Source organism: Ranitomeya variabilis, chromosome 4 (genome assembly GCF_051348905.1).
Source record: "Ranitomeya variabilis isolate aRanVar5 chromosome 4, aRanVar5.hap1, whole genome shotgun sequence".
Classification (NCBI taxonomy): Eukaryota; Metazoa; Chordata; class Amphibia; order Anura; family Dendrobatidae; genus Ranitomeya; species Ranitomeya variabilis.
In genome coordinates this window covers 291,059,007-291,119,954 of record NC_135235.1, presented here as the reverse complement: position 1 = coordinate 291,119,954, position 60,948 = coordinate 291,059,007, and the positions used below count along the sequence as shown (strand labels likewise).

General features: G+C 47.2%; 1 protein-coding gene across 2 annotated transcripts; it reads left to right on the top strand.

Annotated features, from left to right (window-relative positions):
• The first annotated feature begins 14,349 nt into the window (after window positions 1–14,349).
• On the top strand, window positions 14,350–32,732 carry LOC143768847 (uncharacterized). 2 transcript variants are annotated; one of them, XM_077257471.1, is made up of 6 exons: window positions 14,350–14,518; window positions 29,363–29,416; window positions 29,497–29,571; window positions 29,733–29,921; window positions 30,063–30,222; window positions 31,015–32,732. In XM_077257471.1, the coding sequence occupies exons 4-6, from the start codon at window positions 29,849–29,851 to the stop codon at window positions 31,970–31,972; spliced, it is 1,191 nt and encodes a 396-aa protein (XP_077113586.1). In that variant the 5' UTR covers window positions 14,350–14,518; window positions 29,363–29,416; window positions 29,497–29,571; window positions 29,733–29,848; the 3' UTR covers window positions 31,973–32,732. The 2 variants fall into 2 exon arrangements, with proteins under 2 accessions (XP_077113586.1, XP_077113587.1); XM_077257472.1 differs by lacking the exon at window positions 14,350–14,518 and adding an exon at window positions 28,428–28,470.
• Window positions 32,733–60,948: the final 28,216 nt, after the last annotated feature.

The window sequence follows — 60,948 nt, the reverse complement described above, 5'->3', positions numbered from 1 at the left end:
GGGCCCCGCCCACCAAATCGGAGGCCGAGGGGCCCCGCCCACCAAATCGGAGGCCGAGGGGCCCCGCCCACCAAATCGGAGGCCGAGGGGCCCCGCCCACCAAATCGGAGGCCGAGGGGCCACGCCAACCAAATCGGAGGCCGAGGGGCCCCGCCCACCAAATCGGAGGCCGAGGGTCCCCGCCCACCAAATCAGAGGCCGAGAGTCCCCGCCCACCAATTCGGAGGATAAGGGGCCCCGCCAACCAAATCGGAGGCCGAGGGACCCCGCCAACCAAATCGGAGGCCGAGGAGCCCCGCCCAACAAATCGAAGGCCGAGCGGCCCCGCCCACCAAAGCAGAGGCCGAGGGGCCCGGCCCCGCCCACCAAATCGAAGGCCGAGGGGCCCCGCCCACCAAATCGGAGGCCGGGGGTCCCCGCCCACCAAATCGGAGGCCGAGGGGCCCCGCCCACCACATCGGAGGCCGAGGGGCCCCGCCCACCAAATCGGAGGCCGAGGGTCCCCGCCCACCAAATCGGAGGCCGAGGGTCCCCGCCCACCAAATCGGAGGCCGAGGGTCCACACCAACCAAATCGGAGGCCGAGGGGCCCCGCCCACCAAATCGAAGGCCGAGGGGCCCCGCCCACCAAAGCGGAGGCCGAGGGGCCCCGCACACCAAATCGGAGGCAGAGGGACCCCGCCCACCAAATCGGAGGCCGAGAAGCCCCGCCCACCAAAGCGGAGGCCGAGGGTCCCCGACCACCAAATCGGAGGCCGAGGGTCCCTGCCCACCAAATCGGAGGCCGAGGGTCCCCGCCCACCAAATCGGAGGCCGAGAGTCCCCACCCACCAAATCGGAGGCCGAGGGGCCCCGCCAACCAAATCGGAGGCCGAGGGGCCCCGCCAACCAAATCGGAAGCCGAGGAGCCCCGCCCACCAAATCGAAGGCCGAGCGGCCCCGCCCACCAAAGCGGAGGCCGAGGGGCCTGGCCCCGCCCACCAAAGCGGAGGCCGAGGGGCCCCGCCCACCACATCTGAGGCCGAGGGGCCCCGCCCACCAAATCGGAGGCCGAGGGTCCCCACCCACCAAATCGGAGGCCGAGGGTCCCCGCCCACCAAATCGGAGGCCGAGGGTCCCCGCCCACCAAATCGGAGGCCGAGGGTCCCCGCCCACCAAATCGGAGGCCGAGGGTCCCCGCCCACCAAATCGGAGGCCGAGAGTCCCCGCCCACCAAATCGGAGGCCGAGGGGCCCCGCCAACCAAATCGGAGGCCGAGGGGCCCCGCCAACCAAATCGGAGGCCGAGGAGCCCCGCCCACCAAATCGAAGGCCGAGCGGCCCTGCCCACCAAAGCGAAGGCCGAGGGGCCCGGCCCCGCCCACCAAAGCGGAGGCCGAGGGGCCCGCCCACCACATCGGAGGCCGAGGGGCCCCGCCCACCAAATCGGAGGCCGAGGGTCCCCACCCACCAAATCGGAGGCCGAGGGTCCCCGCCCACCAAAGTGGAGGCAGAGGGACCCCGCCCACCAAATCGGAGGCTGTGGGGCCCCGCCAACCAAAGTGGAGGCCGAGGGTCCCCGCCCACCAAATCGGAGGCAGAGGGACCCCGCCCACCAAATCGGAGGCCGAGGGGCCCCGCCCACCAAAGCGGAGGCCGAGGGGCCCCGCCCACCAAATCGGAGGTCGAGGGTCCCCGCCCACCAAATCGGAGGCCGAGGGTCCCCGCCCACCAAATCGGAGGCCGGTCCCCGCCCACCAAATCGGAGGCCGAGGGTCCCCACCCACCAAATCGGAGGACGAGGGGCCCCACCAACCAAATCGGAGGCCGAGGAGCCCCGCCCACCAAAAGTAAGTGCGGCCCCAAAAGTAAGTGCGCCCCCGGGTGCAAAAGTAAGTGCGCCCCCGGGTGCAAAAGTAAGTGCGCCCCCGGGTGCAAAAGTAAGTGCGCCCCCGGGTGCAAAAGTAAGTGCGCCCCCGGGTGCAAAAGTAAGTGCGCCCCCGGGTGCAAAAGTAAGTGCGCCTCCGGGTGCAAAAGTAAGTGCGCCCCCGGGTGCAAAAGTAAGCGCGCCCCCGGCCCCGGGTGCAAAAGTAAGCGCGCCCCCCAGTCCCGTGTGTGAAAAGTGCTGCTGTAAAGCTGGTAGCGCTGTTCAAGCACCATGTATTTCCTTCAGGAAATGCCCATCTAATATATAATTGCCTAGAATACTACTTCCTGCAATTTGTGCCAACTTCCGTGGCTTTGTCCGGAGCTAATGTCCGGAGATAATGTCCGGAGATAATGTCCAGAGATAATGTCCGGAGCTAATGTCCGGAGATAAGTGACGTCACCAGTGTCCTACACCCAGGCAGAGCACAGGGGCCCCAGGCAGCATATGGGGCCCCAGGCAGAGCACAGGGGCCCCAGGCAGCATATGGGGCCCCAGGCAGAGCACAGTGGTCCCAGGCAGAGCACAGGGGCCCCAGGCAGCCTATGGGGCCCCAGGCAAAGCACAGTGGCCCCAGGCAGAGCACAGGGGCCCCAGGCAGAATATGGGGCCCCAGGCAGAGCACAGGGGCCCCAGGCAGCATATGGGGCCCCAGGCAGAGCACAGTGGCCCCAGGCAGAGCACAGGGGCCCCAGGCAGAACATGGGGCCCCAGGCAGAGCACAGGGGCCCCAGGCAGAGCACAGGGGCCCCAGGCAGCATATGGGGCCCCAGGCAGAGCACAGGGGCCCCAGGCAGAGCACAGGGGCCCCAGGCAGCATATGGGGCCCCAGGCAGAGCACAGGGGCCCCAGGCAGCATATGGGGCCCCAGGCAGGGCACAGGGGCCCCAGGCAGAACATGGGGCCCCAGGCAGAGCACAGGGGCCCCAGGCAGAGCACAGGGGCCCCAGGCAGCATATGGGGCCCCAGGCAGAGCACAGTGGTCCCAGGTAGAGCACAGGGGCCCCAGGCAGCCTATGGGGCCCCAGGCAGAGCACACGGGCCCCAGGCAGCATATGGGGCCCCAGGCAGAGCACAGGGGCCCCAGGCAGCATATGGGGCCCCAGGCAGAGCACAGTGGCCCCAGGCAGAGCACAGGGGCCCCAGGCAGAACATGGGGCCCCAGGCAGAGCACAGGGGCCCCAGGCAGCATATGGGGCCCCAGGCAGAGCACTTCAACCAGAAAACCTTAACGGTTCATAAAAAACTTGACTGTTCAGGATATGATAAAAGTCATAGTATTCTGAATCTTTAACTTATAAAGATACCTTTACATGGGGTGATTATTGGTTCCAGAGAGGCTTTCGGCCGATAATCGTACATATGGCTGGTGACAGGACAATACAATATAAACGTTCAAAGGTAAACACTGATAACATTAAAATCTAATATATAATTGCCTAGAATACTACTTCCGGCAATTTGTGCCAACTTCCGTGGCTTTGTCCGGAGATAATGTCCGGAGATAAGTGACGTCACCAGCGTCCTACACCCGCTCAGGGTGGACAAAGATATATGCCTTCGTGGTGCGCGGCACTTTTCTGATTGGTTGCCGCCTGCCGCGAGCGACCAATCAGAAATGTGCCGTACTGTCAAGAATTGTCAAGAGCTGGTGAGTGCAGCCATTTTTTGTTCTTTCTTACTATTATTTATTAATTGTATTATTCTTACATTTGAATAAATAAAGTATATATGGATTCTAGATTCCCGATTCTTTAGAATCGGGCTGCCATCTAGTAATAGATAAAAGGAGAGATAGCTGGAGCGTGTCACACAAACTGAGCTCCATTTATGACAGTACAAAGTTCAATACAAACAGTATAAATAATTTCTACGGACTACTCTCTTCTAAATTCCTACCTGACTTCTGATAATCGGGTCTTGCCTCTACAGCGCCCTAGCTAAAGAACCCTGCACTACACCCTAACACAGTTGAACACCGGTGTCACACTCACAGTTCTGCAGAGCTGAGGAAAAAGTCTACTAGCTTGTGCTTGATCCCGATGTAGTGGAGCCGAGTTTGCTGTGCTGCACTCTTCCTTCATGTTAACGGTTCTCTTTTCCCCTGGGTCTGGACAAGTCTCTTCCTACTTTTAATGATGAGGGGTCACTGATACCGCAGCATTGCTTTCTCTCTCCAGGCTTCAGGTGCTTAGCATTTGCTATGTTATGCGACCCTTTCCTTCTGATGTGGTCCTGCTAGACGATCCTGCAGTAATCGGGCACTATCTTCTCCCTTAAAGACACTAATTCGTTTAACATTCTCTAAGCGTTCAGACACCCTTACTGTTGTGTATTCCTGACACAAGCATGAGTCTCTCCCTGTACCCACTTCCGGATCAGACCCTTTTTGCTTCTTGATCAAACTAACACACAGCAATCTGCAGGGGGGAAAGGACTAGTCCAAGTGCACTCAAATCAGAGAGGAATATTTTCTCTTAAAGTCACAGTGTAATTCAGTTCTTGGCATGGGCTGAGCCTCAGCAACAGCACAACTCCATCTCTTGCATAGTGAATGGAGCTTTGCAACTGATCACATGTGTCCACCGCTGGCATCGGGAACAGCTGATCGGTTGGGGCACAGGTTGACGGCGTCCCAGTGACTTCCTGCCCTGTACCAGCAGGAAGGCGTAGCGTGTCACGCTTGCGTTCCAGGCGCAGGTTTACGGAAGTCACTTCTTACTATGGGAGGCGTGTATACAGGCGCATGCGCATTTCTTCTATCAATCATGCCGACACTATCTACAGCTGTTGTAGTTAGATATAAACGCTTAGCCGTGCAGTATAGACATTTATGCCCCTTATTTGAGGAAGCCAGTCGGCGAAACGGCGCTGTCGGGGTCGCGGTGGGACATTTCCATTCACAATTAATGTAAGTTCGCTGAATTACAGCAACCATGGATATGCTTTATTATACTTGGTTATAGCAATTTGGATGTATTGGTGGCTATTTTCTATTAGGAGATTTTTCTCCTGCCATATAGTCCTATGCCATATGCCTGTGTTTCATTAAGGGATTTTTCCTCATATGTAGGGCTGTGTACAGGTTTATGGGAACACATGTTTCTGGATATTTAGGCTTGCCTCTTATTCAATTACCTATGTATACACGGCCTCATTTTAAGGCATTTTTGTGGCTGTGAGGTTTTCTCTATATATTTGCACAGAGCCTCATTGTTTCCTTGCTACGCATATATTGTATATATCATATATGGTTGCTGTCATAGCATTAGATTATTCATGATATAGTCCCCAGCGGTTTGTTTTTATATTACATTTTCCTGTTTGACATTACTGTATTTTATGTCTTTTTTCATTAAATAAATGATTTTAACCGTGTGAATTTTTGGCCTATGCCTCTTTATTCCCCATTTACATTTATATGGGGAATTGTGTATTAATGTGTATGCGTTGAGGTGTGCATTACGACTTTTTTGGACTTATGATAAAAATACCCTTACTGTTGTGTATTCCTGACACAAGCATGAGTCTCTCCCTGTACCCACTTCCGGATCAGACCCTTTTTGCTTCTTGATCAAACTAACACACAGCAATCTGCAGGGGGGAAAGGACTAGTCCAAGTGCACTCAAATCAGAGAGGAATATTTTCTCTTAAAGTCACAGTGTAATTCAGTTCTTGGCATGGGCTGAGCCTCAGCAACAGCACAACTCCATCTCTTGCATAGTGAATGGAGCTTTGCAACTGATCACATGTGTCCACCGCTGGCATCGGGAACAGCTGATCGGTTGGGGCACCAGGTTTTGATGTTGGTGTTCATATAATTGCCAACAAAAAAGGCCAATCTTTTGGTCCTATTCCCTAGTCTTCCAAATCAGTGTTCTTGCTATGTTCCACAACAAAAAAAGGAATGCAAGGACAGAGGAGAAAAGGAATTTTTCAAGCAGGAGGAAAACCCCTTCTTCTATACCATCCTAACCTTTACCTTCACAATTTATTGCTTCCTAACCACTGCTTGCTTCCATCCATATTGATGCTTACATAAAAAAGTGGGACTTGCTCCTTGAGGCTCTTTTGAATCATCTGAAAAAAAGGTATAATTTTATTTCCGTTATTGTCATGGATGTGTCAGAGGCTGAAGGCCGTTGCACTGCATCTGTGTGCAGAAGGTCTCAGCAGTTTGCTTTGCAGACTTCTGCCTGGTCCTTCTGACGTTAGGGCCCAGTGGCCACCTCCCCCGGTGCTAATGGCCACAAGTGGACCTGAGTGTTGATAAACTTCCTGCTTGCTGCTGGCAAGCGCAGGTGTTATTTTCTGTTTGCATTTCCCTGTTGAGGCTTGGAGCAGTAGCAATCGGCTATTGTCCTTTTTGGAGTTTGGAGGACGTTGGTGTTTCTCTCTGAGTCTTCGCAAGCTAAGTGTTCCTGTTCTGTCTCCGCCATCTAATTTGTTACCTCCAATTATCTGTTTGCATAATTTGCAGTTTCTCAGCCAGTATACAGGACTTGATATATTCATACCTTTATTTGTAGTGCTTTGGCTCCCTCTAGCGGTCAGAGCCATGTTGACAGTTGTATTTTTCTGTTATGTATTTTTTATGTCTGATTCTCCTCCCTTGCAATGCATTATGGTAGCTCAGCCTACATTTCCCTCCATTATCATTTCACTTCCAGTTTGCCTTCCAGGAAAGAAGCTTACACTTCATCCCCCTTGCGATTGCATTGCCGGTATGTCTTTATGCTCTCTGTAGATATTTCTGCTCTATATTAGCCTAGCTTAACCAGTTGCACTCCTAGTTCAGTTACTAGCCTTCTAAATGTCATGCATAACGTTTATCATGTGTAGTATGTATTTGTTCCCTACCATGCACTGATTCTATGTATATCATTGTTCACAGTTTCACCGCATCAATATACCACTACGTTTAATAAAGCACAGACTCAACCACAGTCTCCTTATTGGACCCCGGTATAGCGGTTTAGCTGACTGGATAGCTACTTGGGCCTGTCTCATTTAGTGAGGACAGAACAGTGAAACGGCAGCCATCCAACTAGTGGGATTCAAGTCACCGGCTACTCAGAGACTAAATACAGCTACAGCAATCTCTGCACAGCCAAGCACTTTCCCAAGATACCATGTCTCACAAATCGCATAGAACAAGATCCGTTACTTCCGTCTCCTCAAAGACAACATCCATCAGCAGCGCAGTCGCCATTGCCCGCGCAAATGCTGAAGCCGCCAAAATACGAGCGAGCTTTGCTGACCAAGAGATGCAACTTAAATTAGAAAAAACACGCCTAGATGATGAAGAGAGAAGGTCACGCTTAGAGAGAGCACGCATAGATGATGAAGAGAGAAGGACACAGTTAGAGAAGGCACGTGTGGATGCCGCCTTAGAAAGCTTAGCAGCAAAAAGGGAAGCTGCCGCAGCCCTCGCTGAAGCGGAGTCGCTAGAAGCCGCGCAAAGTCCCAAGCTGCATAGCCAAAGCAGTACGTCGAGTCTGGAGTTTCCACTACAAGACTCACCACAACGCACATCTCAGTATGTTAATGAACTTCCTGATCCAAACTATAACCCTGAACCAGCACCAAAACGAGAATACGACGTCTCCAGCGAAGTGAGCGAGAGTCATCACGAGGCTCAGCTCCAGGACAGAAACAAACTCGAAAACGTGACACAAAACAACTCTGCTAATGACTACCTTGCCCCTCACCAGGTAACCAATGTGGATCACCCTGCTGACACACCGTACGTCAGACCGAAGCAATACGACACCGGCTGGCGCCACCCTGAGGACACTAACAGGTATGAACGCACCTCACATCACTATCAGGGCGACCCATCACCAGCTTACTCTGCTGACAACCAGTTCACGACAGAATTTGCCAGGTTCTTCACACGACGTGAACTGGTTGCCAAGGGGCTCATGAAATTCACTGACCAAGCTGAAGGTTACAGAGCTTGGAAAACTTCCTTCCAAAATGTCATTAGAGACTTGGGGCTACAACACAGGGAAGAGATAGACCTGTTAGTCAAATACCTGGGAGAAGAGTCAGTCAAACACGCAGTAAGAATCAGAGACATTAATATAAACCGCCCTGAGACCGGCCTCAAAGAGATCTGGAAGAGGCTGGATGAGTGTTACGGTTCGGCAGAGGTAATAGAAAGAGCCTTGTTCAAAAGAATCGATGACTTTCCTAAAATTTCTAACAAAGGTCTCCAGAAACTTAGAGAGCTAAGCGACCTACTAAAGGAAGTCCAAGTTGCCAAATACGAGGACGACCTACAGGGACTTGCATTTCTCGACACAGCCAGAGGTGTTAACCCTATAGTCCAGAAGTTGCCCTACAATCTACAGGAGAGGTGGCTCACACATGGTTCCACGTACAAATACAAACACAGTGTTCCATTTCCCCCCTTCTCCGTTTTTGTAGACTTTATACACCAACAAGCGAGAATTAGAAACGATCCCAGCTTTGACTTTGCAATGCCATATGCCACACCGTCACCACCTGCGAATCCACGCAGAACATCTGTGGCAGTACACAAGACTTATGTTTTTTCTCCAGGTTCTAATTACAGGTCTGCTGGCTGCTCCCAATCAGAGACAAAGGTGCAGGACCCTGACAAGCAGTGCCCACTTCATCAGAAGCCTCATCCTCTCCTGAAATGCAGAGCCTTGAGTGGAAAATCTATGCCAGACCGCAGAAGCTTCCTGAAAGAGAACGGTATCTGCTACAAGTGCTGCTCGTCCACAACTCATCTCGCCAAGGACTGCAAGGTCAGTGTAAAATGCACAGAATGTGGCACCACAGACCATAACACTGCTCTACACCCAGGCCCAGCTCCATGGAGTGCACAAAACACGCCAGCTGTCAGTGAGCATGGCGGGGAGGAAAGGAACACTGATACAGCTACGCCAGAGATCACTTCACAATGTACCAAGGTCTGCAAAGGGACAATAGACAGTAGGTCCTGTTCAAAAATATGCCTTGTCAGAGTATACCCAAAAGGCCATAGAGACCAGGCTGTAAGACTGTATACTATCTTGGATGATCAAAGTAATCGATCCTTGGCAAGATCAACATTCTTTGACCTATTCAACATCAAAGGGCCAAGCACTCCCTACTCATTAAAGACGTGTGCAGGTACTGTGACAACAGCAGGCAGGAAAGCTACAGACTACCAAATCGAGTCATTAGACGGACAATTCTGCCTACCACTACCTACGATCATCGAATGTAACCAGATCCCAGACAACAGATCTGAAATCCCTACGCCAGATGTAGCAATCCATCACGCTCACTTAAAGCGAATAGCACACCTTATACCAGACCATCAGGCCCAGATAATTCTGCTGTTGGGGAGAGATATCCTGCAGGTTCATAAAGTGAGACGTCATATCAATGGACTCCACAATGCTCCCTATGCCCAAAAGCTAGACCTACGATGGGTCATAATTGGCAACGTATGCTTGGGACACATGCACGCCCCATCTTCTGTGACAAGCATGCTGACAAATACATTGGAGAAAGGACGACCATCTCTGTTTCAACCTTGTATCAATGAGTTCCATGTCAGGGAACTGCCACACAGCATCCAACTGCCCAATCATTTAATAGACTTTACTCACGACAGCAGTATAGTGTCGGGAAGCTATGAGGATCAGTTAGGGTGCACAGTCTTCAAGAGAACTAAGCAGGACAACCAAGTGGCAATGTCGGTAGAGGACAAGTTGTTCTTGGAGGTAATGGACAAGGGACTCGTTAAAGATGAGACCAACAGCTGGGTCGCACCTCTTCCCTTCAAAACCCACAGACCACGTCTACAGAACAACAGAAATCAGGCATTACAACGTTTCTCCTCTCTCAAACGTAATCTGCAAAAGAAACCAGAGATGAAAGATCACTTTTTCTCCTTCATGTCAAAGATTTTTGAAAACTGTCACGCAGAACTAGCTCCCACTCTCAAAGACTCTGAAGAATGCTGGTTCCTACCTATGTTCGGAGTATACCACCCTAAGAAACCAGGCCAGATTAGAGTCGTGTTCGATTCCAGTGCCAAATTTAATGATGTCTCCCTAAATGACGTTCTACTAACAGGACCAGACCTCAATAACAAACTGCTGGGAGTACTTATGCGCTTCCGTAAGGATTCCATTGCTTTCATCGCTGACATCCAGCAAATGTTCCATTGTTTCCTTGTGAGAGAGAGAGACAGGAACTTCCTAAGATTCTTCTGGTACAGAGACAATGATCCTACTAAAGAAGTCACAGAGTATCGCATGAGAGTGCACATCTTTGGCAACAGTCCTTCCCCTGCAGTCGCCATTTATGGACTCAAAAGGTCGGCTCAGGAAGGAGAAGCAGAATACGGAGCAGATGTCAGACAATTCATAGAAAAGGACTTTTATGTCGACGACTGTCTGAAAGCCATGCCTTCAAATGAGACTGCCATCAGTCTTCTCAGGAGAGCCCAGGACATGCTTGCCTGCTCGAACCTTAGGCTTCATAAAATAGCCTCAAACAGCCAAGAACTCATGGAAGCATTCCCTTCTCAGGACCTATGCAATGGTCTCAGAGACCTGGACCTGGGGTCAGACCCCGCACCAATGCAACGCAGCCTTGGGCTTCTCTGGAATCTACAGTCAGACACTTTCACCTTTCAGGTCAACCAGGAAGAAAGGCCTTTCACACGTAGAGGCGTCCTGTCTACCATCAACAGTCTGTACGATCCCTTGGGTTTCGCAGCTCCTGTTACTATACAAGGCAAGGCCCTACTAAGAGACTTAACTAGGGAAACATCTGACTGGGATGCACCTCTGCCACCTGATAAGAGGATCCAGTGGGAAGAGTGGAAGAACTCGTTAGCGGCACTCTCCAACCTGAATGTGCCAAGACCATATGCCCCTGTGCCATCTACTGAAATACAAAGCCAAAGACTGTACGTATTTGCAGATGCTTCTGTCAAAGCGATTGCCGCTGTTGCCTACCTGAGAACTGTAGACTCCAAAGGTCAGTGCCACATTGGTTTCATTATGGGGAAGGCCAAACTCGCACCACAACCAGAGCACACTATACCCAGGTTAGAGCTTTGTGCCGCAGTCCTAGCCATTGAGTTAGCAGAGTTCATCACATCCGAAATGGATATCGACCTGACACAGGCCAAGTTCTACTCAGACAGCAAAGTAGTCCTGGGATATATCCACAACAAAACAAGGCGATTCTACGTTTATGTCAATAACAGAGTGCTACGAATCAGGAGATCAGTTCATCCAAAGCAGTGGCATTACATACCCACAGACCAGAATCCTGCAGATCATGCAACTAGAGCAGTTGACGCAAGTCGACTAGGAAGCACAACGTGGCTGTCAGGACCAAAACTATTGTACATTGAGGAATGTTTTCCAGACACCTTTGAACTAGTAGGAGAGGACTCAGATGCTGAAATCCGCCCTCAGGTGTCTACACTTCATACAATGACCTCTGTTATCCAGCTTGGATCTTGCAGGTTCGACAGATTCTCAAGTTGGAAGTCACTTACTCGAGCTATTACCTGCCTGACTTATATAGCTCGCTCATTCAAGACCACCAGAACTTGTGGCACAGAAAAATGTAAAGGTTGGCATCTTTGTAAAAATACCTATGTTACCTCCGACTTAGGGTTCTCTAGAAATCACATCATCCTCACTGTTCAAAGAGAAACCTACTTTGCAGAAATCCAATGTCTTATCAACAAAGCTCCAATACCAGTGAGCAGCGTATTGAAAAAACTCGACCCATTCATCGACAACAGTGGCCTACTGAGAGTAGGAGGCCGACTCAAAGAAGCTGAGATGGAGTTTGTGGAGAAATTCCCTCTTATACTTCCCGGAAAATGTCATGTTGCCTACCTAATCGTACAACATTACCACAATCTGGTCAAGCACCAAGGAAGACTATTTACGGAAGGAGCCATCAGGTCTGCCGGTGTGTGGATCGTCGGTGCAAAGAGACTCATCAGTAGTGTCATCTACAAATGTATTATCTGCCGTAAGCTTCGTGGTTCGACTCAAACTCAAAAGATGGCTGGCCTACCAGCAGATAGACTCAGCCCAGACCCTCCCTTTACCAGCGTTGGTCTCGATGTGTTTGGGCCTTGGTCAGTTGCTACACGTCGTACTAGAGGCGGCCAAGCCAATAGTAAACGTTGGGCAGTCATGTTCACTTGCATGTCAATCAGAGCCGTCCACATAGAGGTCATTGAGTCCCTCGACACGTCAAGCTTCATCAATGCCTTAAGACGCTTTATTGCCATCCGTGGTCCTATCAAGCACATACGCTCAGACAGAGGTACCAACTTCGTCGGTGCAGCAAAGGAATTGGGAATACCTTCAAATCTAGACTATAAGACTCTGAGTCTTGAGAGGTTCCTCAGTGACCAAAGTTGCACATGGTCATTCAACCCACCTCATTCTTCACATATGGGAGGATCTTGGGAGCGAATGATTGGTCTAGTACGGAGAATTCTTGACTCCACTCTTCTTCAAGAAGGAGCAGCGAGGCTCACCCATGAAAGCCTCATCACCTTCATGGCAGAAGCTGCAGCTATAATTAACGCAAGACCCCTGGTTCCAGTTCCTAACGACCCTGAGGAGCCCTTGCTATTGACTCCAGCTACTCTACTTACCCAGAAAACGGGACTGTCCAGTGCCCCTCCAGGAGGATTCGACGCTAAGGACCTCTACAAGCGCCAATGGAGACAGGTACAAAGTCTTGCAAATACTTTCTGGGACAGGTGGCGCAAACAATATTTGTCTACCCTGCAGCCACGTACGAAGTGGCAATCTACTAAACCTAATCTTAACGTAGGTGACCTTGTTCTTGTGAAAGACTGTCAAATTCACCGGAACCAGTGGCCACTTGGTCTAGTTACCACAACATTCCCGAGCAAGGACGGCAACGTCCGCAAAGTTGAACTAAGGATGACCAAAGGGAATGAACCTAAGACATTTTCCAGACCGGTATCTGAACTGGTCCTATTGTTGCCTTCGGAAGAAAGGAGTAGTGACATCCGTTGATGTCAGACGGGGAGAGTTCTGTCTCCGCCATCTAATTTGTTACCTCCAATTATCTGTTTGCATAATTTGCAGTTTCTCAGCCAGTATACAGGACTTGATATATTCATACCTTTATTTGTAGTGCTTTGGCTCCCTCTAGCGGTCAGAGTCATGTTGACAGTTGTATTTTTCTGTTATGTATTTTTTATGTCTGATTCTCCTCCTCCTTTGCAATGCATTATGGTAGCTCAGCCTACATTTCCCTCCATTATCATTTCACTTCCAGTTTGCCTTCCAGGAAAGAAGCTTACACTTCATCCCCCTTGCGATTGCATTGCCGGTATGTCTTTATGCTCTCTGTAGATATTTCTGCTCTATATTAGCCTAGCTTAACCAGTTGCACTCCTAGTTCAGTTACTAGCCTTCTAAATGTAATGCATAACGTTTATCATGTGTAGTATGTATTTGTTCCCTACCATGCACTGATTCTATGTATATCATTGTTCACAGTTTCACCGCATCAATATACCACTACGTTTAATAAAGCACAGACTCAACCACAGTCTCCTTATTGGACCCCGGTATAGCGGTTTAGCTGACTGGATAGCTACTTGGGCCTGTCTCATTTAGTGAGGACAGAACAGTTCCATTGTTTCGTTTGTCTATCCCAGTTGTCTTTAGCGGTAGTGAGGATTGACTAGCGCTCCTTCTGTCCTTCCCGGTGCAGGGCTTATTGCCAGGGTCAGGCAGGGATTAGGTATCCTGCTCGGCGATAGGTGTATAGGGACGATAGGACAGACAGGGTGAGGTTAGATCTGTCTAGGGGTCTCCACTACCCGCATTCCAAGTGTTGGGCCCCCCTTCCCCTTATCCCTTTGTGTTGCACTTAGTCTGTCCTACACTGTGCGTGACAGTTATATACTGGAACTTGGATGTTTCGGTCTTTCCTTAGTATTCAATCTCTGGAGCTAAGGACTGTTATTATTTTAGCTCCTGTATTACTTCCAATGGGGTATTTCTTTCTGGGTACAGGGTGTTCTCCACTAAAAATCTTTTTCAAAAGTTTTTTGTTAAAAATGCTTCTCAATCATGCCTCTCCACCTTCTCCCAAAAATCGCACTCTTCTAATGTTAGCTCTCCTGTATCTGTCTTCAAGATCTATTATTTTTGCCCATGACCAACCATTCTCTTTTTGAATCTGCATAAAATGTAAGTTATTTCTTTACACTTCTCAATGAACTCCCCCACTATGTGTCTCCTCTTTAATTTTCCCCTCACCTTGATCATGTCACCTCTAATGATCAGGATGTTCAGTTCGCACCTCGCCCAACTCTATTTTTAATTCTTCCTATCTATTTTGGATTCTAAGGGTTTTTTTGGGAGTGTGATACTGTTGCCAAGATTTGTTGTAGAACTGGTGTATGAATGTCCTGTAATGTAGTTACTCCCTTCGTGACACTCCCCATTTCCTCTCCAAGGTGTTCTTTATCAGAGAGGACATATCACTGGTGCAACTAACCTGTGTGGCCAGCACAGGGGCCCAAGAGATAAGGGGACCACTACTATCTCCGAAGCAGGTAGTATTGTGCATTATGTTGATACAGTGTTTTTGCTAAGGGTCCCTTTTCTGTCTGTGTTCGCCAGTGTTCTTCATATTGGCCCTCAATATTTGTAGTGCATGTGACTGTATTACTCGATCCTGATAATAAATATTATTATTATTATTATTTATTTATATAGCACCATTGATTCCATGGTGCTGTACATGAGAAGGGGTAACATACAAATTACAGATATCACTTACAGTAAGCAAACTAACAATTTCAGAGTGATACAGAGGGGCGAGGACCCTGCCCTTGCAAGCTTACATTCTACAGGATGGTGGGGATGGAGACAGTAGGTTGAGGGTTGTAGGAGCCAGTGAAGAGATTTGCAGAGAGGGGAAGCGGAGGAGTAGCGAGGAGAGAGATGAATTAGTCAGGCAGCAGAGTTAAGGATGGACTGGAGAGGTGCAAGGGTGTTAGCAGGGAGGCCGCAGAAAAGGAAGTTGCAGTAGTCAAGGCGGGAGATGATGAGGGCATGCACAAGCATTTTAGTAGATTGACGGTTGAGGAAAGGACAGATTCTGGAGATATTTTTGAGCTGGAGGCGACAGGAGGTGGAAAGAGGTTGGATGTGCGGTTTGAAGGACAGGTAAAAGCACAAAAAGAGGATTCAGAGATCCTCCAAAAATGAGAAAAAACAGCAAAACATGGCAGAGATGCTTACCTGCCTAGGCCTCCAAACAAATGCACTATCAGGATGCAGTGGACCCATGTGGTGGAAAAAACACAGGTGCAGCATAACCGATGAGGCAGCCACTCACAACCTACCAAACTAATGGAGGGGGTGGCTGCTTGGCACATTGCTGCACAAAAAAGACTTGTATGTGGCGCTGTTCACACAATGGAGATGCACAGCATCCAGGCAGGCCTAGTAGTGACACCCTTCTATTAGATCAGGCGGGCCTGCCCAGCGCTATCCAAATGCACCCCATGTGAACAGACACCACAGTTTACAAGAGAAAAATGGGCCCAACTGCACCCCGGAAAAAAGTGCAAAAAACACATAAAATTTTTTATTTATGTGAGGTATTAGTTGATATTTTGGCCAAAATAAAGAAGCTCATGACCCACGTCAAGGGTCCCCACGCTCATGAGTCCTAACTCTAAAATAGCTAAAAGCACAAAAAGAGGATTCAGAGATCCTCCAAAAATGAGAAAAAACAGCAAAACATGGCAGAGATGCTTACCTGCCTAGGCCTCCAAACAAATGCACTATCAGGATGCAGTGGACCCATGTGGTGGAAAAAACACAAAATAAATTTTTTTTTATTTATGTGAGGTATTAGTTGATAAAGCATCTCTGCCATGTTTTGCTGTTTTTTTCTCATTTTTGGAGGATCTCTGAATCCTCTTTTTGTGCTTTTAGCTATTTTAGAGTTAGGACTCATGAGCGTGGGGACCCTTGACGTGGGTCATGAGCTTCTTTATTTTGGCCAAAATATCAACTAATACCTCACATAAATAAAAATTTTTATGTGTTTTTTGCACTTTTTTCCGGGGTGCAGTTGGGCCCATTTTTCTCTTGTAAACTGTGGTGTCTGTTCACATGGGGCGCATTTGGATAGCGCTGGGCAGGCCCGCCTGATCTAATAGAAGGGTGTCACTACTAGGCCTGCCTGGATGCTGTGCATCTCCATTGTGTGAACAGCGCCACATACAAGTCTTTTTTGTGCAGCAATGTGCCAAGCAGCCACCCCCTCCATTAGTTTGGTAGGTTGTGAGTGGCTGCCTCATCGGTTATGCTGCACCTGTGTTTTTTCCACCACATGGGTCCACTGCATCCTGATAGTGCATTTGTTTGGAGGCCTAGGCAGGTAAGCATCTCTGCCATGTTTTGCTGTTTTTTCTCATTTTTGGAGGATCTCTGAATCCTCTTTTTGTGCTTTTAGCTATTTTAGAGTTAGGACTCATGAGCGTGGGGACCCTTGACGTGGGTCATGAGCTTCTTTATTTTGGCCAAAATATCAACTAATACCTCACATAAATAAAAATTTTTATGTGTTTTTTGCACTTTTTTCCGGGGTGCAGTTGGGCCCATTTTTCTCTTGTAAACTGTGGTGTCTGTTCACATGGGGCGCATTTGGATAGCGCTGGGCAGGCCCGCCTGATCTAATAGAAGGGTGTCACTACTAGGCCTGCCTGGATGCTGTGCATCTCCATTGTGTGAACAGCGCCACATACAAGTCTTTTTTGTGCAGCAATGTGCCAAGCAGCCACCCCCTCCATTAGTTTGGTAGGTTGTGAGTGGCTGCCTCATCGGTTATGCTGCACCTGTGTTTTTTCCACCACATGGGTCCACTGCATCCTGATAGTGCATTTGTTTGGAGGCCTAGGCAGGTAAGCATCTCTGCCATGTTTTGCTGTTTTTTCTCATTTTTGGAGGATCTCTGAATCCTCTTTTTGTGCTTTTAGCTATTTTAGAGTTAGGACTCATGAGCGTGGGGACCCTTGACGTGGGTCATGAGCTTCTTTATTTTGGCCAAAATATCAACTAATACCTCACATAAATAAAAATTTTTATGTGTTTTTTGCACTTTTTTCCGGGGTGCAGTTGGGCCCATTTTTCTCTTGTAAACTGTGGTGTCTGTTCACATGGGGCGCATTTGGATAGCGCTGGGCAGGCCCGCCTGATCTAATAGAAGGGTGTCACTACTAGGCCTGCCTGGATGCTGTGCATCTCCATTGTGTGAACAGCGCCACATACAAGTCTTTTTTGTGCAGCAATGTGCCAAGCAGCCACCCCCTCCATTAGTTTGGTAGGTTGTGAGTGGCTGCCTCATCGGTTATGCTGCACCTGTGTTTTTTCCACCACATGGGTCCACTGCATCCTGATAGTGCATTTGTTTGGAGGCCTAGGCAGGTAAGCATCTCTGCCATGTTTTGCTGTTTTTTCTCATTTTTGGAGGATCTCTGAATCCTCTTTTTGTGCTTTTAGCTATTTTAGAGTTAGGACTCATGAGCGTGGGGACCCTTGACGTGGGTCATGAGCTTCTTTATTTTGGCCAAAATATCAACTAATACCTCACATAAATAAAAATTTTTATGTGTTTTTTGCACTTTTTTCCGGGGTGCAGTTGGGCCCATTTTTCTCTTGTAAACTGTGGTGTCTGTTCACATGGGGTGCATTTGGATAGCGCTGGGCAGGCCCGCCTGATCTAATAGAAGGGTGTCACTACTAGGCCTGCCTGGATGCTGTGCATCTCCATTGTGTGAACAGCGCCACATACAAGTCTTTTTTGTGCAGCAATGTGCCAAGCAGCCACCCCCTCCATTAGTTTGGTAGGTTGTGAGTGGCTGCCTCATCGGTTATGCTGCACCTGTGTTTTTTCCACCACATGGGTCCACTGCATCCTGATAGTGCATTTGTTTGGAGGCCTAGGCAGGTAAGCATCTCTGCCATGTTTTGCTGTTTGAAGGACAGGGCAGAGTCAAGGGTTACTCCGAGGCAGCGGACTTCTGTTATGGGGGAAAGCGTGATGTCGTTAATTGCAATAGATAGGTCAGGTAAGGAAGATCTATGGGATGGAGGAAAGATGATGAGTTCAGATTTGTTCACATTGAGTTTGAGGAAGCGAGAGGAGAAGAAGGAGGATATGGCTGATAGACACTCCGGGATTCTGGACAGCAGAGAGGTGACGTCTGGGCCAGAAAGGTAGATCTGAGTGTCATCAGCATAAAGGTGGTACTGGAATCCATGGGACTTTATGAGTTTCCCAGGCCAAGTGTGTAGATTGAGAAGAGCAGGGGTCCTAGAACAGAGCCTTGGGGACTCCAACAGAGAGAGGGTGGGATGAGGAGGTAGTGTGGGAGTGGGAGTCGCTGAATGTGCAGTTGGAAAGGTATGAGGAGATCCAGGATAGGGCGAGGTCTTTGATGCCAAAGGAGGAGAGGATCTGTAGTAGGAGGCAGTGGTCAACTGTGTTGAAAGCAGAGGACAGGTCTAGAAGGAGGAGTACAGAGTATTGTCCGTTAGCTTTGGCTGTAAGTAGGTCATTAGTAATTTTGGTCAGGGCTGTCTCAGTTGAGTGATGGGGGCAGAAACCAGATTGTAGATTGTCAAAGAGCAAGTTAGATGAGAGGTGGGAGGAAAGTTCAGCGTGGATGTGCTGCTCCAGGAGATTGGAAGCGAATGGGAGCAGCGATATTGGGCGATAGCTGGACATAGCTGTTGGGTCGAGGGTTGGCTTTTTAAGGATAGGAGTGATTGTGGCATGTTTGAAAGCAGAAGGGAAGGTGCCAGAAGTTAGTGATAGATTGAAGAGGTGGGTTAGGGATAGGATAAGTGTGGTGGTGAGGTTGGGGAGGAGGTGGGATGGGATGGGGTCAAGCGCACAGGTGGAAAGGTGCGATTTGGAGAGGAGACAATTAAGCCCCCCTTCAGTGATCTTGGAGAGGGAAGTTATGGGGTTTGGGCATCGGTCTGGTATACAAAGGGGTTGTGGTTGTTGAACAATGAAGACTTGTCTTGTTTGGTCGATCTTATTTTTAAAGTGTGTGGCAAAGTCCTCAGCAGAGATGAGGGAGGTTGGAGGGGGCAGGGGGGCGGAGGAGGGAGTTAAAGGTTTTGAATAACTGTTTGGGGTTGTAGGATAGGGAAGATAAGAGGCTTGTAAAGTAGGCCTGTTTACAGGGCCGTTTCTTCAACAGGGCGGGCAGGGCGGCCACACGGGGCGCCGTGGGGCCGGGGGGCGCAGGAGAGGCCTCGGGCCCCGGTGGTCCCCTGCCCGCTGCTGCTGCTGTTTAAGGGCTGTCAGGGGCGCGGATGCCGCGCTCAGTGCTGAGCGCGGGCGCGCCCTGCCCGAACTCAGCTGCAAATCTGACAGCTGAGTGAGCGGTCAGATCATCGCCTCGCGTCGCCGCGCCCCCCCCCCCGCACCGCACCGCACATAATGGTTGCGGCCACCTCGGCGCCGCCACTCACCCATACCTCCCAACCGTCCCGATTTCAGCGGGACAGTCCCGCTTTGGCACCGGGGTCCCGCTGTCCCGCTTCGGGCATTTAAAATCCCGAATTTGCGGCCGCCGGTGAAGCCCCGCCCACTTCCGGGACGTAGAGAGAGCCTGTTTTTTTTTTTTTTTATATAAAAGCTGCCTCCTGACCGCCCGCGCAACACCCCCCCCCCCTCCCGCCCCCTGTGCGGCGCTGCCACGCTGAAGGAGAGAGCCTGCAGCAATCAAGAAGAAAGGTCAGCGATTCACTACCTCTGGCTGTGTGTGCACGGAGCTCCGGCTTCTGCTCTTAGCTGCTATCCCGGCAGAGAAGGAGAGACGGGGGAGGTGCCGGGATAGTGCAGAGCTGTGAGCAGGAGACTGAAGACTTCAGCAGAGAGCTGCACATGGACATCAGCCGCCCCTGCATCACAGAGGAGATTGTGTGTGTGTGATGTGTGTGATGGCTGCGTGTGTGTGTGTGTGATGGCTGGGTGTGTGTGTGTGATGGCTGTGTGTGTGTGATGGCTGCGTGTGTGTGTGTGTGATGGCTGCGTGTGTGTGATGGCTGCGTGTGTGTGTGTGATGGCTGTGTGTGTGTGATGGCTGCGTGTGTGTGTGTGTGATGGCTGCGTGTGTGTGTGTGTGATGGCTGCGTGTGTGTGTGTGATGGCTGCGTGTGTGTGTGATGGCTGCGTGTGTGTGTGTGATGGCTGCGTGTGTGTGTGTGATGGCTGCGTGTGTGTGTGATGGCTGCATGTGTGATGGCTGCGCGTGTGTGTGTGTGTGTGATGGCTGCGTGTGTGTGTGTGATGGCTGTGTGTGTGATGGCTGCGTGTGTGTGTGATGGCTGCGTGTGTGTGTGTGATGGCTGCGTGTGTGTGATGGCTGCGTGTGTGTGATGGCTGCGTGTGTGTGATGGCTGCGTGTGTGTGATGGCTGCGTGTGTGTGTGATGGCTGTGTGTGTGTGATGGCTGCGTGTGTGTGATGGCTGTGTGTGTGTGATGGCTGTGTGTGTGTGATGGCTGTGTGTGTGTGATGGCTGTGTGTGTGTGATGGCTGTGTGTGTGTGATGGCTGCGTGTGTGTGATGGCTGCGTGTGTGTGTGATGGCTGCGTGTGTGTGTGTGTGTGATGGCTGCGTGTGTGATGTCTGCGTGTGTGTGTGATGGCTGCATGTGTGTGTGATGGCTGCGTGTGTGTGTGTGATGGCTGCGTGTGTGTGTGTGTGATGGCTGCGTGTGTGTGTGTGTGATGGCTGCGTGTGTGTGTGATGGCTGCGTGTGTGATGCATTTGTGTCAAAGCTGCATGTGTTTGTGAGCTGCGTGCGTGTGAGCTGCGTGCCTGTGTGTGAGCTGCGTGCCTGTATGTCATTATACAGTATGGAGCATCATGTGTGGTCATTATACAATATGGAGCATCATGTGCGGTCATTATACAGTATGGAGCATCATGTGCGGTCATTATACAGTATGGAGCATTATGTGTGGCCATTATACAGTATGGAGCATCATGTGCGGTCATTATACAGTATGGAGCATCATGTGCGGTCATTATACAATATGGAGCATCATGTGCGGTCATTGTACAGTATGGAGCATCATGTGCGGTCATTATACAGTATGGAGCATCATGTGCGGTCATTATACAGTATGGAGCATCATGTGCGGTCATTATACAGTATGGAGCATCATGTGGGGTCATTATACAGTATGGAGCATCATTTGCGGTCATACAGTATGGAGCATCATGTGCGGTCATTATACAGTATGGAGCATCATGTGCGGTCATTATACAGTATGGAGCATCATGTGGGGTCATTATACAGTATGGAGCATCATGTGCGGTCATTATACAGTCTGGAGCATCATGTGCGGTCATTATACAGTATGGAGCATCATTTGCGGTCATACAGTATGGAGCATCATGTGTGTTCATTATACAGTATGGAGCATCATGTGCGGCCATTATACAGTATGGAGCATCATGTGGGGTCATTATACAGTATGGAGCATCATGTGCGGTCATTATACAGTATGGAGCATCATGTGCGGTCATACAGTATGGAGCATCATGTGTGTTCATTATACAGTATGGAGCATCATGTGTGGCCATTATACAGTATGGAGCGTCATGTGTGTTCATTATACAGTATGGAGCATCATGTGTGGCCATTATACAGTATGGGGCACTGTGTGGCCATATTTTTTTGTTTATAATTATTGTATATGAAACAGTGTGATCGGCAGTGCTAAATGGGTGTGGTTGGGATGTGGATATGGGTGTGACTAATTATGAATGGGTGTGGTCAGAGGCGTGGCCTAAAATTTGCCGCGGCGCGCAAAGCGCGCCGCAAACTTTGTCCCTCTTTCCCATCTTCAAAAGTTGGGAGGTATGACTCACCTCCGCTCCGCGCTGGATGAACAGCGAGAATGAACAGCCAGGATGAGGCAGCTCGGCCACTCCCACACTGATAGCAGGGGCGCCGCGCTCTCGGCTGAGCACGGGCGCTCCCTGAGACAGTGATCAAAGAGCTAAGCACACACACTATCACTGTCAGACTAGGCTGCCTGGCTGTTGCCAATTTCAATGCTGGACAGGACAGGCTGCAGTCTAGTCTGACAGTGGTAGCAGTATAGCAAAAATGCCCACCCCCTGCCTATGGATTAGTCCTTCCCTTCCCAGCAGCCCCATTTAGCAGTCTGAGCGCGCTCAGACTCAGAGGGCAGAGGGCACTGACACACTGAACAGGTGAGGGGGTCTGAGGGATGGGATGGGTTGGGCTAGCCTTTTTTTTTGGATGGGGACCCCCACACCTGCCCCCCCCCCAACCACCCTTGGGGCATGCTGATTTGGCATGCCCCACAGCATGAAACCCGGGAGGGGGCCCAGCTGACTTACCTCATCTTTGGCAGTCTGGTGGCATCCTCACCCAGGCGAGAAGTGTTGGAAAGAGTTATGGCAGTAACTGTATACCTGGCAACCAATAATTTAGCTTTTCGAGGATCGTCAAATACATTGTTTACACCAAATAATGGACATTTCCTTGGGCTTATAGAGCTTCTTGGAAAATTTGAACCAGTAATGAGAGATCATTTAAAACGAATTACTTCCCAGGAAATCCATACACATTACTGTGGAAATTTAATTCAAAATGAAATTATCTGCTTGATGGCCTCTCAGGTGAAGAAATGTATTCTAGAAAAAGCCAAAAGATCTAAGTATTTTTCAATAATGTTGGACTGCACACAAGATGCAGGTCACACTGAACAGTTGTCATACACCTTAAGATTTGTTGATATAGATGATGATCACGTAGCAATAAAGGAACATTTTATTGGCTATCGTCCTGCTACTGATACATCTGGGGAAAGTCTCGCCAATCTCCTTTTAGAAGAGATTAGTAAATGTGACCTGGAATTAGAAAATGAACTGGCAGAAAAGCTGAATTATTCGGAAGCTATTAATGCTTTTGCAGCGGCTAAATCTAGAAGAGTCAGTTTCTCATAAATCTGCAACCTACAATTTTTAGGATCTGTTTCCAAAATAATTAATAGATATTATTTACCTACAACTTTGTTCTCACCGTTAATAATTAGCATACTTGTCCCTTTTCCCCAAGTTCTATATAAGTTAAAGGCAAATTATAATTTATTAAAAAAAGGGAAGATACAAGCCTGCTCTCTATTTATTACTCAAGCCCACAAAAATAATGTTTATTATTTTCGGTGCCGGGGGGGGGGGGGGGGGGGGAGAAATTTCCTACTCTCGCCCTGTGTCATTTTTGGGCTAGAAACTGCCCTGCCTGTTTAGCAGAGGTGAGAGCAGATTTAAAAGCGAGTGTTGCCTGTTTGAATGCAGTGAAGTCGTCTTGCGAATGTGTTTTCTTCCAATGCCGCTCTGCAACCCTGGACAGTTGACGAAGCTTTTTAGTGGTGTTATTGTGCCATGGTTGTCTATTGATACGTCGCACCCTGCCATGAACGAGAGGGGCGGCCGTGTCAATAGCTGATGAAAGAGTGGCATTGTAGAAAGCAGTGGCAGTGTATGTGTTGTGGAGTGAGGATATGGATGCTAGTGTTAGGATAGAGTCAGAGAGTGTGTGGGAGTCTAGGTGTGCAAGGTTTCTGCGGGGGTGCGCATGTTGCTGGACATGGGTGACCGGTGAGGAGGACAGGGATTAGAAAGTGAGCAGATGGTGGTCGGATAGAGGGAGAGGGGAGGTGGTGAAGTTAGATAGAGAGCAGAGATGGGTGAAGACCAGGTCTAGGGTGTGTCCGTCTGTGTGGGTGGCTGCGGAGGACCACTGAGTAAGTCCAAAAGATGAAGTAAGGGACAGAAGTTTGGAGGCTGTTGACTGAGGGGTTTCAGTGGGGATGTTGAAGTCACCCATGATGATGGTGGGAATGTCAGCAGAGAGAAAGTAAAGAAGCCAGGTGGAGAATTAGTCAATAAAGGCAGTGGCTGGGCCTGGAGGTCGGTATATGACGGCCACTTGGAGGTTGGAGGGAGAGTAGATGTGGACAGAGTGGACTTCAAAAGAGGGGAGGATAAGGGAGGGTAGAGGTGGGATTGTGTTAAAGGTGCAGTTAGAAGAAAGGAGAAGGCCCACTCCTCCACCATGTCTGTTGCCGGGACGAAGGGTGTGGGTGAAGTGGAGGCCGCTTTAACACAGCGCAGCAGGGGAGGCGGTGTCAGAGGGTGTTAGCCATGCTTCTGTGAGGCCGAGGAAGGCAAGATTGTGAGAGAGAAAAAGGTCATGAATCACATGAAGCTTATTGCAGATTGAGCGGGCAATTGCAGATTGAGCGGGCATTCCAGAGTGCTCCAGAGAGAGGGAGCAGGGTGTTGGGCGTCAGGGGCACGGGTTTTATGTTGCTAAGATTGCGGCAGTTCATATTAGATAGGGAGCGATAGGAGGGGGTAGTCATGGGAGGTATGAGCTGTGGGGGTCCAGGGTTGGGAGATATACTTCTCCATTTTGTTAAAAATAGTTGTCTTCTCCTTTCCTACTAGTTTTTGAGACAGTCCTTGTAAAGTTGATGCGGTTCCCGAATGTCTTTGTTTGGGGAACGTTGCTTCCTCCTTCGTTGTTTGATTTTTGCGGACCATTGTGGAAAGTTAAATAGACTCGGGCAACAATGAGGAAGCTCCATAGTGCGGAAGCCTTGCAGATACTGATCAAGTTCCGGGAAAAACAATCCAGTTTAGTTTCTGTATGTACTGCATTATTAGGGGCACAATACACCATGGTTCGATCAGTCAGCCACCAGCATTCTCTCCTGACTTCTCGTTACATAGGATCACTCAATCTTGTCTTCTCTCTGATAGCGCCGCTTCCAAACTTCTCTGGCGACGGCTTACCTTTACGAGAAGAAAAGGATCAAATTGGTAATGTTGGATCCTTAGTCAGGATTATCCACTGATCCAGTCAGTATCAGCCCAGTTCTTATCACTTTAGTCTACTGTGTATGGACGACTTGAGTCAGACTAATACACCAATTTTCTTTTTTTTAAATCCCGAGATTGTGCTCTCTTCTCCCGATGCGCTTAAAAAAGTCACCAAAGGTGCCACAAAAAAAGTGTAGTGGGATGCGGATAGTGACAAAACGTCTAATTAGTGGAGGAGAAATTTAGAATTTGATGCACCTTGGTTTTTTGTCAACCTATGTAACTATGTAACACTCTCCAACAAGAGAAAGGCCCCAAAGACCGATTCCCCGTCCCTCCGAGCCAGAGGCCACAGTGAGGGTCAGGGACTAGCAGCCTACCCTAGCTGAAACCAAGGGAGATCCAGTCACGCTCCTATAATCTGCCTGGACTCCCACCCAAGCAAAGCTAGGAGCCGTCGCTGGTTGGTCTTCTCAAGAGAGAGGTGGTCAGGTGTGCTGAACCCGATGGACCCACACTGCCCCCATACTAACCGGGCCTTTGACCGGGAATTTAAAAAATTCCCCATCGTGGCCAAAAAAGCCTGGAAAAAGTTTGTGCTCAAAGAGTAAGAAATAGTGAAGTGCTTGTGCAAATGTGCCGAAATTCAACTGAGCTTCCCAGGCCCTATGAATTAAGGCTCCCTAGGGTCACTGCAGCGCCCCAGAGTCCTGGTCGTTGCAGTACTGATGCTCCGCCGCTAAGGGGGGCTATGGTACGTCTGATGGCACTGAAGGAGTTCACCTGACCAGGTATCACAGACACCAATACACTTCACAGTCTGGCCTCCAGGGGGAGCTAAGGGCACTATGTATTAGGCCACTCCTCACAATCTGGTAAAACTGGGGGTTAGAGAGGAAGTTAGTGAGAAAGCTGACTGGGTTGGAACCAGGCAACATCCTGTGGCAGAGGGTGTTGCAGGGGAAGATTCAGGGGGTCCCTGTCAGGGGTGGGATCCTGACAGAGGCCTAGCGAACAGAGAGAACGTTACGGGACCGTGCCTGCACCTGATCGCGGCGGTACCCTAAGAAAGGACAAGAAGCGAGGTTTATTGTGCTGAGTGAGAAACGAGATCAACGCAACAAGGAGAAACACCAGTAGGAGTCGTGCTCCCTATATAAGCAGGCTTTACCATGTTATTAGCCATAGGTAAGTGTTCACACTAGGCAGTCAGCTCAGTTACCCATCCGATCTGAGATTACCTTGACGTTTGGTGGATGGGCTCACAACGTTTGGCCAAATATTGTGCTAAGAATCTCATGTGTTTTTTCATAAATTTCCCTAGCCATTATGCTATTCACATTTCATATATTGCACATTTCCTTGTCTTAGCACAGTAAATTTTGAGTGCAGCCATTGATCTATTTGCTATATGACTTTTTTTGGTTATGCACCAGTTCAGATTATATTGTTGTTCAGTCAGTTTTCTTATATTTAGTGCTGTAAGACGAGGCAACATCCTACTGAGGCGCGCAGCCGGTGGCCGGAACGCCGAGGAAGTATAGAGCTCCAGGCTTAACTTCAAACCTACGGCAGGACAGTCAGTTATAGGCGGGCTGTCTCACCCAAATCACCTAAGAAGACATAGGGGACAACAACAGGAGAGGGGCGACACTAGGGTCCAGGAAGAGCTCCGAGCCTACCCGTCATACGGGTGCATCCTAGCCATATCATCTGGGGGACGAAGAAGAACATCATAATCGAGTTGTGAGGGAACTTCAGAAACAGACACAACAGTTGTGGGGACTATCCCGTAAGCACAGCAGGGGAGGACCACAACACACAAGCGCTAGAAGGTAGGCACAGATTTCCACCTGCAAAGGGAACTCTGGAGGTGCCATCGGACCGGCCAGACTTGCGCAGCCCGGTTAACCGTATTCCGGACTGAGGATCCTGAAGCCTTCAGTAAAGAGGTAAAGAGACTGCAACCTGGTGCCCTCGTTATTTACTGCGACCTGCACCGCACCATAACATCATCACGACCCACACCTTTCATTGGGCGCCCCTCAGCAGGGTCACGGACCGAGTCTAGCCACCGTGACAACCCCAGGACAGAGACTCAGAGGCCCGGTACCGGGTACCCCTCGGCCCTGCGGCAGTGGGGGCGCTACATCACCACTTTGGAGCACTTCACAACTAAGCCTAAGACACCAATAGAGGAGTTGACCAGAGCTGATCAGTCTTAAAGAAATACATGAAGCTGTCACACTCGAGACCCATGACCAGTCCATGCATTAGCGGTCAAATCTCAGACCTGTGCACGCATGTCTGAATTAGTCTTAAAGGTGCGCATACTTTTTCTACTCACAGATGCGACACTGAATCATTTTCCTCATTTAAGAAATGTCAAAGTCTAATATTATTGACTCATTTGTTTGTTTTAGTTCTCTTTGTCTATTTTTAGGACTTGTGAGAAAATCTGGGCTAGTTTTAGGTTAAGTTTATGCAGAAATATGGACTTTTCTGAAGGTTTCACAAATTTTCAAGCACAACTGTAGGCCCCTCAAAGTCACTTCAAAACTAGAAACTGAGAACAAGTCTAAAAAAAAAAAAGCATTTGTACATTTTCATGAAAAATGTTTATTTAGTCCATGGCTACCATCCTGCGCCACGTTACATGGGCACCTACCCTTATAGTTGCCAATATATCTCAGAACACCTTCACCCTTCCCAACTCACCATGAATGGTCCATTTTTGAGCTTGAGTAATATAGACCCCTCATTTTTCCAGACCAGGACATTAGGGCGATTGACACACACTCTCTTAGGCTACGTTCACATTTGCGTTGTGCGCCGCAGCGTCGGCGCCGCAACGCACAACGCAAACAAAAACGCAGCAAAACGCATGCACAACGCTGCGTTTTGCGCCGCATGCGTCCTTTTTTTCATTGATTTTTGACGCAGCAAAAATGCAACTTGCTGCGTCCTCTGCGCCCAGACGCGGGCGCCGCAGGGACGCATGCGGCGCAAAACGCAAGTGCGACGCATGTCCATGCGCCCCCATGTTAAATATAGGGGCGCATGACGCATGCGGCGGCGCCCGACGCTGCGGCGCACACCGCAAGTGTGAACGTAGCCTTAGGCTACGTTCACATTTGCATCTTGCGACGCAGCGTCGTCGATGCATAACGACGCATGCGTCATGCGCCCCTATCTTTAACATTGGGGGCGCATGTACATGCGTTGTCATGCGTTTTTGGACAACGCACGACGCATGCGTCGTTTGGCCGCACCTGGCGGGGCGCGGTCGACGCTACATGTTGCATTTTTGTAGCGTCGTAAAAACGCGTGCGTCGCACTTGCGTCGCCCGTGCGTCGTAATTGCGTTACAATCCCCATTGAAACCAATTGACAACGCACGAGACGCAAGTGCGTGCGTCGTACGTGCGTTGTGCGACGCATGCGTTGTTAATTAAAATTACACAAAAAATGTCTAGACTGTGTCTAGACAGTGAAAAAAAACATCCCCCATATATAAAAATAAAGTTTGCATTGTTTGTCACTTTGGCTACAGCATACCACAGAGACCAGACCTACCAGAGCTCATCATCTGCTTTCAAGACATGTAAGTATAGAATGATTCTGGGCATTTTAATGTTTTATTTTAAATTGTATTGCAAGTTGTGTATGTAGTTCTGCACTGTGGTTGTGTAATGGACATTGGTGTATTTTTATTCTGGTTGTGATGTATGGCGTTCATTGTCTCTGACCTTGTTGATTTTATTGTAAAGTATGGTGGTCTTTCCAGGATTGACTTTTCTTTTCCATTTTTGTTGTGGTGTTTTTTTATTCTGGTTGTGATGTATATTTCTGGCGTTATATGATGGCGTTTCATTGTCTCCGGCCTAGGTGGTTTTATTGTAAAGTATGGTGGTGTATCCAGGATTGACTTTTTTTTTTTTTTGTTTGGGTTGGTTTTTTTTTTCTGAAATGTATTGTGCTCTTTATTTTGGGTTGTTCTGTGCATGCGGTGGTTCCACTGTGTTTTTTTTTTTTTATATAAATATTTTCTTGAATAATCAGGTTCTGAAGAATTTTAGGGCTTCATATGTAGCCGTACTGTTTTTATTTTGTTATTTTTTTATATTGTAATGTATGGCGGTATGGTTTGCCTTTTCTTGGGCCTTTTTGGAAATCAATGTTATAAAATTGTGCAAAAAAATTATTTGTCTTTTTTGTGTAGTACATAGGGTCTGTTGTTTATTTGTTTTGTTATCTTTCCTGGGACTGGTATTATGCTTTTGCTATACTCTGGCATTGTGTCGTCTCTGCCATTGTTTTTTCTTTCAATGTATGGCGGTGTTGTTTGCTCAGCGCTTGTTCAGTTGGCATTGTACTGTGAGTGCACTGTTCGTTGTGGTTGTAATGTTAATGTATGGATTTCTGGATTTTGGATATTTTCCAATATGTGACTCTGTATTGTGTATAGTAAATATATATATTTTTTTTCATTTTAGAATTTCATCGCAATGGCAAGTGACTCGAGCCACACGACACCGCAGGGGAGTCCGGTGAGTACATGATCTACTGTTGCTTACTATTCGGTGTCATTTGGAGACGTGTCACTCAATTTTTTAAAACTATTTTCCAGGCTTCTTCAAGTGAGGAGGAACATAGCCAGCAGGAGCAGCGACCTCAGGGCCAAGCTGTGGTGGCAAGACGGCGAGTAAGTATTTTTTAAAAGAACGTAGTCCCAATTTTTTTTTTATCATTATTTATTTTTTTTATTTTTTTTATTGGAGGGGGGGGGGGGGGGAGAAGGGAGGGAGACCAAGGAGACCAATTTGTATTTATATTGCAAAAATTTATGTTTTCCTATCAATCTAGGTTTCACAACGGGACCAAGAAGAGGGCATTGATGTTGATGTCATGGTAGCATCAATCCAGGCCCGTTGTGGGACCCCCGTGACCCCCGGCACGCGGACCAGGTGGTTTTGAAACGTATGTGGACTGAGGTGGCCAAATCGCTGTGGGATGGCTTTGACAGCGCTTCACCCACTGACCAAACTAAATTTGGTAAGTATTGCCAAGATGCCGCTCTGAACCTTCAGGCCAGGATACACAACCGTCTGTAATGTGTTCTACTTTTGTATCATCGCACACGGTTGTGTTATCAATAAAAGTTTCTCTCAAACTAATTGTTTGCCTTTTCCACAGTCAAAAAATTGAAGACCAGATGGCGCTCCATGAAGGACCGTTTCAATCGGGGCCTGCGGAAGGAGGGAGAGGCTCGTAGTGGTGCTGCAGCGGCAAGGTCAATACCATACAAGTACAACAGGATTCTGCAGTTCCTGAGACCGGCCCTTGGCCGCCGACAGTAAGTATTACCTATTCCCACACATCGTGTACTGTCCAACATGCATATTCACGTAGTCTATTCCCCAGCCACGTAGTTTATTGCCCATCCATTTTTATTACATTGGCCAGTGACGTAGTATACAGCACACAGACACATAGTATATTGGCCAGCCACTTGCAATATGTCATTGTGGCGTAGTATATTGCACATCCAGGTTTATCACAGTTTCCTATAACGTTAAAATAATTGACACGGGAGACCTTGTAGTCCACGGCAGGTTCTGTACCCAGGGTTGGTCTGATCGCAGGACCTGTGATGACGTCTCGGTCACATGTCCGTGACGTCATGACAGTTCCGACGATAAGCGTAAACCATGGCGGCCGTTACAAACGGCAAACATGGTTGAGTATAGCTTGTTAATTTTTTAACACAAAATTTTTTCAATTTTTAATATTGATGCGTCATCGGCAGTGTCAATAGTAAAAATTTGGTTACATCTTAACGGCGGCAACGGTTACCGCCGGTGTTTATCCATGACAGAGGGGAGTATGCGGGCGACAGGCATTCACTGCGGGGAGTAAGGAGGACTGTGCCCGGCGCTGATTGGTCGCGTCAGCCATGACAGGCAGCTGGCCGTAACAATCAGCAAATAATACCGTTAAGACTGACAGACGGAACTGACCCTTTACAATTATGTAAAATTTTAATTTTACAGTGTGTGATGCAATGTTAACTTTTTATTACACACAGGAGGTGGCGAATGTGAAATGTTATGTTTTGTATACTAATGTTTTCCTTATGTTTTCACAGAACACACAGCAGCACCCTCGAGCCTGTTCGTCCCTCTGGAGCGGTCCTTCGTGAATTGCCATCTGGACCGTCACAGCCATCCCACAGCGACAGTAGGCTTGCACCACCATCTGGAGAACCGGCAGCCGGTCCATCAGATGTTCCCCTGGTCGAGGCCACTGGCGCTCCTTCCTTCGGGTTTTCCCGACAGCGTCAGTGGGCCTCGGACAGGCCGCTACTGCCCGAATTTTTCCATTTGAGCACGGTATTCCAGAATTGTTTCAAGGCGCTGGGCGATAGAATGGACACTGCTCTGTCCAATATCGACCGGCGCCTTGAAAATATGGAATCCGAGCTCTCGAGGCCGGCAAAACATTTCTTTAGTGCCATTGCGAAGGGCATGGTGGAACATCTTACGCCGGAACTCCAGATTTCGGTGATGCAGGCCTGCAACAATGCGTACGTGACTGCTCTGCAGCAGGATCGGGTCATGCAGTCAGCAACTACAATGCCCGTAGTACCATCGCTGGCTAGCATGACTCCGACTCCTGCTGCAGAGCAGCCACACCGAACTCCGCGTGCCGAGGGCCACTGCCGCCGCCGACACCATAGAACAGAGCCGCAAAGTCCTGCTCCTGCCACGCCTTCAAGGACCCACAGACGGCAGGCGGAACAACAACCAGAGGGAGAGAGGAGAAAACGGGCAAGAACATCACCCGCTACACCGGCTCTGGCTGCTCCAATACCTGCACCAAGCTCTCGGCAGGGGTCTAGCCGGAGCAGGAGTAGCCAGAGCCAGCCCAGAGTGCGAAGGACACTGGTCGTGCCTCCTCCCTCCCCTCCTGCGTTGGCATTCTCGCCACCGTCGACCACAGGGTGGTCAGACGTTGGCATACCATCAAGCATTCTTCAGTATGGTGGTTCCTCCTCCTCCCCCCCTCCACCCACTCCCAAACTGGGGGATATCAATCTCAATTAATTGCGGAAGTTCCCACCCCTTAGAACCTTTCCCCATTTTTCGTTTTGTGTCACCCCTATCACCCCTAATAAATTGTTATTTGGTTAACCATATTGGAGTTCTTGGTCTAAAATAAAGTTTGCACCAACTCACACCGTGCGCCGTACACAAATCTTGTGTTTGCAACACCTCATATCTGCAATGTATGACAGATTTTTATGCAGTTTGTTTTAATTTTTTTGGCCTGTCTCTCATTGTACTATGAGTTGTTACAAACACAAATAGGTTAAAAAAATATATCAATTTTCAAATCCTACTGTACTGGTACCGTTACACATAACGATATCGTTAACAATATCGTTGATTTTTATGACGTAGCAACGATATCGTTAACGAAATCTTAATGCGTGACAGCGACCTACGATCATGCCCCTGCTGGGAGATCGTTGGTCGCTGCGAATGATCAGGACCTTTTTTTGGTCGCTGATCACCCGCTGTCATCGCTGGATCGGCGTGTGTGACACCGATTCAGCGATGTCTTCACTGGTAACCAGGGTAAACAGCGATGTCTTCACTGGTAACCAGGGTAAATATCGGGTTACTAAGCGCAGGGCCGCTTAGTAACCCGATGTTTACCCTGGTTACCATTGTAAATGTAAAAAATATAAACAGTATATACTTAGATTCCGGTGTCTGCCACGTCCCTCGCCGTCATCTTCCCGCAATGAGTGACACTGAGTTACGGCCGTAAAGTAAAAGCAGAGCACACCGCGTCAACGCTGTGCTGTGCTTTTGCAGCGCCCCAGAGTCCTGGTCGTTGCAGTACTGTGGCTCCGCCACTAAGGGGAGCTGTGGTACGTCCGATGGCACTGAAGGAGTTCATCTGATCAGGTATCACAGACACCAATACATTTCACCGCCGGGCCTCCAGGGGGAGCTAAGGGTTCTATTCATTAGGCCACTCTCCACATACTGGTAAAACTGGGGGTCAGGCAGGAAGTTAGACAGAAAGCTGACTGGGTTGGAACCAGGCAACACCTTGTGGCAGAGGGTGTTGCGGGAGAAGATTCGGTAGGGTCTCTGTCAGGGGTGGGATCCTGACAGAGACTTGGCAACTTGAGAGAAAGTAACGGGACCGTGCCTGCTCAGTATAGCGGCGGTGCCCAAGAAGGGATTGGAAGCGAGATAGATTGTGCTGAGTGAGAAACGAGATCAAAGCAAGAAGGAGAATACCAGTAGGGCTAGTGCTGTAAGACCGAGGCAACATCCTACTGAGGCGCACAACCGGCGGCCGGAACGCCGAGGGAGTATTACAATATTCAGCTTCAAGCAATGCTCTAAACAGCGGCAGGACAGTCAGTCTAAGGCGGGCTGTCTCACCTAAATCACCTATGCAGTCTTGGGGGGCAACTAGTGGAGAGGGGCGACTCTAGGGTCCCGGAAGAGCTCCGAGCCTACCCGTCAAACGGGTGCCGTTCCAACCGCAACATCAGGGAGGGACGGAGAATTAGCAGAACGTCATCTAATCGAGTTGTGAGGGAACTTAAGAAACGGACACAACAGTTGTGGGGACTTTCCGTAAGCACAGCAGGGAAGGACCGCAACACATAGCGCTAGAAGGAAGGCACAGATTTCCACCTGCTAAGAGAACTCTGGAGGTGCCATTGGACCGGCCGGACTTGCACAGCCTGGTTATCTGGACTCCGGACTGAGGACCCAGAGATCTTCAGTAAAGAAGTAAAGAGACTGCAACTTGGTGTCCTCGTTATTTACTGCACCGCACCACTACAGCATCACCACCACCATCATCTACCCACAACTATCACTGTACGCCCCTCAGCAGGGTCACGGACCGGGCCTAGCCACCGTGACAACCCCAGAAGAGAGACTCAGGCCCGGTACCGGGTACCCCTCGGCCCTGCGGCAGTGGGGGCGCTACAACTTGGCGTCACGAACAGGATCTACTTAAGCCTGAAGAATCAGGTCATGTGTGCCTTGGAACTGTGATTTATTGTGCTTGGACTGTGACTTATTGCAAAGACTGTGTATTGCCACTTGCCGCCAGAAGTTCCCGCCAAAACCGCCGCCATTACAGCGCTAAGGAGAGCGCAGGAGAAGAAGAAGGGCGTGGAGTGGGCGTAGACAAGCTGGAGAGCGCGAAAGACAATGGCCGCCCAGTCTAAATATTTCAGCCCCTTGAGGACGTGTCCGTCAGCAGCCGAGATCCGCCTACTGATCCTCAATGGGGGGCGGAGACAACGAAAGCGAAACCGCCCACGAAGGAGAGAGCGGGAAAAGGACCAGGAAGAAGTGAGCGACATGGAGGACGCCATGGCGAGCCACCCGGAGCCGGAGTGTGGGGTCGGAGCAGAGGACTCCCCCAGCCACCCGGAGGGGCACCGCAACCAGGCCTCCACCGCTGATGCTGAATTCCTGCAGGCCGGAGTGGACGAGCTCAGCGACCAACCCCGGCGGACGCAGCTGAGCACTGAGGCCGGGTGGAAGAAGGCCATCATCAGGAGCCTCACCAGACATCTGTCGGCAGCCTCATCTGGTCCGGAGCAGGAAAGAAGTCCCAGCGCTCCGAAGCTGGAAAGCAAGGCCCTGCCGGAAAGCGAGATGCTGCGAGCAGAGATGACAACGCCGCAGCGCGAGGCCCTGCAACTGGTGTTCCAGACCCCAGCGGAGACGGAGCAGATCGGCACCGGAGGGACCGCATCTGAAGCAGGTATGAAGGACGACCCTGCCCTGACGACCGACACCACTCCAGTGACTGCTAGTGCCACAGCTGCTGACTCTGTTCCAGTGACTGATCTTGCAGCAGCCGCTACCTCTGCTGCAGCAAATGCCCATACTCAAGCTGCGCAGACCTCCATCGCTGCGCATGATTTAACTGTACATGAAAGACGGATTAACGGCGTTTGTCCAGCACTGGGAGTAACCGTGGACCTCACTTTTCCCAGGCCAAGAAGGGTTAAGTGCCAGGTGCAGCCCTGGAAGCCGTCCAACTAAACCTCGGAAACCTGAAACTGTAAATAGTTAACTGTTTGTTTCCTGCTGTTTTGCTGCTAAAACCCATCTAGAGTTATTCTTAAAGGGATCCCTTTGTTGACCCGGGATCCCTATTGTTTTGTTTACTTTTTCTATCTTTCCCCTGTTATCAAGAACTGCTGCAATCATGAACAGTGCATGATACAAACACTCTGTAAATAGTTTGGTTTGCACCTTCTTAAAGGTGCTTCCTACTGGTTTTACTTAACAAGAGACTCTTTGTGAAGATACCACACCGGAGCCTTTGCTGAGTATGGACTGGTAGCTTGAGAAGATATGCTACCTCATAGAGACTTGGTCCCCTCTTAAAGGGGATGTTCACTTGTTGCACTTAAAGAATGGTATTGCTTTAAGATCGATAGATAGCAATAATGTTTTGACGAAAGAAAGTGATGATAATGTTTATATGAAAAAGTTATGTGTATTTAACAAGTTAATTGTGGAAAATGTTTGATAATGTTGATAGAAAGATGAGGACAGAGAGAGTGAACCCGTATGGGGTTAGTTAGTAAGTCCTCTTAGGAGCCTTGAAGAAAGGGCTCATTGATCCTAAACTGAAAGAAATGTTATGTTCTATACTGTGTATAGTAGTTGAAAAGACAGAAGGCTCGGGCTGAAAGGAGCGGTCCTGTAAGAAAGGAGAGGCAGTAGGTCTGGCGCCGTTAGGACAGGCGGTCCTGCAGATTTAAAGAAGGAGAATGTAAAAGTTAAATTACCTTATAATGTGATTATAAGAAGGTCTTTAGCGGATTCAGAGTGTACGTCCTTAAAGGCAATGTTAAATTATTGTTCGAGAATTTGTATTAAGTAGAATACCCGGTTGGGTAAGAGAAGTTACTTATAGCATGTTGCTATGATATTTAACCATGTTTGTAACGTTCAAGTGTCCTCACCTCCCATAAAGGGAAGCTCTGTTTAAATATACTTATTGTTATTGCACTCAACAAAATTGTATGTCTTTTTGCTAAACTGTATTGTTGTTTTCTTCCCAGTCCCGGAGTACTGGATTTAACCGGGGGGGAGTGCAGCGCCCCAGAGTCCTGGTCGTTGCAGTACTGTGGCTCCGCCACTAAGGGGAGCTGTGGTACGTCCGATGGCACTGAAGGAGTTCATCTGATCAGGTATCACAGACACCAATACATTTCACCGCCGGGCCTCCAGGGGGAGCTAAGGGTTCTATTCATTAGGCCACTCTCCACATACTGGTAAAACTGGGGGTCAGGCAGGAAGTTAGACAGAAAGCTGACTGGGTTGGAACCAGGCAACACCTTGTGGCAGAGGGTGTTGCGGGAGAAGATTCGGTAGGGTCTCTGTTGTGAATTCGGTTTGTGGGCTCCCCCGGTGGTCTGTTATGGTAGTGTCTCTTATGTGCCTTCCTCCATCTCTGATTACCTGTCGCCACCCTCTTGGGGAGTTTCCTATTTAAGGCTGCTTGGCTGTTAGTCACATGCCGGCCAACAATGTGCTAGTAGCATTCTGTTGCATTCACCTGCCTCAAGTTCCAGTTCAGCTAAGTTGAATTTTGTTTCTTGTTTTGCTATTTTTGTCCAGCTATCTGCAATGTGACTCTTCAGTGCTGGAAGCTCTTGTGGACAGAAAATTACTACTCCAGTGGCATGAGTTGTCACTGGAGTTTAAAGTAATTTCTGGATGGTGTTTTTGAATAGTGATTTTTAGGTCGACCGTGAAGTAACTCTTTCCTGTCCTTCTGCTATCTAGTAAGCGGACCTCACTGTGCTAAATCTGCTGTTCATCCTACGTATGTCATTTCCTCTGAACTCACCGTCAATATCTGTGGGGGCCTACTATCATCTTTTGGGGTTCCTCACTGGAGGTAAGGCAGGCCTGTATATTCCTCTTATAGGGGTAGTTAGATCTCCGGCTGGCGCGTGGTGTCTAGGGCATCGTAGGTACATCCCCCGGCTACTGTAAGTGTTGGGTCAGGTTCAGGTCACGGTCGACCTTAGTTTCCATCACCCGAGAGCTAGTCCGTTTTGTATTTTTTTCCCATGGTCATTGGGGTAACCATAACAGTTTGGCCGGCCTGTAAAAAATCTATGTGTTAAAATATGCACTAAAGTAGGAAGGAGAAGAAAAGGTTTTTTTTTTTTCTGTGTTTGAAAGTGCACCTTAGTTTGATCATTTGTATTCCTTGCTTAAACTGCAGTCTTCAGCCTTTTTTTTTTCTCCTCTCCTCTTATCCTCTGAATGCTTGGGTTACACCCATTTGAAACATGGATCCACAGAGTTTAGTTGCGGGTTTGAATAACCTTGCGACAAAAGTACAGAACCTACAAGATTTTGTTATACGTGCTCCAATGTCTGAACCTAAGATTCCTCTGCCTGAATACTTTACCGGAGACAGATCCCGGTTTTTGAGTTTCAGAGAGAATTGCAAATTGTTTTTGTCTCTGAGATCTCACTCTGCTGGTGATCAGACTCAACAAGTTAAAATTGTTATCTCTCTACTGCGCGGCGACCCACAAAGTTGGGCATTTGCATTATCGCCAGGGGATCCTGCGTTGTTAAATGTAGATGCGTTTTTTCAGGCTTTGGGGTTGCTTTATGAAGAACCTAATTTGGAGATTTTGGCTGAGAAAGCCTTGATAGCTCTTTCCCAAGGGCAAGATGAAGCTGAGATATACTGCCAGAAATTCCGTAAATGGTCGGTGCTTACTAAATGGAATGAGTGCGCTTTAGCAGCTAATTTCAGAGAAGGTCTCTCTGATGCCGTGAAGGATGTCATGGTGGGGTTCCCTGTGCCTACAGGTCTGAATGATGCCATGAAATTGGCTATCCAGATTGATCGGCGTTTGCGGGAGCGCAAATCTGTGCACCATATGGCGGGGTCTTCTGAGGAAGAATCTGTGCACCATATGGTGGTATCTTCTGAGCAAAAACCTGTGCACCATATGGCGGTGTCTTCTGAGCAAAGACCTGTGCACCATTTGGCGGTGACCTCTGAAAAGGCATTGGAGCATATGCAATGCGATCGTGTTTTGTCTAGAGGCGAACGTCAAAATTACAGGCGCAAAAATGGATTGTGCTTCTACTGTGGAGATCCAGCTCATGTTATATCAGCATGCTCTAAACGTATAAATAAGGTTGATAAAAAGGTTGATAAATCTTTTTCTACAGGTACCTTGCAGTCAAAATTTCTTTTGTCCGTGACATTGATTTGTACCTTATCATCTGTGACTGTGAATGCTTATGTGGATTCTGGCGCCGCTCTGAGTCTCATGGATTGGTCCTTTGCCAAGCGTTGTGGGTTTGATTTGGAGCCGTTGGAAGTTTCTATTCCCCTGAAGGGTATTGATTCTACACCTTTGGCTAGCAATAAACCACAATATTGGACACAAGTGACTATGCGTCTTACCCCAGACCATCAGGAGATTATTCGTTTCCTTGTATTATATAACCTACATGATGTCTTAGTGCTTGGATTACCATGGTTACAGATTCATAATCCCGTCTTGGACTGGAAATCTATGTCTGTGTTGAGCTGGGGATGTCGGGGTATTCATGGGGATGCACCTTTGGTTCCTATTTCTTCATCTACTCCCTCTGAGATCCCAGCATTTCTGTCAGATTTTTATGATGTCTTTCAAGAGCCTAAAGTTGATTCTCTCCCTCCCCACAGAGAGTGTGACTGCGCTATTGAATTGATCCCCGGTAGTAAGTTTCCTAAGGGTCGCTTGTTTAATTTGTCTGTACCTGAACATACTGCTATGCGGGAGTATATCAGAGAATCCTTGGAAAAGGGTCATATTCGCCCCTCGTTGTCTCCACTAGGGGCAGGATTTTTCTTTGTAGGTAAAAAGGATGGTTCATTGAGACCTTGTATCGACTATCGACTTTTGAATAAGATTACAGTTAAATACCAGTACCCGTTACCTTTACTGACTGATCTGTTTGCTCGTATAAAGGGGGCTAAGTGGTTCACTAAGATCGATCTACGTGGTGCGTATAATTTGGTGCGGATTAAGCAGGGGGATGAGTGGAAGACCGCATTTAATACGCCTGAAGGCCATTTTGAGTATTTGGTAATGCCTTTCGGTCTCGCAAATGCCCCTTCCGTTTTTCAGTCCTTTATGCACGATATTTTCCGTGAATATCTGGATAAGTTTATGATTGTGTATTTGGATGATATTCTTGTTTTTTCGGAGGACTGGGAATCTCACGTTCAACAGGTCAGGAGAGTTTTTCAGGTTTTGCGAGCTAATTCTCTTTTTGTAAAGGGCTCAAAGTGTAGTTTTGGAGTTCAGAGAATTTCCTTTTTGGGATATATTTTTTCCCCTTCATCTATGGAGATGGACCCTGTCAAGGTCCAGGCTATTTGTGATTGGATGCAACCTACTTCTTTGAAGAGTCTGCAAAAGTTCTTGGGTTTTGCTAATTTCTATCGCCGATTTATAGCGGGTTTTTCTGCCATTGCTAAACCTTTGACTGATTTGACCAAAAAGGGTGCTGATGTTGCTAATTGGTCCTCTGCGGCTGTGGAGGCCTTTCAAGAGCTTAAGCGCCGCTTTTCTTCCGCTCCTGTGTTGCGCCAACCTGATGTGTTACTTCCGTTCCAGGTTGAGGTGGATGCTTCGGAGATCGGAGCAGGTGCAGTTTTGTCGCAGAAAGATCCTGACTGCTCAGTAATGAGACCATGTGCGTTTTTCTCCCGAAAGTTTTCGCCCGCTGAGCGAAATTATGATGTGGGAAATCGGGAACTTCTGGCCATGAAGTGGGCGTTTGAGGAGTGGCGTCATTGGCTTGAGGGTGCTAGACACCAGGTGGTGGTCCTCACTGACCACAAGAATCTAATTTATCTTGAGTCGGCCAGGCGTCTGAATCCTAGACAGGCGCGCTGGTCGTTGTTTTTCTCCCGATTTAACTTTGTGGTGTCATATCTGCCTGGGTCCAAGAATGTGAAGGCGGATGCCCTCTCTAGGAGTTTTGAGCCTGACTCGCCTGGTGATTCCGAACCTACCGGCATCCTGAAGGATGGGGTGATATTGTCAGCTGTCTCCCCAGACCTGCGGCGTTCTTTGCAGGAGTTTCAGGTGGATAGGCCTGATCGCTGTCCGCCTGGTAGACTGTTTGTCCCTGATGATTGGACCAGTAGAGTTATCTCGGAGGTTCATTCTTCCGCGTTGACAGGTCATCCTGGAATTTTTGGCACCAGGGATTTGGTGTCTAGGTCCTTCTGGTGGCCTTCTTTGTCTCGAGATGTGCGCATGTTTGTGCAGTCTTGTGATGTTTGTGCTCGGGCCAAGCCCTGCTGTTCTAGGGCCAGTGGGTTGTTGTTGCCCTTGCCTATTCCTAAGAGGCCTTGGACGCACATCTCTATGGACTTTATTTCTGACCTTCCGGTTTCTCGTAGGATGTCTGTCATCTGGGTGATTTGTGACCGTTTTTCCAAGATGGTTCATTTGGTACCTTTACCCAAATTGCCCTCCTCCTCTGAGTTGGTTCCTCTATTTTTTCAGAATGTGGTGCGTTTGCATGGTATTCCTGAGAATATAGTGTCTGACAGGGGTACTCAGTTTGTGTCTAGATTTTGGCGGACGTTCTGTGCCAGGATGGGTATCGATTTGTCTTTTTCGTCTGCATTCCATCCTCAGACTAATGGCCAGACTGAGCGTACTAATCAGACCTTGGAGACTTACTTGAGGTGTTTTGTGTCCGCTGATCAGGATGATTGGCTTGACTTTTTGCCATTGGCAGAGTTTGCCCTTAACAATCGGGCTAGTTCTGCCACTTTGGTTTCTCCATTTTTTTGTAATTCAGGGTTTCACCCTCGGTTTTCGTCCGGTCAATTGGAGTCTTCGGATTGTCCTGGAGTGGATGCTGTGGTTGATAGGATGCATCAGATTTGGGGACAGGTTGTGGACAATCTGAAGTTGTCCCAGGAGAAGACTCAACAGTTCACTAATCGTCATCGGCGTATTGGTCCTCGTCTTTGTGTTGGGGACCTGGTGTGGCTGTCTTCTCGATTTGTTCCTATGAAGGTCTCGTCTCCTAAGTTTAAGCCTCGGTTTATCGGCCCTTATAGGATTCTGGAGGTTCTTAATCCTGTGTCCTTTCGTTTGGACCTCCCAGCATCTTTTAATATCCATAATGTTTTCCATCGGTCATTATTGCGGAGGTATGAGGTACCGGTTGTTCCTTCTGCTGATCCACCTGCTCCTGTGTTGGTTGAGGGTGAATTGGAGTATGTGGTGGAAAAGATCTTGGACTCCCGTGTTTCCAGACGGAAACTTCAGTATCTGGTTAAGTGGAAAGGTTATGGCCAGGAGGATAATTCTTGGGTGACAGCATCCGATGTTCATGCTCCCGATTTGGTTCGTGCATTTCATAGTGCTCATCCAGGTCGCCCTGGTGGTTCTGGTGAGGGTTCGGTGCCCCCTCCTTAAGGGGGGGGTACTGTTGTGAATTCGGTTTGTGGGCTCCCCCGGTGGTCTGTTATGGTAGTGTCTCTTATGTGCCTTCCTCCATCTCTGATTACCTGTCGCCACCCTCTTGGGGAGTTTCCTATTTAAGGCTGCTTGGCTGTTAGTCACATGCCGGCCAACAATGTGCTAGTAGCATTCTGTTGCATTCACCTGCCTCAAGTTCCAGTTCAGCTAAGTTGAATTTTGTTTCTTGTTTTGCTATTTTTGTCCAGCTATCTGCAATGTGACTCTTCAGTGCTGGAAGCTCTTGTGGACAGAAAATTACTACTCCAGTGGCATGAGTTGTCACTGGAGTTTAAAGTAATTTCTGGATGGTGTTTTTGAATAGTGATTTTTAGGTCGACCGTGAAGTAACTCTTTCCTGTCCTTCTGCTATCTAGTAAGCGGACCTCACTGTGCTAAATCTGCTGTTCATCCTACGTATGTCATTTCCTCTGAACTCACCGTCAATATCTGTGGGGGCCTACTATCATCTTTTGGGGTTCCTCACTGGAGGTAAGGCAGGCCTGTATATTCCTCTTATAGGGGTAGTTAGATCTCCGGCTGGCGCGTGGTGTCTAGGGCATCGTAGGTACATCCCCCGGCTACTGTAAGTGTTGGGTCAGGTTCAGGTCACGGTCGACCTTAGTTTCCATCACCCGAGAGCTAGTCCGTTTTGTATTTTTTTCCCATGGTCATTGGGGTAACCATAACAGGTCTCTGTCAGGGGTGGGATCCTGACAGAGACTTGGCAACTTGAGAGAAAGTAACAGGACCGTGCCTGCTCAGTATAGCGGCGGTGCCCAAGAAGGGATTGGAAGCGAGATAGATTGTGCTGAGTGAGAAACGAGATCAAAGCAAGAAGGAGAATACCAGTAGGGGTAGTGCTGTAAGACCGAGGCAACATCCTACTGAGGCGCACAACCGGCGGCCGGAACGCCGAGGGAGTATTACAATATTCAGCTTCAAGCAATACTCTAAACAGCGGCAGGACAGTCAGTCTAAGGCGGGCTGTCTCACCTAAATCACCTATGCAGTCTTGGGGGGCAACTAGTGGAGAGGGGCGACTCTAGGGTCCCGGAAGAGCTCCGAGCCTACCCGTCAAACGGGTGCCGTTCCAACCGCAACATCAGGGAGGGACGGAGAATTAGCAGAACGTCATCTAATCGAGTTGTGAGGGAACTTAAGAAACGGACACAACAGTTGTGGGGACTTTCCGTAAGCACAGCAGGGAAGGACCGCAACACATAGCGCTAGAAGGAAGGCACAGATTTCCACCTGCTAAGAGAACTCTGGAGGTGCCATTGGACCGGCCGGACTTGCACAGCCTGGTTATCTGGACTCCGGACTGAGGACCCAGAGATCTTCAGTAAAGAGGTAAACTTGGTGTCCTCGTTATTTACTGCACCGCACCACTACAGCATCACCACCACCATCATCTACCCACATCTATCACTGTACGCCCCTCAGCAAGGTCACGGACCGGGCCTAGCCACCGTGACAACCCCAGAAGAGAGACTCACAGGCCCGGTACCGGGTACCCCTCGGCCCTGCGGCAGTGGGGGCGCTACACTTTTGGCCTGGCACAGTGCGGGAAGCTGACGGCGATGGACGTGGCAGACACCGGAATCTAAGTATATACTGTTTATTTTTTTTACATTTACAATCCTAACCAGGGTAAACATCGGCTTAAGCGGCCATGCGCTTAGTAACCCGATGGTTACCCTGGTTACACGGGACTTCGGCATTGTTGGTCGCAGGAGAGCTGTCTGTGTGACAGCTCTCCAGCGACCACACAACGACTTACCAACTATCACGGCCAGGTCGTATCGCTGGTCGTGATCGTTGGTTAATCGTTTCTGTAACGGTACCTTAAGGCTATTGGTCAGGTGAGGTTGTAGCAATGTTCACGTGGCCAAGCGTAGCCACTATTTGACTCAGGACGTATTCCAGCATCCTGAGTTCAATAGTGTTAACTCGCTACAGTTGAGCGAACATGATAGTCTCCCTCCTTGTCAAGCAAAACACTTGCAGACTAGTAGCATATGTCCCCCGGCTTCATGGAGTGCGGATATGATCTGCAGCCACATGTTCAGAGGCTGTGTGACAGGCAGAACACATGCACATCCAAGGCATGTGTAGTGCCTGTCACACAGCCGCAGCACAGCGGCAGAAAACCTGCTTCAGCCATCCCGCTCCATGATGCCAGGTTCCATATGCAAATAGTCTGCAAGATTAATTGCTTGACAAGGTGGGAGCCGATCATGTTCGCTTTCAAAACTATGGAACACACGGCTATGTGAACAATTGGTTTGTTTTGTCAGAGTCAATTTGGGAACCGGTGCTCACATTACTACATTTTATGGTACACACATTTGGTTCTAGAACATTAGATTTTTTTTAATTTTTTTTTATTGCCAACAACATTTATAGGGGAGAATTTTTTTTTAAAACGTAAAGACACAATAAAAACTTTATTTCAAAACACAACAAAGTATAAAAACACAATACATTTCTACATTTAAAGAACAGTACATTTGGCTGTTAAAATGTCATGGACTCAACAGTCTTTTATTATTTTTAAATTAGATTAGATTTTTATTAATCACAAAAATTTTACTTACAGTTATAGCAGGATAAAGTATATACACATTAAACCATTTGATCTTGCCATGACACACGGCCAACATCAGAAACAAAATATGATGCAAATTGATCCCTCATCTGAGCAATTTCCAAAGTTGTCCTCAGAGGATGATCTTGGAAATTGGGCAATGGGTTTGGTATGGGTTCATCTAGTTCCACGTTGACTCTCTCTTTGGCAATAACATAATTGTGTAGAACCACACAAGCCTTCACCACCTGATCAACTGTCTCAATTTTCAGATTTATAGCGGATCCTAAAATCCGCCATTTGGAGACAAGGATTCCAAAGGCGCACTCCACAGTTCTTCTGGCCCTGGACAGTCTATAATTAAAAATCCTTTTTGTGTGGTCCAAGCCCCGACTTGAGTACGGTTTCAGAAGGTTGGCAGACATTTGAAATGCCTCATCACCAACAACCACAAATGGCATTGCCGGGCCTTGGGTGTTGGGACGAGGTCTTGGCTGGGGGAAATTAAAATTGTTCTCATACAATCTTCGGCCCATATCAGACTCCTTAAATGTCCGGGAATCATTGGCACGGCCAAACGCTCCAATGTCCACGGCAAGAAACCTGCAGTCCGCACCTGCAATGGCCATGAGGACGGTGGAAAAGTATTTTTTGTAGTTAAAAAACAGCGAACCACTTCTTGCAGGCTTTGTAATCCTAATGTGCTTCCCATCAACTGCTCCAATACAGTTAGGGAAGGAACACACTTGGTCAAATTTTTGGGCGTTGACCTCCCATAACTCAGTTGTTGGGATTGGTAAAAATTCCTCAAGGAGATTGTCCCACAATGCGCGGCATGTGTCGGCAATAATACACGAAAGTGTAGAGACTCCAATCCGAAACTGGAAATGCAGGGATCTCAAGGTCTCTCCGGTAGCCAGGAAACTGCCAAGAAGAAAAATAAATAAATTTAATAAAAGTATGTGTTCTGCCTTCCTCCACGTAGGATGCTGTGTGGATTCCAACATACGGCTAAACCTTCATCCACATCCCAGTAAACAGACTGTGTTGATGCTTAAGTCTTATTTATTAGGGTGATGATAACATAAACTATAACGTTGAACAACAATGGTGGATAGTATTCATAGTAGATGATCGAATAGTGAATGATGTTGATGTACAAAGTGGATGTTCAGTGAATAATCATAGTGGATGACTGGTGAAAAACTGTAAAGAATAACAGCATATCAGTATATGCACATACAGGGTGCAATCACATAAATAACTGGGACATTACAGCAAGAATTATACAGAGTGCATTACACAGTAATTCTAACAGCACTGCCCTATTCTATACAAAGATGCCTCTATCTACATGCAGAGTAAACATTACCTAACTGCAAGCTACAGAGCACAATCTGCCTAACTATATCAGACTATAGGAGCTACATAAGGCTCAGATACTAACACAAACATAAGATGCATTTAACCCTTTATAAACGTACCGAGATTCGTTAGGACAGGGGTAGGAAAGTAAGTGAGACAGGAGCACGTGTGCCTCCCTTCAGACCTGAGGAGAAATGGCTACCGAAGCTTGTCTTCCACAAGAAGAATGAGGGCGGAACTTACCCAGAAGACATTGCTCTTCTGAGGGAAGAGTTGGTAAACAACATGAAAGGTAGGCAACTGATGACCTCCAGTGGCCACAACTTGAATAACATGATAATTAACTTTCTGCACATTAAGATGGGCAGAACACTCCCCGCTTGGCGTCAACAGATGCCACAATTAGGTTCTTTTGGGGAAAATAATAATACAAGCTCGGTAACGGGCCTGAGGAACAGTTTGTTCTCCCCAAGCTTGCACACTCTGACCTCTACTTTCCGCACCTTCCCATCTTTGCTGGGAAGGGTCTTGATGACTAGGCCGAGTGGCCACTCGTTCCGATGTGACTGACTGTCTTTGACGAGTACAACATCCCCAGATTGAATATTTGGGCGGTCTTTCTGCCACTTTGTCCTGGTTTGCAGAGTGGAGAGATATTGTTTCCTCCATCTATCCCAGAAGACGTTGGACACGCTTTGTACTTGCCTCCATTGTTGTCTGTAGAGGTCTTTGTCATTGAATTCTCTGAGTGGAGCTTTCGGGACACAGGTTTTCTGTGTGAGTAACATTGCAGGAGTAAGGATGGATGGATCTCCGGAATCACTAGAAAGTGCTGTTAGTGGCCTGGCATTCATGATGGCTGAGACCTCTGCCAAGAACGTGGTTAAACTCTCTTGTGTAAGTCTGGTGTTAGCTTGCAAGAAGATAGAGTCTAGTATTTTGCGTGCTATCCCTATCATCCTTTCCCACGCACCTCCCATGTGCGAAGAGTGTGGTAGATTGAAAGTCCAGGTACATCCTTGCTCGCCTAGATACCTTTCCACATTGGCGATGTCCAGATTGGAAGGGATTTGGAGTTCTCTTGCCGCTCTGACGAAATTCGTACCTCGGTCAGAACGAATATGCTTCACAGGGCCTCTGATTGCGATGAAGCGTCGAAGTGCGTTTATAAAACTTGATGTGTCCATCGATTCGATTACCTCGATATGAATGGCTCTGATGGACAGACATGTGAATAGAACTGCCCAACACTTTGCTTCTGTAAGTATTTTCTTAGTCCGTCGTGTAGCCACAGACCAAGGACCGAATACATCTAGTCCAACGTTGGTGAAGGGGGGTTCAGTACTGAGTCTGTCGGGTGGAAGATTGGCCATCTTCGGATTTTGGAATGTGCCCCGGAGTTTGCGACACGTAACGCAGTCGTAGATGAGTTTGCTCACTCTTCTCTTTGCTCCAACTATCCATAGTCCAGCCGCCCGTAGGTTTCCTTCAGTAAACAAACGGCCTTGGTGTCTCACTAAGACATGATGATGTTGAATTAGCAGGGTTGTTGCGTGATGACGTCCAGGAATTATTACCGGGTGCTTCTCTGAAACTTCTACCTCAGCTTCTTGAAGACAGCCACCGACTCTCAGCAGCCCATCCTGATCGACAATCGGATCGAGCTTCCTCAGCCCACTGACTTCAGGAATGGGTTGTCCCTTGTTGAGGTTGTCTATTTCTCTGCCATAGGTTTCTCTTTGTACGACACGAAGTATTATAACCTTGGCTCTTTCCAGGTTGGGAGCAGTAAACGCAAGCCTGCAGTGATGCCAACCTTTACAAGGTCTCGGGCTATCAGGTAGTGTTGACTTGTAGGACTGGGTTACATGAAATAGACAAGCTATAGCTCGAACAAGTGACTTCCAGGTGGAGAACTTGCTGAACCGGTGAGATTCCAGGTGACAGCTTGAAGTCTCTGTATGTAGAGCAGACACTTGAGGTCGGATCTCTTCATCTGTGTCTGGACCCACTAGTTCGAAAGTATCAGGCCTGCTGATGTGGGGCATCGAACGGTACAAAGAGGGAGGACCTGTGAACACTGTAGTGTCCTTCAGATAACTGGGTGCAACGGATCTAGTCGCGTGGTCCGCAGGATTGTGGTGAGTAGGTACGTAGTGCCACTGATTAGGGCCGGTGGATCTTCTTATCCGAAGTACCCGGTTGCTGACGTAGACGTAGAAGCGTCGTGTCTCGTTACAGATGTACCCCAGTACCACCTTGCTATCGGTGTAGAACTCTGCATCCTTGATCTTCAGACTCATCGCATCCGAGATCAGTTCTGCCAACTCAACTGCAAAGACGAATACCAAACCACCTTGGATAGGAGATCACCAGAAAGAACCAATGAATACGGGAGTAATAAAAAATAGGCCTTTATTTATAAGATTGGCAACAAATACATACAATAAAAAACATATATTTTGTCTAAAATACAAAAAAAGGGGGGTATATATACCCTATAAGCGAGTTCAGGGAGAAAAAATACTCAATAAAATAGTCCCCAGTATGCTATATCATTTTGTGCTGTGCATATCATAGGATGCAGAGGTACCAATAAAAAGAGATAATAATGTCCAAAAAGAACATAATTTAAAATTTAAGCTGAATAATGTGCAAAAAAATGGAAAAAAAAAAAATTTTTTTTTATAACATTGTGCAAAATAGTGCAAAAGTGCAAACAAAGTGCATAATAGCCAAGAAAGAATTCAAAATTCAATAGAACAAAGTGCCCACAAGTGTATGCCTATATACAGGCCAAATAATAGGTGACCAATTGCTCATATAAGACAGCACAGCAGTGTAGACAGCTAGAAAATATATATTAGGTAAATACCTGGGGGAGATCAACCTGAACCTGCGTGCGCCCGACGCGCGTTTCGAATATTTCTTCGTCAGGGGATAGTTAATATTGATGAAGAGAGGGTTTTTATAGCGTGGTCTGAAGTGAACGCTGTGTCCCGAGTGTCAGCGGCGCATGCGCAGACTGGAGGTCCGAGAGTTCCGGTCCCCGCGTCACATGACCGGCCGCACAGGAACGGAGTACCCGGCGTAACCTAGGTAACATGGACGCGGGGCGCCGGAACTCACAGACGCAGGCAGGGCATGCGTACAACCAGGGGCACAGCGTGTGAGAGCACTTACACAAAATAAATATATAATGTTTAATATTGTGGGCATAATTAATATGGCACATGATATGCAAGGGAATACATATATAGATGGTCAATATAATAAAAATTGAATATTGTACTGCCAACACCCAAAATTATGAAAAAGAAATTATTCATTCTCATTACTCATATACACGCAAAGGAATTATATAAAGCTACCAAATACGTACATTGTGCATAAATACAGAGATAGTCCATAACAAATAAATATACATGCACACATACATACAATATAAAAATTATATACACATTCATACACATACACATATACATACAATAATGCATATATTCTACCTATCCTGAAATCCAGGAACAATAATGAAATTATAATAATATGGACAATCTTTATATAGAAATAAGGAGTGAGGGGGTGGGAAAAAGATAAAAAAATAATAAACCAGACTCATGAATGGCATTGATCAATCTAATCTCCATCTTCTTGGTGTTTTTCTCATAGTGACTTGAAATATACAGCAAGCTCCACAGTCCCACCACCCAACATGACCGGCAGCATCCAAGTCCCTCCATCCAAACGGGGTAAGTATAAAACAAAAGCTAAAATCAATATGCTCTCACACGCTGTGCCCCTGGTTGTACGCATGCCCTGCCTGCGTCTGTGAGTTCCGGCGCCCCGCGTCCATGTTACCTAGGTTACGCCGGGTACTCCGTTCCTGTGCGGCCGGTCATGTGACGCGGGGACCGGAACTCTCGGACCTCCAGTCTGCGCATGCGCCGCTGACACTCGGGACACAGCGTTCACTTCAGACCACGCTATAAAAACCCTCTCTTCATCAATATTAACTATCCCCTGACGAAGAAATATTCGAAACGCGCGTCGGGCGCACGCAGGTTCAGGTTGATCTCCCCCAGGTATTTACCTAATATATATTTTCTAGCTGTCTACACTGCTGTGCTGTCTTATATGAGCAATTGGTCACCTATTATTTGGCCTGTATATAGGCATACACTTGTGGGCACTTTGTTCTATTGAATTTTGAATTCTTTCTTGGCTATTATGCACTTTGTTTGCACTTTTGCACTATTTTGCACAATGTTATAAAAAAAATTTATTTTTTTTTCCATTTTTTTGCACATTATTCAGCTTAAATTTTAAATTATGTTCTTTTTGGACATTATTATCTCTTTTTATTGGTACCTCTGCATCCTATGATATGCACAGCACAAAATGATATAGCATACTGGGGACTATTTTATTGAGTATTTTTTCTCCCTGAACTCGCTTATAGGGTATATATACCCCCCTTTTTTTGTATTTTAGACAAAATATATGTTTTTTATTGTATGTATTTGTTGCCAATCTTATAAATAAAGGCCTATTTTTTATTACTCCCGTATTCATTGGTTCTTTCTGGTGATCTCCTATCCAAGGTGGTTTGGTATTCGTCTTTGTACTACAGTGGTCTCACTGGTGTTATTTCACAGCATATTCTAACCACGGGTATATTTGGTTTACTTTTAAATATTTTCAGATTAATATATACAAATTCTGTGGATTAGTGTGGGTATACTGTGTTTCAATAACTATATATTACTGTGTTCTGCACAGGCTCCTCTTTCCTACCATCCGGCTATGGATTTCAAAACCAGAGAGCTATCATGGCAGGGACAGATCAACGCAGTATTTTCTAATGGCAACACGAATACGGTTGTTACTGATGGTTTACAATTTGATGAACTTTTTAAAACAATTAAAAATTTAACCTATAAGAGAACTCGTGCTTGGTGGAGTAAGGCATTTTTAGAGAATTACATTCAGCATCAATTAATTCCTAGGGGATTACGAATACACGTAACCCCTTCCTTTCCCGTCATTGACGAGGAATTTGTAAAGAATTGGGAAAGTGTATGTAACACCGCCTCGAGACAACTGATGGAATTATTAGTTAAATATAATTCCAATAATTTGGTAATTATTGATAAATCCTTGGATGATATATACACCAGTGCAAAAAATTGTCTTACATCTGAGCAATTATCATCTATGGATAATTTACTAGAGAAACAGATGGATCAGTGGATAAAAGATATTCAAATCAACCAGAGGAATAAATTGGCTAGAGATCAAAAGGATTTCTCTAGTGGTAAAGTATATAGGTGGCGCAAGAACCATCAGGATGATAAAACACGTGATAGAACTCATTCAGCTTCATCCAATCAAGCCTCAGTCGATGTGTCTGGTGTCTCCTCATCCGCCTCTATTTCCACCTTGGCATCAATTGTTTCTACGCCTAAACGCAAGCGAGAGCCAAGATATGCTCCAGCTAAACGAAATTATGGCACGACTTCGGAAAGCAGTCTAAAGGTGATCAATCTGAGTAATTATGATCTATCTGAAATTGAAATAAATGTTCTAAAAAAAGGTCTTACATTTTGCCCTACGGCGCAGTTTGATAAGTTTACAGCTATAAAAGACCTTCATTTATTTGCTAGAAAATTAATGTTCAAAAAATATTTCCATAATGAAGAGCTGTTACAATTATTTCCAACAGAGGCGGAGCAGGAGACACTAGAGACTTTGGAGGAACTTGCACAGGAGCATAATGATACCACAGGAGGTAAGATCCCTGTATCTATTAGGCCAAGGTCCCGTAGGTTTCCCCCCTTGTCAGCTTGCCCTGTTATTGATACTTTTGTTAAAACTGTAAGTAAGGAATTTAATAAAATTCCACGTTTTCCAATTAAAGAAAATCTTAATAAAAACGAAAAAATGGCCCTTAAAAATTTGGAGAAATTAACTGATGTAGTGATTAAGCCAGCTGACAAGGGGGGCAATGTCGTGATTTGGCCTAAACAGATGTACGAATCCGAAGCATTTCGACAGTTAAAAAATGGGACGTACTATAAGAAATTGACCTTTAACCCACTGGAAAAATTTAAAGGTGAATTATCAGCCATCTTAAAACATACTCTTGATACTGGTGTGATTAATAAGGATTTACATACAGCTCTACAGGTACCAGAGCCTGCCATATCGACATTTTATTTACTTCCGAAAGTCCATAAAGGCCAAAAAATCCCTCCTGGCAGACCCATAATATCTGGCTGTGGTAACTATTTGGAGAAAATAAATAAATTTATCGACTCCAAATTACAACCGTTGGTAGAGAATTTGCCTTCATTTATTAAGGACACGAATGAATTTTTGAAGAAAATAGATGGTCTTTATGTCGGTGATGACACGTTTTTAGTGTCATGTGACGTTGAGAGTCTGTATACCAACATCCGGCATAGTGACGGTATACGGGCCGTAGAATATTTTTTGGATTCCTCACCTATACCCACATCCATGAAAGGATTCACAGTCAACATGCTTAAATTTTCATTAGAAAATTTTTTTTTTCTTTTTAAGGGGTCCCTCTACCTCCAGCTCCAGGGCACAGCCATGGGCGCATCATTTGCGCCTTCATATGCTAATCTGTTCCTGGGGCTGTGGGAGAGGGACCTATTCCATACCGAGCCAGTGTCGTCAATGGACCGCATCCCTATTTGGGTGCGGTTCATTGATGACATATTTTTTATCTGGCAGGGACCTATGGAATCACTCCAGGTCTTTATGGAACAATTAAACCAAAATTCCTTAAATATCCACTTGACATATAAGTGTGATAAAAAATTTATTGAATTTTTGGATGTGGGTGTACATAGGGATGACAATGGCTGCCTATATAGTGACATATTCCGAAAGTCAACAGCGGTAAACTCTTTGCTACATGCCTCATCGTCACACCCTCCAGCAATGGTTAAATCAATCCCCATAGGCCAGTTTTTGCGCCTACGGAGGATATGTACGAATGAGGCAGACTTTGAGAAGCAGGCTCTGGACCTTAAGGCAAGATTTTTAGAAAGAGGATATAGTAAACGTTCGGTGAAAAGAGGATATAATCGTGCTAAGCACATAACTAGACATCAGGCACTCTATGAAAATAAACCACCAAAACACGATAGAGTAGTAAGGTACATCACTCAATATCATGGCCAGAATGAACTAATGAGGGCATACATAAACAAATCTTGGGCTATTCTTAAAGCCGATCCTGTTTTGTCGCAATATGTTGGTGAGACATCTAATATTACCTACCGTAGAAGTAGAAATTTAAAGGACCAACTTGTAAGGAGCCATTATGCTTATAACTCAGAAATTCCATCTTTTCTCACGGACACAAAAAAAGTACCTGGTTGCAAGCCGTGTGGCAACTGTATCGCATGTTCGAATATTGTAAGAACTAATACATTTTGCAACCATAATGGTACTACTACATATAATATCAAACAAGTGATAACCTGTACCTCTAAAGCTGTGATTTATCATGCTAAATGCCCTTGTTCCCTGGTATATGTGGGAATGACAACTAGACAACTCAAGATACGTACCAGGGAGCATGTACGTGGAATTATGGCAGCGAAAGAAGTAGAAGAGATATCTCTGCTAAAAACAATTCCAAAACACTTCAAGTTATATCACGGGTGTGATGCATCATTGCTAAGAGTGACAGGCATAGATATGATCAAAAGCAATGAGAGAGGTGGGGAAATAAGTATGGCCCTGGCGAGAAAAGAGACTAAATGGATCTGGACGCTTGATACTGTGTCACCAAAAGGATTAAATGAGAATTTGAGTTTCGTACCTTTTTTGTAAACCACTGTTATATTTTAAATTGTTGTTTTTTAATTATTTTATCTTTTTTTATATTGATTTTAGCTTTTGTTTTATACTTACCCCGTTTGGATGGAGGGACTTGGATGCTGCCGGTCATGTTGGGTGGTGGGACTGTGGAGCTTGCTGTATATTTCAAGTCACTATGAGAAAAACACCAAGAAGATGGAGATTAGATTGATCAATGCCATTCATGAGTCTGGTTTATTATTTTTTTTATCTTTTTCCCACCCCCTCACTCCTTATTTCTATATAAAGATTGTCCATATTATTATAATTTCATTATTGTTCCTGGATTTCAGGATAGGTAGAATATATGCATTATTGTATGTATATGTGTATGTGTATGAATGTGTATATAATTTTTATATTGTATGTATGTGTGCATGTATATTTATTTGTTATGGACTATCTCTGTATTTATGCACAATGTACGTATTTGGTAGCTTTATATAATTCCTTTGCGTGTATATGAGTAATGAGAATGAATAATTTCTTTTTCATAATTTTGGGTGTTGGCAGTACAATATTCAATTTTTATTATATTGACCATCTATATATGTATTCCCTTGCATATCATGTGCCATATTAATTATGCCCACAATATTAAACATTATATATTTATTTTGTGTAAGTGCTCTCACACGCTGTGCCCCTGGTTGTACGCATGCCCTGCCTGCGTCTGTGAGTTCCGGCGCCCCGCGTCCATGTTACCTAGGTTACGCCGGGTACTCCGTTCCTGTGCGGCCGGTCATGTGACGCGGGGACCGGAACTCTCGGACCTCCAGTCTGCGCATGCGCCGCTGACACTCGGGACACAGCGTTCACTTCAGACCACGCTATAAAAACCCTCTCTTCATCAATATTAACTATCCCCTGACGAAGAAATATTCGAAACGCGCGTCGGGCGCACGCAGGTTCAGGTTGATCTCCCCCAGGTATTTACCTAATATATATTTTCTAGCTGTCTACACTGCTGTGCTGTCTTATATGAGCAATTGGTCACCTATTATTTGGCCTGTATATAGGCATACACTTGTGGGCACTTTGTTCTATTGAATTTTGAATTCTTTCTTGGCTATTATGCACTTTGTTTGCACTTTTGCACTATTTTGCACAATGTTATAAAAATTTATTTTTTTTTTTTTTCCATTTTTTTTGCACATTATTCAGCTTAAATTTTAAATTATGTTCTTTTTGGACATTATTATCTCTTTTTATTGGTACCTCTGCATCCTATGATATGCACAGCACAAAATGATATAGCATACTGGGGACTATTTTATTGAGTATTTTTTCTCCCTGAACTCGCTTATAGGGTATATATACCCCCCTTTTTTTGTATTTTAGACAAAATATATGTTTTTTATTGTATGTATTTGTTGCCAATCTTATAAATAAAGGCCTATTTTTTATTACTCCCGTATTCATTGGTTCTTTCTGGTGATCTCCTATCCAAGGTGGTTTGGTATTCGTCTTTGTACTACAGTGGTCTCACTGGTGTTATTTCACAGCATATTCTAACCACGGGTATATTTGGTTTACTTTTAAATATTTTCAGATTAATATATACAAATTCTGTGGATTAGTGTGGGTATACTGTGTTTCAACAACTCAACTGCAAGGACAGCAGCACAGAGTTCCAGTCTGGGTATCGTGTGTTCACAAAGTGGCGCCAATTTTGTCCGGCTCATAACGAACCCGATATGGCACTGTCCGCTTACGTCTATGGTTTTGAGGTACGCTACTGCTGCAATCGCTTTGACTGATGCATCACAGAAAATACAAAGTCTTTGCGTTTTGACCTCTGTGGATGGCACAGGAGCATACGGTCGTTTCACACGAAGGTTGGTCAGGGCTTCAAGAGACTTCCTCCACTCTGCCCACAGGTCAGCCTTTTCTGCTGGAAGTGGATCATCCCAATCAGTAGTGTCTTGGGTGAAGTCCCTGAGCATCAGCTTTCCTTGGATGGTTACTGGAGCTACAAATCCCAAGGGGTCGTATAAACTATTCACGAAGGAAAGAACTCCTCTGCGCGTGAAGGGTTTCTCATCCTTGCTGATCTGAAAGGTGAAGGCATCTGTCTTCAGGTCCCACAGCAATCCAAGGCTCCGCTGCATGGGAAGGGAGTCAATGCTGAGGTCTAAATCCTTTAGATCGCTTGAATAGTCTTCAGAGGGAAAGGCTTCCATCAACTCTCGGCTGTTGGAGGAAATCTTGTGTAACCTTAGGTTAGACTGAGCGAGCATGTCACGAGTCCTCTTAAGTAGACTGATTGCGGCCTCACTTGTCGGTGTGGACTTCAAACAGTCATCCACATAGAAATCCTTTTCCACGAAGGACCTGATGTCTGAGCCATACTCTTCTTCACCCTTTTTGGCAGAATGTCGGAGGCCGTAGATTGCGACTGCTGGGGAAGGGCTGTTCCCAAAGATGTGTACCCGCATCCGGTACTCTGCGATGTCTTTGTCTGGGTCGTTGTCACGGTACCAGAAGAACCTCAAGTAGTTTCTGTGTTCCTCTTTGACGAGAAAACAGTGGAACATCTGTTGTATGTCAGCCATAAATGCTACTGAATCTCCACGAAAACAGAGTAATACTTCCAGAAGTCTGTTGTTGAGGTCTGGGCCCAACAGTAAGACGTCATTCAATGACACATCTTCGCATTTGGCGCTTGAGTCGAATACCACTCTAATTTGACCTGGCTTCTTAGGATGGTACACTCCGAAGATGGGCAGGTACCAACACTCCTCTGAGTGTCGAAGTGCAGGTGCAATCTCTGCGTGGTTGTTCTGGAATATCTTTCCCATGAAAGTAAAGAAATGTTCCCTCATCTCAGGTGACTTCTGAAGCTTGTGTCTTAGGGAGATGAATCTGCTGTAGACCAATTCCCTGTTGGTGGGTAGGCGTCTCCTCTGAGGTCGAAATGGTAGAGGTGCGACCCAACTGTTCGACGTATCCTTGACTATTTGTTCATCCATGATGTCCAAGAACATCCTGTCTTCTATAGACATCGCTACCTTGTTGTCTTCCTTCGTCCTGTGGAAGACTGTACATCCTATGTGGTCTTGTTTACCTTCACAGGCGTGGTCTTTGTTGATAGGAACTGAGAAAGGGCAAGGTAGGGGAATGCTGCTTGGTAGTTCCTTTACCAGCAGACTATTGTGACACGGCTGGAAGAGAGATGGACGTCCATTTTCTAGTGTGCTGGTAAGCATACTGTTGACTGAGACCGGCTTGTGTGCTCCTCCTAGGCAGACATCTCCTACAATGACCCATCCAAGGTCTTGCCTCTGGGCGTATGGAGCATTCCGGGAGCCGTTGATGTATTCTCTAGTCTGGTGGACTCGTAGTATATCTCTTCCCAGAAGTAAAGCTAGTAGGGCTTCTGGTTCCAACTCAGGTATCAGGTGGGCTATACGCTTCAGGTGGGGGTGATATGTTGCCACCTCTGGTGAAGGTATCTCCGACCTGTTGTCAGGAATCTGGTTGCACTCCAGGATGGTCGGTAGTGACAGGCAGGTCTGGCCATCTATGGACTCCACTTTGTATCTGGTTGCTTTCCTCCCTGCCGTCTCGACGGTACCTGAACATGTCCTAAGGGAGTAGGGAGAACCGGGGCCTACAATGTTGAAGTTGTCAAAGAAGATGGAACTGGCTAAAGACCTATTACTTTGGTCATCCAGGATTGCATATATCTTGAGCGCTTTGTCTCTGTGGCCTGCTGGATAGACTCGGACAAGGCAGATTTTTGAACAGGATCTTCCTCCTGTGAGTCCCTTACAGATCTCCGTACATTGAGCGATAACCGCAGGGGTGTCTTCGTCGGTGTTCTTCTGCTTCTCATCGTGCTCCTCTGCCTGTGACAACACTCGTGGAGGTGGTCCAGGGTGCAAGGCTGTATTGTGATCCGTGCTGCTGCATTCTGCACATTTCACGCTAGCTTCACAGTTCCTGGCGAGGTGAGAGGTTGTCGCACAGCATTTGAAGCAGATGTTGTTTTCCTTGAGGAAACCTTTGCGATCCTCTAAAGTCTTCTCCCTGAAGGCTCTGCACTTTAGTAGAGGATGTGGTTTCCTGTGTAGAGGACACTGCTTACTGGCATCCTGAGGTTTGCTCTCTTCCGTAGGGGGCTCAGTTGTCTTGTGAGGAGGACCTGTGGAATCAATATTAGTTTTATGGACTGCCACGGGTGTCTTACTGGGTTTGACACCAGGGGTAGTGGAACATGACAGAGTGAAATCAAAACTAGGGTCATTTCTGATCCTGGCTTTCTGGGTGACAAACTCAACAAATACAGTAAAAGGAGGGAATGGTACATTATGAATTTGTTTATACCGTGAACCATGTATAACCCACCTTTCTTGAAGATTGTAAGGAAGTTTTTGTACTATTGGATTGACACCCCTAGCAGTGTCTAAGAATGTCAATCCGGGCAAGTGACCTTCCTTCTGAGCGACCTGTAACTCTATCAATAAATCACTCAATTCTCTAAGCCTTTGATAACCTTTGGGCCCTATCTTAGGGAAATCATCAATTCTTTTGAATAAAGCATTCTCTATTACTTCTACGGACCCATAGCATTCATCAAGTCTTTCCCACACTTTACGTAGACCTATGTGTGGGTGTTCTATGTTAATGTCTCTTAGTCTTTTAGCATGCTCGACCGATTCAGTTCCAAGCCACTTTACCAGGAGATCTAACTCCTCACTACTAGAAAGGTCCAGTCCCTGAATGGCGTTCTGGAACGAAGCTCGCCATGACCTATAGTTTTCGGCTTTGTCAGTGAACTTTACAAGTCCTTTTGTTACCAGTTCTCGGCGGGCAAAGAACTTTGCCAAGTCTATGGTGGCTTGATCAGTGTTGGTACGAGCCGGTATGTTATAGTCATGTCTAGTGTGTGGTGCATCACCATACCTGTGAGACGCTCTTGGCTTCGGACAGTCTGCATAGTACCTTTCTGGTGAAGAAGATGTCTCTTTAAGGTGAGGTGGGAGCTGTACCTTCTTCTCAGTGGAATGGTAGCTGTGGTCGACATCTCTGTGCTGGACGTCTTCTTGTTTGTAGTAGCGAAGTTCGGGGTTGGATCGATGATAATCGGTGTAGGCTGATCGATGTAGTCTGTCGAGGGTGTTGTCCATGCTGGAGTGTCGATGGACGTACTCTGCAACGCGCTGAGCTGGATCTTGCTGCTCTAGATCTGTTCCAAGAACGTTGCTGCGTCTCTCATAATCAGGATCCTTCATGGCTTCCAAGTACTCTGCCTTAGCTATTGCAGCTGCTGTCTCTTTGTCTGCCATAAGTCTTTCTAGAGACACTTGCAGGCGCGCACTTTCTGCCTCTTGCTCTGCCCGCAAACGTGCGGTTTCGGCTTGCAGGCGTGCAGTTTGTTCTGCCTGCAAACGTGCGGTTTCGGCTTGCAGGCGTGTAGTTTGTTCTGCCTGCAGACGTGCATTTTCTGCTTCATGCTCTGCTTGTCTCGGCTTTAGATGCATTTCTTTCTCGGCGAAGGAGGACCTCGCTTTGGCTGCTTCAGCTTCAGCACGGGCGACAGCATCCAGCTCTGCTAATGATGACCTGCTAGAGCTTGCTCGTGATCTCGTCTTGAGTGAGGATGTGCTGTTTTGAGACATTGTGCGCTTAGCTGCGTACTGCTGAGTGTTTTGGCGGGAAACAGTCTATGTGCGGTGGGCTTCCACGTGGCGGGAACGATGTAGCTCTTCTTGGCGGGCTGCAGTAAGTTCTGCGGCTGTATGGCTGCTGCTGTGATACCCGAATGCGGAGCAGTGTGGGTGTTAGCGGTTCCGTACAGTCTGATCAACTACAGCCTGTGACCGGCTATCAGTTTCACTGAAGGCAGCTAATCTGTTCTTACTTTACAATCACCGCCTGCGACCGGCGGTCTCGTTTTTCACTGTTCTGCCTTCCACCACGTAGGATGCTGTGTGGATTCCAACATACGGCTAAACCTTCATCCACATCCCAGTAAACAGACTGTGTTGATGCTTAAGTCTTATTTATTAGGGTGATGATAACATAAACTATAACGTTGAACAACAATGGTGGATAGTATTCATAGTAGATGATCGAATAGTGAATGATGTTGATGTACAAAGTGGATGTTCAGTGAATAATCATAGTGGATGACTGGTGAAAAACTGTTAAGAATAACAGCATATCAGTATATGCACATACAGGGTGCAATCACATAAATAACTGGGACATTACAGCAAGAATTATACAGAGTGCATTACACAGTAATTCTAACAGCACTGCCCTATTCTATACAAAGATGCATCTATCTACATGCAAGCTGCAGAGCACAATCTGCCTAACTACATCAGACTATAGGAGCTGCATAAGGCTGAGATACTAACACAAACATAAGATGCATTTAACCCTTTCTAAACGTACCGAGATCCATTAGGACAGGGGTAGGAAAGTAAGTGAGACAGGAGCACGTGTGCCTCCCTTCAGACCTGAGGAGAAATGGCTACTGAAGCTTGTCTTCCACAAGAAGAATGAGGGCGGAACTTACCCAGAAGACATTGCTCTTCTGAGGGAAGAGTTGGTAAACAACATGAAAGGTAGGCAACTGATGACCTCCAGTGGCCACAACTTGAATAACATGATAATTAACTTTCTGCACATTAAGATGGGCAGAACAGTATGTACATTGTTATAAAATAAAATTACATTTACATCCCTCACACACCAAAACCCCCAAAAAAGGTTAATTAAAAAAAGGGCACAACATTTAAAGTCCTTCAAATAGCTGCATTACGTACCGTAGAGTCACCAGCAGACGTTCCTCGGCGGAAATTGATCTCCGGAGCTGCGTGTCCTGCCTGGTAATGGCTCCTTCCACCCGACGCAGAAGATAGCGGAAGCTGTCTTGAGACATCCTGGTATACTCAAAATATTTTTCCAGGTTCTCATTTAGTTCGCCAAACAAACAATGGAAGGCTCCACGGCTCTCTCGGACTTCCACTATAGGGTGTAGCCAAAAACGCCGATGACTCCTTCTCTGTTGTTTATCTCTTTTCCTTTGTTCATGAAAGGCGATAGCGTAAGCATTAGCCATGGCTAAATCCAGCTCCATATTGAGGTAAATGCTCTCCATGGGGCGCTCCATCTTGATGCTGTAAAAAACACGCAAAATGGGAGGAATTCATGTATGCCGGGGTATATATACTAAAAGTCCATTAGACCCACCCTCCTCTATCCATTGGTGGTCTTTATCTAGTGTCCAGACACTAAAAATTACATCATTGTTTGACAACGCATGCGTCGGAAAACGCTGTGTTTTTTAGAAAAACGCACTGAAACGCACAAAAAAACGTAGCGTTTTACGACGCATGCGTTAAACGCATGCGTCGAAAACAGTGCGTTTTCTGGTGCGTTCCTATGCGTCATGCGTTGCGTCGACGGCGCTGCGTCGCAAGACGCAAATGTGAATGTAGCCTTAGAGGTGCCTTTCTCCACTAGGCCCAGCTTAAAGAGCAACTCTCAGCCACTCCATCAGATTTCATGGTTTAGGCTTGCACATCGGGCCAAACGGCGGCCACTGGGGCTTCTCACGGCTCGACCGGATGGGCATATATTGAGTCCATGCGCTGTCCGTATGGAAAACGGATCCCCCAGACAGGACATGGACC

Coding starts and splice junctions, on each gene's coding strand:
- LOC143768847 (XM_077257471.1), top strand. CDS start 29,849: ATGTGGACTGAGGTGGCCAAATCGCTGTGGGATGGCTTTGACAGCGCT. Junction 29,922..30,062: donor CACTGACCAAACTAAATTTG/GTAAGTATTGCC, acceptor CCTTTTCCACAG/TCAAAAAATTGAAGACCAGA. Junction 30,223..31,014: donor CCGGCCCTTGGCCGCCGACA/GTAAGTATTACC, acceptor ATGTTTTCACAG/AACACACAGCAGCACCCTCG.